We start from the raw sequence: 72,089 nt of genomic DNA, 5'->3' as shown, positions 1-72,089 counted from the left end.
AGCGGAAGCGTGTGCTAAAGGACGTATACGCGATGGAGCCAGTCGCCCCAAAGTTCAACATGGTCTTCCTTCCCGATCACTTTTGATCAAAGGGACCACCCCACTAGCATCCGTCATGGCGGATTCGCCGCATTGGTTCTAGACCCAATTATTGATGGATTTCACCTCACCAGAGTCCTTATGGACGGCGGCAGCAGCCTGAACCTGCTTTACCAGGATACAGTGCGGAAAATGGGCATCAATCCCTCGAGGATTAAACCCACTAAAACGACCTTTAAATGCGTCATACCAAGTGTAGAGGCTAACTGTACAGGCTCAGTTACACTTGAAGTGGTCTTCGGATCTCCGGATAATTTCCGAAGCGAGGAGTTAATCTTCGACATAGTCCCGTTCCGCAGTGGCTATCATGCACTGCTCGGGCGAACCGCATTTGCCAAGTTCAATGCGGTGCCGCACTATGCATACCTCAAGCTCAAGATGCCAGGCCCTCAAGGAGTCATCACGGTCAATGGAAACACCGAACGCTCTCTCCGAACGGAGGAGCATACGGCGGCTATCGCAGCGGAAGTACAAAGCAGCCTCTCAAGGCAATTCTCCAGTCCGGCCATTAAATGTCTGGACACCATCAAGCGTGCCCGGAGTAACCTACAACAAGACCACCTGGCACGTTCCGAGCAAGCGTAGCAATGTGGCCCCAACCCCAGCCCTCGCGAACTTGAGAAACCAGTGTTGCGCGTACATAACTACGCTCTGGAAATACCATGGGCACAGGGGGAGGGGCACCATCACGGCATGCCCAAAACGCGGGTTAAACCGCACTAGGGGCTGCCGATTTCTTAATTTTCTCTTATTTTCAGGACTCCATTCTTCGGAAGGCTTGTCCGGCAGTACAATTGCCGCACAAACGATGCAACCAGGGAAGCAGAAAGCTACGCCGCACTATGGAACTCTAAGGTGGTCTCTATAACGAGCAGTATACCTGTTTCACATAACATTCCGCAGCTCGCCCCTGGAAAGGACATGTTAAATAGTCCCATCTTTTGCTTATTGCACTATTTGTATCGTTCTTCTTTGATAGCAGCTTTTTTAAATAAACAATGCATAGCTTCCGTCTATTATTGCATTACTCTTTTTTACGAATATATGTTCATTAATGACATGTTGCACCCGTACACTTTGGTACGACCAATACGCCAGGGGCTTAAGTACCCCACAATACGGTGTGAGAAGTCCGAACACTTTCACAAGTGCGGCACCCCGAACTTATAGCATTATATGCATCGGCTCCGAATCATGTCTTGTGTCAATAGTTGGGTTTGGCTGGCTCCTATGTTTTGGTACCTTACGTTCCGTTATATCGGCTAAGGTAGCACTAGGAGAACTACTGCGATTGTGCCCCAGTTGAGCTAGGCTAAGCACCTTAGTAGAGAAAGCTAAAACTAACCGTCATGATGAGGCGAGAGTTGGTCGCTGTTCGAGAGGTTTTCGAGTCCCTAAAGACTTATGCCGCTTAGAGCGAGGAGTCGGCTTTGTACGGCCTAGGCGTGGATAGCGCCCCGAACTCGGTCTTCCGAACACTAGGGGCTTTGCCGAAATTTAAAATTATAGAATTCTATGGCTAAGTGAGAGTGTTCAAGAATTATAGTCCGATTGCCTTGTTCGTTGTGTTGAGCGCCTCCCTCGAAGGACCCAAGAATGGGAAAAGAGCGCTCATGTTTATCCCGAACACCCCAGCACTCGTGGCACGGGGGCAGAAGCTGACGACTCGCCATCTCGCAAATTTGATAAACGGCCACACAGAAGGTAATATTTTAAATTCAAAAGCATTGCTTAGCGCATATGAACAAGTTTTCAACGTACATGATCACAAATGCGAGTTTACTCAAAAATTACATCTTTGGAGCATTCATCCGCTATAACGCGGGCACCCCTCAGGACGCCCTCATAGTATGCTTCCGGGACGCGATGCTCCTTGCCCGGTGGCGGCCTGTGCTTCACCAGCTTCTCCGCATCCATCTTGCCCCAGTGCACTTTAGCACGGGCAAGCGCCCTACGGGCACCTTCGATGCAGACGGAGCGCTTGATTACTTCAAGCCGTGGACAGGCATCCACCAGCCGCCTCACCAGCCCAAAGTAGCTCCCAGGCAGAGCCTCTCCAGGCCAAAGCCGAACTACGAGGCCCTTTATGGCATGTTCGGCCACCTTGTGGAGCTCGACCATTTGCTTCAGCTCGTCGCTCAAAGGCACCAGGTGTCCGGCCTCAGCATACTGAGACCAGAACACCTTCTCCGTCGAGCTCCCCTCCTCGGATCGGTAGTAGGCGGTGGCATCAGATGCACTACGGGGCAAATCTGCGAATGCTCCTGGACAGCTCCGGACTCGGGTAAGTAACAAGTAATTCACTTTCACGTGCTTGCTTTGCATAATGAATGCCTTACCCGCCGTATCTTCTTCATCGCGTCAATTTCTTGGAGGGCTTTCTGGGCTTCGACCTTGGCAGACTTCGCGCTTTCGAGGGCTGCCACAAGCTCAGACGCTTGCTTCTTTGAGTCAAGCTCCAAACTCTCGTGTTTTTCCACGAGTGCCTGGAGCTCTTTCTGCACCTCCTCCAGCAGCGCCTCCTGCTTCCCTCTCTCTGTGCGCTCTGCGGCCGCCCTGTTTTCGGCCTCGGACAGCGCTTTCTTAAGGGTTGCCACCTCGGTCGTGGCCCCTATAATAGAATGTTGATCCTGTCATTTTTTTGCAACCACATCTTCTCTATATACTTGCGCAAGGTATTACTTACCTTCCTTCTCCTCGAGTTGCCTCTTGGCATGGCCGAGCTCGTTCTCGGACCGCGCGAGGTTTTGCTTCAGTGTATCCACCTCCGCAGTCAGTGCGACGGAGGCCAGCAGCGAAGCCTGCATACGCATATTGACTTGATTATGTTAGACTCCTGCGAATGTTATTAGATCCTCTATTCGGCTTTTCTTTCCGAATGCCGAACAGAGCATCAGGGGTTACTGTCTATGCGGTAATATTTTTACATATTCATTACTTACCTCAAAGCCTGTTAGAAGGCTGGCACAGGCTTCAGTCAGTCCGCTCTTGGCGGACTGAACCTTCTGGATCACCGCACTCATAATAGTGCGGTGCTCCTCGTCGATGGAGGCGCCGTTAAGCACCTCCAGCAAATTGTACGGTGCCTCCGGTTGGATGGAGGTCGCTGGCTCGGTAGGCTTGCTTCTCTTGGAAGGAGGCTGCCTACCGGAGTCCGGAATTGTGGAAGGTTCCGGCGCGGTGTCCGGCTCAAGGCCGGACTTGGAGCCCTTGGGGGTTCTATCCCCTTTACGCCTGGAGTCCGGGAGGTCGCTTTGCGGTGCCTCCAGGACCACCTCCTCCTAGCTTGGAACCTGTTGGGACGCCACCGCGGTGTCGTCAGTTGGATGGGGGGAGGTAGCCGTCGGAAGCGAATTCACATCCGACGAATCCAGGGAACCGCTCGACGACACGTCGAGCCGGTCTTTGGGTGGACTATATAAACATGTTTGACGTAAGGAAAAGCTGTGCAATGGGGGAATACTATGAATCACTCTGGTATCCGGATTCTTACGATCTTGCCAGGGGCTTGGCCCTGTGCGGCCACTCCTCTTCGCCGTCGTCGCCGTTGGTGGAGTAGTCCGGAGGAGGGGTCTTCCCCTTCTTGGACCCTTCGGCCTCCCCAGTTGGGGCGGCCATCCTTTTCTTCCCTCCCCCCGCTGGAGGGGGAGATGTCTCTTCTTCCTCCCCCTCGTCTTCATGGGAGGAGTGCACCTTGGAGTCGTCAGATGATGAATCCGACACCTCCTGGCGCCGGGCACTCTTTCGAGTCCCTGTGGCCTTCTTCTTGGCCTTCTTCTCCGGCACCACATAGGGTGCCGGAACCAGCAGCTTCGCCAAGCGAGCGTCCGCTGGGCCTTCGGGCAAAGGAGCCGGACAGTTGATCTGTCCGGACGTCTCCTACCAATCCTGTCAAATTTAAGGGAGCTTAGATCCCGCATGGAGTCAAACTATGAAAAACTAATACCCTGTAAAAGGTAAAAACAGCTTACCGCACAAGCGTGACGCTGCGTGCTGAATCCGTGATCCTCGGTAGCGGATGCAGGGGCCTCGGCGCCCTTGAAAAGCACCTTCCAGGCATCTTCATACGTCGTGTCGAAGAGCCTTCTCAGAGTTCGGTGCCACGCCAGGTCGAACTCCCACAGGTTGAAAGCCCGTTGTTGACATGGGAGGATCCGACGGATGAGCATAACCTGGACTACGTTGACAAGTTTGAGCTTCTTGTCCACCAGGGTTTGGACACATGTTTGGAGTCCGGTCAGCACTCCTTTTTTACCCCACGATAGGCCCATCTCTTTCCAGGAGGCGAGCCGCGTAGGGGGTCCGGATCGGAACTCGGGGGCTGCGACCCATTCAGGGTCGCGCGACTCGGTGATGTAAAACCACCCCGATTACCACCCCTTTAGGGACTCCATGAAGGAGCCCTCGAGCCATAGGGTGTTGGACATCTTGCCCACCATGGCGCCTCCGCACTGCGCCTGGGTGCCGCGCACCACCTTCGGCTTGACATTGGAAGTCTTGAGCCATAGGCCGAAATGGGGGCGGATGCAGAAGAAGGCCTCGCACACGACGATAAACGCCGAGATGTTGAGGACAAAGTTCGGGGCCAGATTGTGGAAATCCAGGCCATAGTAGAACATGAGCCCCCGGACAAATGGGTGGAGAGGGAAGCCCAGTCCGCGGAGGAAATGGGGGAGGAACACCACCCTCTCATGGGGCCTAGGGGTGGGGATGAGCTGCCCCTCTTCGGGAAGCCGGTGCGCAATGTCGTTAGACAAGTATCCGGTCTTCCTCAGTTTTTTGATGTGTCCCTCCGTGACGGAGGAGACCATCCACTTGCCTCTCGCTCTGGACATGGCTGGAGAAGGTTGAGGTGGGGTGTGCGGACTTGGGCGCTGGAGCTCGAGTGCGCGGAAATGGATAGGCAAAGGAGGAAGAAGGCGTGGATGAAAAGGTGGATCCTTATCCCCTTATATGGGCGGACGTGACTATGCATCCCCACCAGCCTGGTAAAACTCGCTTATCTCCCAAGCGCCGTAATCAATGGCGCGGTTGGGTTACCCACGCCCGTATTGACGAGAATCCCGGAATAAGGGGACACGATCTCTGCTTTGACAAGACGTGCCAAGGAAACCTCCTCGCTAAACACGGTGAGGTGGAATAGTAAAACGATTCGAATAAAGACTTGGCCGTGGCTTGATGTCACGCTATGGAATATGTCAGCAGATTAGATTTTTGTAAATATTATTCTCTCTATGGAAATATGTGGAAACTTATTTTGCAGAGCCGGACACTACCTTTGTGTTCAAAATCTTCTATGAAGTACTTGGAGGAGGAACCCGCCTTGCAATGCCGAAGACAATCTGCACGCCGGACTCATCGTCATTGAAGCCTGGTTCAGGGGCTACTGAGGGAGTCCTGGATTAGGGGGTGTCCGGATAGCCGGACTATACCTTCGGCCGGACTCCTGGACTATGAAGATACAAGATTGAAGACTTCGTCCCGTGTTCGGAAGGGACTTTCCTTGGCGTGGAAGGCAAGCTTGGCGACACGGATATGTAGATCTCCTACCATTGTAACTGACTCTGTGTAACCCTAGCCCTCTTCGGTGTCTATATAAACCGGAGGGTTTTAGTCCGTAGGGCGAACAACAATCATACCATAGGCTAGCTTCTAGGGTTTAGCCTCTCTGATCTCGTGGTAGATCTACTCTTGTACTACCCATATCATCAATATTAATCGAGTAGGACATAGGGTTTTACCTCCATCAAGAGGGCCCGAACCTGGGTAAAACACCGTGTCCCCTACCTCCAGTTACCATCCGCCTAGACGCATAGTTCGGAACCCCCTACCCGAGATCCGCCAGTTTTGACACCGACACTTGGCTTGTATATTCCAATGATGGGCTTCCTCAAAATGCCCTAGGTCTTCGTGAGCAAGCGAGTTGGATGCACACCCACTTATTTTCTTTTGTTGAGCTTTCATACATTTATAGCTCTAGTGCATTCATTGCATGGCAATCCCTACTCCTCACATTGACATCAATTGATGGGCATCTCCATAGCCCGTTGATTAGCCGCGTTGATGTGAGACTTTATCCTTTTTTGTCCTCTCCACACAACCCCCATCATCATATTCCATTCCACCCATAGTGCTATGTCCATGGCTCGCGCTCATATATTGCGTGAAAGTTGAAAAAGTTTGAGAATACTGAAGTATGAAACAATTGCTTGGCTTGTCATCGGGGTTGTGCATGATGGGAGTATTTTGTGTGACGAAAATGAAGCATGGACAAACTATATGATTTTGTAGGGATGAGATTTCTTTGGCTATGTTATTTTGAGAAGACATAATTGCTTGGTTACTATGCTTGAAGTATTATTATTTTTATGTCAATATCAAACTTTTGTCTTGAATGTTTCGGATCTGAACATTCATGCCACAATAAAGAAAATTACATTGAAAATTATGTTAGGTAGCACTCCACATAAAAAATTCTGTTTTTATCATTTACCTACTCAAGGACGAGCAGGAATTAAGCTTGGGGATGCTTGATACGTCTCCAACGTATCTATAATTTTTGATTGTTCCATGCTATTATATTATCTGTTTTGGATGTTTAATGGGCTTTAATATGCACTTTTACATTATTTTTGGGACTAACCTATTAAACGAAGGTCCGGTGCAAATTGTTGTTTTTTGCCTATTTCATTGTTTCGCAGAAAAGGAATATCCAACGGAATCCAAACGGAACGAAACCTTCGCGAGGATCTTTCTTGGAACAAACGTCACCCAGGAGACTTGGAGTACAAGTCTGGAAGTCCGCAAAGCTTCCACGAGGCAGGGGGCGCACCCAGTGGGGTAGGCGCGCTCCCACCCTCGTGGGCCTCACGGATCTCCATCGACCTACTTCTTTTTCCTATATATACTCCTATACCCTGAAAACATCCAGGAGAGCCACGAAACCACTTTTCCACCGCCGCAACCTTCTATACCCGTGAGATCCCATCTGGGGGCCTTTTCCGGCGATCTGCCGAAGGGGGATTCAATCACGGAGGGCTTCTACATCAACGCCATAGCCTCTCCGATGATGTGTGATTAGTTTACCAGAGACCTTCGGGTCCATAGATATTAGCTAGATGGCTTCTTCTCTCTCTGTTTGGTTCTCAATACAAAGTTCTCCTCGATGTTCTTGGAGATCTATTCGATGTAATACTTTTTGCGGTGTGTTTGCCGAGATCCGATGAATCGTGGGTTTATGATCAAGATTATCTATGAACAATATTTGATTCTTCTCTGAATTCTTATATGCATGATTTGATATCTTTGCAAGTCTCTTCGAATTATCGGTTTAGTTTGGCCTACTAGATTGATCTTTCTTGCAATGGGAGAAGTGCTTGGCTTTGGGTTCAATCTTGCGGTGTCCTTTCCCAGTGACAGCAGGGGCAGCAAGGCATGTATTGTATTGTTTCCATCGAGGATTAAAAGATGGGGTTTATGTCATATTACCTGAGTTTATCCCTCTACATCATGTCATCTTGCCTAATGCGTTACTATGTTCTTATGAACTTAATACTCTAGATGCATGCTGGATAGCGGTCGATGTGTGGAGTAATAGTAGTAGATGCAGAATCGTTTCGGTCTACTTGACACGGACGTGATGCCTATGTTCATGATCATGCCTAGATATTCTCATAACTATGCGCTTTTCTATCAATTTCTTGGCAGTAATTTGTTCACCCACCATAATATATGCTATCATGAGAGAAGCCACTAGTGAAACCTATGTCCCCCGGGTCTACTTTACATCATATATGTTTCCGATCTACAATTGGAGTTTAATATTTATTTTGCAATCTATACAACAAAAATACCAAAAATATTTATCTTATTATCTTTATCAGATCTCACTTTTGCAAGTGGCCGTGAAGGGATTGATAACCCCTTTATCGCTTTGGTTGCAAGGTTCTTGATTGTTTTTGCAGGTACTAGGCGACTTGCGTGTAGTCTCCTACTGGATTGATACCTTTGTTCTCAAAAAATGAGGGAAATACTTACGCTACTTTGCTGCATCACCCTTTCCTCTTCAAGGGAAAACCAACGCATGCTCAAGAGGTAGCATTATGCTGTTGGTGCTGTTCTAGGACAAAGAGTTGATAAGAAACTGAATGTTATTCATTATGCGAGTAAAACTCTAGACAATGCTGTAGGATCGAAAGTATGTCTAGAGGGGGGGTGATTAGACTACTTGACCAAATAAAACTTATCCTTTTCCCAATTTTAGTTCTTGGAAGATTTAGCAACTTTGGACAAGTCAAGCAATATTAACACAATTCAAGCAAACATGCAAAGAGTATATGAGCAGCGGAAAGTAAAGCATGCAACTTGCAAGAATGTAAAGGGAAGGTTTTGGAGGATTCAAACTGAATAGGAGACACAGATGTTTTTGTCGTGGTTCCGATAGGTGGTGCTATCATACATCCACGTTGATGGAGACTTCAACCCACGAAGGGTAACGACTGTGTGAGTCCACGGAGGGCTCCACCCACGAAGGGTCCATGAAGAAGCAACCTTGTCTATCCCACCATGGCCGTCGCCCACGAAGGACCTGCCTCACTAGCGGTAGATCTTCACGAAGTAGGCGATCTCCTTGCCCTTACAAACTCCTTGGTTCAACTCCACAATCTTGTCGGAGGCTCCCAAGTGACACCTAGCCAATCTTGGAGACACCACTCTCCAATAAGTAACAAATGGTGTGTTGATGATGAACTCCTTGCTTTTGTGCTTCAAATGATAGTCTCCCCAACACTCAACTCTCTCTCACAGGATATGGATTTGGTGGAAAGAAGATTTGAGTGGAAAGCAACTTGGGGAAGGCTAGAGATAAAGATTCATATGGTAGGAATGGAATATCTTGGCCTCAACACAAGTGTAGGTGGTTCTCTCTCAGAAAAAGTAAGTTGGAAGTGTAGTTCATTCTGATGGCTCTCTCCATGAATGAAGAGGAGGTGGAGGGGTATATATAGCCTCCACACAAAATCTAACCGTCACACACAACTTGCCAATCTCGGTGGGACCGAATTGATAAACTCGGTCGAACCGATTCATCAAATCTAGTGACCGTTAGGATTTTCGGTGGGACCGACATGCAACTCGGTAGGACCGATATGGTTAGGGTTAGGGCATAACGTAATCTCGATGAGACCAATTACACAAACTCGGTGAGACTGATTTTGGTAATAAGCTAACTAGAGAGTTGGTCGGGTAAACTCGGTGGGACCGATTACGAAAGTGAAACAGAGAGTTTACATTGCAATCTCGGTGGGACCGATCGCTCATCTCGGTGAGACCAAAACGTTAGAAAGGGAAATAGAGAGATTACAATCCCGTCTCGGTGAGACCGAGATCCCTATCGGTGAGACCGATTTACCTAGGGTTTGTGGCAGTGGCTATGACATCTGAACTCAGTGGCGCCGGATAGAAAGAATCAGTGGGGCCGAGTTTGACTTTTGGTTTAGGTCATATGTGGATGTGAGAAAGTAGTTGAGGGCTTTGGAGCATATCACTAAGCATTTTGAGCAAGAGCCTCATTAAGCAACACCTCATCCCTCCTTGATAGTATTGGCTTTTCCTATAGACTAAATGTGATCTTGGATCACTAAAATAGAAAATGTAGAGTCTTGAGCTTTGAGCTTGAGCCAATCCTTTTGTCCTTAGCATTTTGAGGGGTCCACTTTTCTCATCCATGCCATGCCAATCATTGAGCTTCCCTGAAATCTTAATCTTGAAATAGCATTAGCTCAATGAGCTATATGTTGTTAGGAATTACCAAAACCACGTAGGGATAGTTGCACTTTCATTCTCCCCCTTTTTGGTAATTGATGACAACATATAGATCAAAGCTTTGACAAATGATAATAAGAATGAAAAACATTGTCGCTTTGAGAAGTATGTGAAAAGCAAGAGCTCCCCCTAAATTTGTGCATAGTTTAAGATTTGCTTTGGACTGCAAATGCACAATGAGTTAGGATCATGGGTTACTCTTCCATGTCACATACATCTTGGTGGAGCGCTCAAAATGATAATAATTAAATACATGCACTCATCAGCAAGCAAAGTGAATGATCATATGGGGATATAAAAGGATAATGTCATCCAATAAGCATTAAGGTAGCATATGATCAAACACATGATCATCCAAGTATCACACAAAAGCATAAAGTATCTCAAACAAGCAAATAACAAAGTTCAACCACCAAAAAAACAAGAGAGAACAAAGAGCAACACTCTCTCTCGAAGCCTATGATCTATACATTTTCTCCCCCTTTGGCAACAAGTTACCAAAAAGTTCATAAAAAATGCATAGTGCTAGATCAACTCTCAGGCTTGGTCTTCAGGTGGTGGCGTAGATAAAACTCCAAGGACGAAGGCATCAATTGATGTAGATGGAGCTGGTGGAGTGGGTGCTGGAGCTGGTGGCACTGAAGCTGTAGCTGGTGTAGATGAAGTTGCTCTGGTGTCTGTAACTGGCACTGCAGCAGATCTCTGTCCTCTAGGCACTCTAGCAAAAGCATCAGTGGTAGACTTGCCCTTCTTCTCCTGCACTTCATCCTGAAGTTGCTCAACAACTGACTATATCTCAGTGACCTTCACATCTAAATCATAGAACTTCTGCTCCATGATCCTCTCTAAGCTCTCCTGGTTTTGAGTCAGGGTGGCCAATCCCTTCTCAATCCTCAGAGTGGAGGCAATCAAGTAGCCAAGATAATCTTGCTTGCTCTTCAGAAGATACTGAGATGCCTCATCAATGGTTGGCATCTTTGCAGCCTTTTCAGTCCTTGCCTTCTCCCTCTTTGCTTGTGCTTGCACATAAGATGGTTCATTCTCATCCATCACCGCAGTGTTGTCCTCAAAGTCTGGGTAGATGGGCATATGTTCCTTGTCCAAGAGATATGTGCCAGTGCCCATCTTGGAGTTGATTAGCTCCTGGATCTATGGAGCATACCCACAACTTCTCTTCTAATCTACAACTATTCTCTTTATAGTTTCCACAATTAGGCTCATGACTTTGAACTTTTGAGGCACATCAAATATGTGAAGCAGGTTAATTGCATGGCCTCTGATCATCTTGTGATCACCTAACTTTGGCAGTAGAGTGTGCCTGAGGATCCAGTTGATTGTTGGCAAACCTGACAGAAGGTAATGTACTGATCCAAATTTGTGTGTCTCAAGAGCAGCATCTGGGATCTCTCTGTACATATGTGCCATGGTGTTGTGATCTTTCTTCTTCTTGGCGTAGACATCCAAGTCATCTTCATTATCCTTAGGAGCATTGATCAATTTTGCCCATTCTTCAACTGTTGACTGGTACCTAGTACCTTCAGACATCCAGACAATCCTTCCATCTGGGTAGAAATGAGCTGTGGAGTAGAACTGCATAATAAGCTCATCATTCCACTTTGTGAGCTTCTGCCCAACAAAGTCCTCTACTCCACAAGACTTGAAACTATCATAGACTCCAGGATAGTGTTCATTTTCCCTGATGTACTCCCAGTCCACCCATCTCATATCACAGACTATAGGCTTCTTGTCAAGCAACACTGTCTCATAGAAGTCCTACTGTTCCTTTGTATGGAACCTGTAGTCCACAACAATTCTTCTCCTGACTGCATAGGGATCAGTCAATCTCCACTGTCTGAGTCCTGCATCCTTCCCGAGCTTCATGTCCTCAGCTACTTGATGAGCATCATTGTGATATGGAATTTTGGGCTTCAACTTCCTCAAGACATGTGACTCATCATCTTCTTCTTCTATAGCAGCTTCAGGCACTGGGGCCTTGTTCTTCTCTACAGCTAGAATATTCCTTGTACTCCTCTTTGGTGCAGCTTTGGGTTTTGGAGCAGCTGCCTTGGGAGTTTCTTTGGGCTTAGATGGAGCAGCCCCTGATCTAATAGCATCTCCCATAAGCTTTTGAGCTTTAGGTGCTGGTGCAGCAACCTCTTCCTCTTCATCTTCCATCATTGAGGGATTCCCAATTACTCTGGCCATGGTCTTCTTGACCCTTTCTTTCCTTTTCTTCTCTACCACAACCTGTTCTTTGGGTGCAGATCCCAAAGTTTCTTGAGTGGATGTTCTGGCCTTTGACATAGGAACTCTCTTGGCAGGAACCTTTGACCTCATTCCTGGCTTAGTGGCAGCAGCTATGCCATATTCCTTTTTCAGAACTTTCCTCTTTGAGGTGCCTCTTCCTCAACAGCCACATAGTCCTCATCCTCAGAATCTGAGGTTCTCTTCTTTCTGGCCCTGGTGGCTGCCTTAGGCAAGTTGCTGGGTGTACTCCTGCTTCCCTCATCATAGCTGCTAGAGGGACTAGTGCCCTCACTTATGTGAACTTGCTCCCCAGACTTGTTCTGACTGTCACTCTGATCTGACATGATGCAAACACAGACAGCAGACCCTGTGAATAGATATAGATGAGATAGATTGGATGAGCATCACAAAGTACAGAGGTTTTTGCAAAAGAATGAGTGAAAAACTTAGTTTTAGTTTTCCACAGAAAGCATTTCGGATCTACCGATTTGAAAACTCGGTGATACCGAAGCAGCTTTTGGAACCTAAACTAGTGAACTCGGTCAGATCGAGTCATAGTTCGGTGGCACCGAGACTGCTAGGGTTTCACAAAGAATTGAACTCGATCACACCGATTTGCAATTCTCGGTCAAACTGAGAATCACATGTGCAATGGCCTTAGCCAAATCGGTGGAACCGATTTCAACAACTCGGTTGGTCTGAGATGATTTCGGCAGAAACCTAACTCTAAATTTTCAATCCACAAGTAAACTACGGAGTGATTTCGCTGGATAGAGTGATCTCAATCGTGGCAAGATACATGGCAAAACAATGTGCTAGGAATCAGAGTGAGATTAGCACAAGGATCAAGTCCATACCCTAAGTGCGGTGATGGACCTGCTACGGCGGCAACGGCAGAGATGATTTCCATTGACGGTGGCGGAGACCAGCGGTGGGAGGCAGCTGGCGATGAGGAGGACGATCCGAAGACCCAGGGAGGCAGAGCAGGATGAGCGCGGGCGAAGGGGTTCGGAAAATTTTCCAAATTTTGGCCCGGGGATATATATAGCCTGACCCTGTCGGTGTGACCGAGTGGAACAACTCGGTGGCACCGAGATGCATAACTGCAAGCAGTTACTGCAACTCGGTGTGACCGAAAAGTTCAAATTGGTTGCACCAAGATTGAAAACCTAGATCGACCTAGTGATCTTGGTATGACCGAAATGGATGAATCGGTCAGACCAAAATGCACAAAGAAGTTTTGGAAGTTTAAGTCTATGACGAATCGGGGACTCCGAGTGCTCCTCACACAGAGTGGTTCAAATCTGACTTGATCAAACTTTGTGATGTAGCATGAATAGAGTTTGAGACAAGAAAATCATAGATAGCTAGAGAAGGTTCTTAGGCATTCTTGTCCATCCACTTAGCAAAAGAAAAAGGAACCAAACAATCAAAACAACAAGTGGATGTCCTCGAATGAGTAAATTATGCAACCAACATGCTCACACAATAAAATGGCAAATGAAATATGTGGCAAAGCATGCACAGCCAATTCTAGCATCTATCAGGCAATTGACGATGACTAGGTCATCTATATATGAGTATATTGACTTAGGAGTCAAATGAGAACATTTGATCATAGGTCATACTCATCGTTTAAGCACAAGTGGGGTTACCACTTTTACATAAAGCGTTGTTGGGTTCACACCATTAGAGTTGCTTTCGCTCAATTCTTAGAATAAAGCTCCCCCTAGATGTGAGATCCCCCCTAAGAGGGATGAACTAACCTTGGGTTTTGTCGATGATGACTTCATGTAGGTGTTGAAGATGTGGATGCTCAATGTTGATGTAGATCATTTGGAGCAATCCTTTGGAGTGAGTTTCACTTTCAATACCTACACGGGTTAGTCCCACAAAGAACAAACAAGGATATCCATAGACATAGAGTGATGCACACACAAGATGATGTCTATGAAAGAATTAGGTTACCTTGTTCCTTGTCTTACCAACAAGAGGGTTTGTGACTCCTTGAACTAGTGCAAGATGTGGAAGTTGATTGCACTTGTTCTTGCCAAAATGATAAGAGTGAAGTATGTTGGCGGAGTCACCCTCAAGAACTCTTTAGTTCTTCTTCTTCTAGATCCACATCATCTTGATGGGAATCCTTGGAGTTGTAGTCGTACTTGATGAAGTAGAACTTGATGTAGTCTTGGGAACCCACTTGACCAAGGCCTTGGGTGCTTCTTCAAATGCATCAATTTCCTCTTGAAGCTTATCCTTGCCTTTTTGCTCGTGGTCTTGTGGTGGAAGATCATCTTGATCTTGTGTCCCTTTGAAGGAAGTAGGATCATACTTCTTTTGTTGAGGAACAAACTTCGTCTTGGGGTATTGATCTTCTTCCCACTCAACTCCATTGGCATTGAACTTTCGTTCAAAACCAACACCTTGGTTCTTCCAGTGCCTTCCTTGCTTGCGTACAATTTCCTCAAATTGCTTACTCCCGGCAAGGCTCTTGTAAACACCTTTCTCTATAATTACCTTCAATAAGCTATTTTCTTGCTCAAGTGTAACTTGGATAAGACAATCATTAGTGGAATCAAGAGAACTACTAGAAGCAACAACATTAGATTTAGCATGATTATTGTTACTACTAGAGGAAGAATCTTTCTTGTTCTTGTTACTAGACTTGACTTGAGGCATGTAAGTGGATAAGAGTAAACGCTTGGCAATGTAAGAAGAACTTTTCTTGCGAAGATCATCATTGATTGCCTTTAAGAACTCATGCTCTTGCTCAAGGTTGAGCTTTTCAAAACGTAATTTCTCATGAGTCCTTAAAAGTTCTCGATGATCTCCTAAGATAGTTTCATGAGCTAACTTAAGAGTGTTTAGTTCTTTAGTTAGAAACTCAATCTTCTCCTTATGATTGTCATTCGTTTTATCTTGATTAGCCTGATTAATTGACGTTTCATCATAGTATTCATCACTAGAGTTTTCAACAAGTAAATCATCATCACCTAACAAGTCATCTTCATCACTATTGAAATCAACATACTCGGGGTGTGATACCTTTGGGCCTTTAGCCATGAAGCATCTTCCAAGTCCTTCATTTGGTGAATCAAATATGTCGTATGAGTTGGTTGACACAAGTGCTAGACCGGCAACACCTTCATCTTGAGTATATTCGGAGTCGGAGTGATAGCTTCTCTCAGAGTGATTGTCGGAGTCGGAGCCGGATACCCATTCACCAACATGAGCTTGATGTCTTCGTTTTGTGTAGCTTCTTGATGACTTGTCCTTCCTTTCCGAATCCTTGCTTCTCCGGGATGTTCTTCGTTCATAACGATCATCTCTACTCCTTCTCTCTCTTGATGGTGATTCTTCTCTTCTACTTCTTCCTTTTGGAGAATCTTCTCTTCTCTTGTAGGGTGTCGTACACTCATTGGAATAGTGTCTGAGTCTTCCACAATTGTAGCAATTTCGCTCTCGACTAGAAGATCTTTTGTCATTGTAGGACCTTGACTTGGAACTTCTCTCTTTGCTTCTACTCTTGTAGAACTTGTTGAAGTTCTTCACCATTAGGCTCAATACTTCATTGAAGATTTGTTTCTCACTTGATGATGTGGGAGCTTCACATGAGGCTTTGTAAGCACCACTTGACTTGTTATGGAGCTCCTCCTTATCCTTGAGTGACATCTCATGAGCAACAATTCTTCCAATGACTTCTGTTGGCTTGAGATCTTTGTAATTGGGCATCATTTGGATCAATGTGCATACGGTATCATATTTTCCATCCAAAGCTCTTAGGATCTTCTTGATGATGAATTTGTCGGTCATCTCTTCACTTCCTAAGCCGGCGATCTCATTTGTGATACGAGCAAGCCTAGAGTACATTTCAGCGACACCTTCACCATCCTTCATTTTGAACTTGTCAAGCTGACTTTGAAGCACATCCAACTTGGATTGCTTGACGGAGTCGGTACCTTCGTGCATATCAATCAAAGTATCCCAAATTTCCTTTGCATTCTCAAGACGGCTGATTTTGTTGAATTCTTCGGGGCACAATCCCTTGAAGAGGAAATCACAAGCTTGAGTGTTGTATTGCAGCATCTTCAACTCTTCCGCGGTAGCTTCACGGTTCGGTTCTCTCCCATCAAAGAATTCACCTTGCAAGCCAATACACACAATAGCCCATACGGCGGGGTTATGTCCAAGAATATGCATTTTCATCTTATGCTTCCAACTAGCAAAATTAGTACCATCAAAGTAAGGACCTCTACGGTGGTAATTTCCCTCGCGAGACTCCATACTCTCCTAGGTGGTGAAGCCAAGGCTATGACTACCAAAAGCTATGGAAATCAAAGCAAATGGAGACCAAAGCTCTGATACCACTTGTAGGATCGAAAGTATGTCTAGAGGGGGGGGGGATTAGACTACTTGACTAAATAAAACTTATCCTTTTCCTAATTTTAGTTCTTGGCAGATTTTAGCAACTTTGGACAAGTAAAGCAATCTTAACACAATTCAAGCAAGCATGCAAAGAGTATATGAGCAGCGGAAAGTAAAGCATTTAACTTGCAAGAATGTAAAGGGAAGGGTTTGGAGGATTCGAACACAATAGGAGACACAAATGTTTTTGTCGTGGTTCCGATAGGTGGCGCTATCATACATCCACGTTGATGGAGACTTCAACCCACGAAGGGTAATGGCTGCGAGTCCACGGAGGGCTCCACCCATGAAGGATCCAGAAGAAGCAACCTTGTCTATCCCACCATGGCCGTCGCCCACGAAGGACCTGCCTCACTAGTGGTAGATCTTCATGAAGTAGGCGATCTCCTTGCCCTTACAAACTCCTTGGTTCAACTCCACAATCTTGTCGGAGGCTCCCAAGTGACACCTAGCCAATCGAGGAGACACCACTCTCCAAGAAGTAACAAATGGTGTGTTGATGATGAACTCCTTGCTCTTGTGCTTCAAATGATAGTCTCCCCAACAATAAACTCTCTCTCACAGGATATGGATTTGGTGGAAAGAAGATTTGAGTGGAAAGCAACTTGGGGAAGGCTAGAGATCAAGATTCATATGGTAGGAATGGAATATCTTGGCCTCAACACAAGTGTAGGTGGTTCTCTCTCAGAAAAAGTAAGTTGGAAGTGTAGGTTTGTTTTGATGGCTCTCTCCATGAATGAAGAGGAGGTGGAGGGGTATATATAGCCTCCACACAAAATCTAACCGTTACACACACCTTGCCAATCTCGGTGGGACCGAATTGATAAACTCGGTTGGACTGATCAGCAAATCTAGTGACCGTTAGGATTTTCAGTGGGACCGACATGCAACTCAGTAGGACCGATATGGTTCGGGTTAGGGCATAACCTAATCTTGGTGAGACCGATTACACAAACTCGGTGAGACTGATTTTGGTAATAAGCTAACCAGAGAGTTGGTCAGGTAAACTCGGTGGGACCGATTCGCTCATTTCGGTGAGACCAAAATGTTACGAAAGGGAAACAGAGAGTTTACATTGCAATCTCGGTGGGACCGATCGCTCATCTTGGTGAGAACGAAACATTACGATGGGAAACAGAGAGATTACAATCCCATCTCGGTGAGATCGAGATCCCTATCGGTGAGACCGATTTGCCTAGGGTTTGTGGTAGTGGCTATGACATCTGAACTCGGTAGCGCCAGATAAAAAGAATCGGTGGGGCCGAGTTTGACTTTTGGTTTAGGTCATATGTGGATGTGAGAAAGTAGTTGAGGGCTTTGGAGCATATCACTAAGCATTTTGAGCAAGAGCCTCATTAAGCAACACCTCATCCCTCCTTGATAGTATTGGTTTTCCTATAGACTCAATGTGATCTTCGATCACTAAAATAGAAAATGTAGAGTCTTGAGCTTTGAGCTTGAGCCAATCCTTTTGTCCTTAGCATTTTGAGGGGTCCACTTTTCTCATCCATGCCATTCCAATCATTGAGCTTTCCTGAAATATTAATCTTGAAATAGAATTAGCTCAATGAGCTATATGTTGTTAGGAATTACCAAAACCACCTAGGGATAGTTGCACTTTCAAGTGCTCAACGAAATCATGCTACTACTGAAAAAGAATTCTTAGTAGTGGTGTTTTCTTGTGATAAATTTAGACCTTACATTGTTGATTCAAAAGTAATTGTTCACACCGATCAAGCTGCTATTAAATATCTTATGGAAAAGAAAGATGCTAAACCTAGACTTATTTGATGGGTTCTCTTGCTACAAGAATTTGATTTACATATCACTGATAGAAAAGGAGCAAAGAACCCCGTAGCTGATAACTTGTCTAGGCTTGAAAATGTGCTTGATGACCCATTACCTATTGATGATAGTTTTTCCTGATGAGCAGTTAGCTGCAATAAATGTTTCTCACAACACTCCTTGGTATGCTGACTATGCTAAATACATTGTTGCTAAATATTTACCACCTAGTTTTACATATCAACAAAAGAAAAATAATTCTTCTATGATTTAAGACACCACTTTTGGGACAACCCACATCTTTATAAAGAAGGAGTAGATGGTGTTATTAGACATTGTGTACCTGAGCATGAACAAGGACAAATCCTACGGAAATGTCACTCTGAAGCTTATGGAGGGCATCATGCTGGAGATAGAACTTCTCACAAGGTATTGCAATCTGGATTTTATTGGCCTACTCTCTTCAAGGATGCCCGTAAGTTCGTCTTATCTTGTGATGAATGCCAAAGAATAGGTAATATCGGTAAGCATCAAGAAATGCCTATGAATTATTCACTTGCTGTTGAACCATTTGATGTTTGGGGATTTGATAACATGGGACCTTTTCCTTCCTCTAATGGGTATACACATATTTTGGTTGCTGTTGATTATGTTACTAAATGGGTAGAAGCTATTCCAACCAGTAGTTCTGATCACAACACCTCTATTAAATTCTTAAGGAAGTTATTTTCCCAAGGTTTGGAGCCCCTAGATATTTAATGACTGATGGTGGTTCACACTTTATTCATGGTGCTTTCCGTAAAATGCTTGCCAAGTATGATGTTAACCATAGAATTGCATTACCTTGTCATCCTTAGTCCAGTGGTCAAGTTGAACTTCGCAATAGAGAAATAAAGTTAATTTTGCAAAAGACTGTCAACAGGTCCCGGAAGAATTGGTCTAAGAAATTATATGATGCACTTTGGGCTTATAGAACAACATACAAAAATCCTATTGGCATGTCTCCTTATAAAATGGTTTATGGAAAAGCTTGTCATTTGCCTCTTGAATTAGAACATAAAGCATATTGGGCAATCAAAGAACTCAACTATGATTTAAAACTCGCCGGTGAAAAGAGGTTATTTGATATTAGCTCATTAGATGAATGTAGAACCCAAGCTTATGAAAATGCCAAGTTGTTTAAAGAAAAAGTCAAAATATGGCATGATAAGAGAATCCAAAAGCGTGAGTTTAAAGTAGGAGAATATGTTCTTTTGTAATACTCTTGTTTCAGATTCTTTGCATGAAAACGCCTCTCAAAATGGGAAGGGCCCTATGTTATCGAGGTGGTTTATCGGTCTGGAGCCATCAAAATAAATAATGCCGAAGGTACTAACCCGAAGGTTGTTAACGGGCAACGAATAAAACATTATATATTAGGTACGCCCATTAATGTTGAAAGTAATATTATACAAACATTGACACCGGAAGAACATATAAAAGAGTCCTTCCGAAACACTCCAGAATCATGAAAATAGTGAGGTACGTGATATGGTAAGTAAACGGACTCCAGAAAATCCACAAAAATATTTTTTGTCAGTTTTGGAATATTAAGAAAAATAGGAAAATAAGAAACTTCCAGGAAGCGTACCCTGGTGGGCACAAGACACCAGGGCGCGCCTGGCTTGCCAGGCGCGCCCCAGGTGGGCTGGTACCTTCCAAACTCTGTTTTTCTACAACTTTCTTGTTTCCCAAGATAAAAAATCTTTATATACCCCCCGAACCTGTTGACCACCGTATCACGGAGAAATCTTCTGTTTTCTTTTTATTGTCGTTTTCTATCAGATCCCATCTACCATGGCCTCTTCAAGCTCCTCCAAGGACAAGTTCTTCAAGAACGTCATCAACCCATATTTGTGAGAGGTGGTGCATCACCCTCAGGTCATCCAGATGCATGAGGGGGTGCTTCACCTCCGCGATGTGCCAGGTCCCAAGGGGACAGGAACCGTGGAGGCCAAGCTTGAAGCTATGGAGTAGGAGGTCTTCCGGTGCAAGGGGATGGTGGAGCGTGGACGCAATGCCAATCACCTCATGATCACGGACCTCTCCCGTGATCTCAAGGTGGATGGCAAGCCCATGAAGGTCATTGTCTTCACCCTCAACGAGCAAATCAACTTTTTCCAAAGCCAGATCTACGATCTCCAAAACCAAGTCTTTGAATATGAGGCGAGGTTTAAAGGTATGCGTTTGGCTGACGGATGCAGGACCCGTGAGACTCACTCCTCTTATGATGGTGGACCTCTGCCATGGAAACCCGAGGACAAGATTTCTTCTTCATCACCACCACCATCTTCTTAATCGCGAAAGAGAATTGAGTATCGGGTATGGGCACTCCCCTTGGCTTCCTCCAAGCTTGGGGGAGGTGCCCCGACACTGTATCATCCCCACTATCTTTTGCCTTTACTTATTTTAGTTCAATATTTTGCTTTAGATGAAGAAAAGTTTAGTTCGATCCTTTCTTTTCGAAAGTTTGCTTAGTGATCTATCCTTGTAATCGTGTGTGATATATATAATAAATTTTAGTTTGAGTTTTTGCTTTCTTTATTTTCATGTTGAAATAAAAAGAAGGGAAATAAATGAAAAAGATCATGTGCTAATTTTATGGTAGGTGATGAAACCACATAAGGAAAAGTATAAGTAGAAAATTTTATTAGATATTGACAAACATAGCATTAGTCAATGATGTAACTCATGAAAGAATTAATAAGGGAAGAGAAGATTCACATATAAATATACTATCTTAGAAATCTTTTGTTATTGTGATCCCTCATCAAAATATTATATGCCAAAATTGTTGACATTGGACAAGGAAGACAACCTAATGGTTCATGTTTGTTTATATTCACATCTTTAACATGTGGTGCTTGCCCCTACCTTTGCTAGCCAAAAATTCCACACTAAGTAGAGATACTACTTGTGCATCCAAAAACCCTTAAACCCAAATCTTATTTTCAAGAGTCCACCATACCTACCTAGGGATTGAGCAAGATCCCTTAAGTAAATTGTCATCGGTGCAAAAAGGCAATAAAAATTGCTTCTAAAAGTGTGAGACCATTTAGTGTATGAGAAAATTGAGCGTTGCACGAACTTGTGATGGTGAAGAAAAAAGTGACAGACTGCATAATAATGGTCGCTATCACAAGGAGCAATGCAACATGACGTTCTTTTGCATTAAGGGGTTGAGCATACAAACAAAGAAGCACATGGAAACCTATGCTTCCCTCTACAAAGGGCCTATCTTTTACTTTTATGTATTTACTTTTATGTAAAGAGTCAAAGTTCTCTCTCTATTCCTTTTTATTTTCTCCTTTGGCAAGCATCATGTGGTGAGGAAAGATCTAGGCACATATGTCCAGTTGAATATGGGTAGCATGAGTTATTATTTTTGATATCACCCTTGAGGTGAATACATTGGGAGGCAAAACTACAAGCCCCTATCTATCTATGTGTCTGGTTGAAACATTTTGCTCATGTGTACGCGGTGAGTGTTAGCAATCATGGAAGACTATATGGTGGTTGAGTATGTGGACTTTGATAAAGGCTCCGATACATGACTCTTCCTGAAAAGATGACGAATTGTAGTTGCAAAGTTGACTGAGAACATAGTTTGTTGGTTTTTAATAGAGTTTTTGCTTTATACTTCAATAGTGTGATGAATTATCACTTATTCATGAGAAGTCTACGATAAAAGTTCTCTGATAAAAGTCTTATGTTTAAGTTTGTTACTGTTACAATAATGAACATGATGCTTGTATATCCGTATTTTATTTTTATCGACACCTCTCTCTCGCTAAGCATGTGGACATGTTTTTCGATTTGGTTTTTGCTTGAGGACAAGCGAGGTCTAAGCTTGGGGGAGTTGATATGTACATTTTGCATCATTTTTTCCTACTATTATTTATGATGTATTTATCCATAATAATGCTTTTCGGAGTAATTATAATGCCCTTTCTCACATAATATGCAAGGTATACACAAAGAGGGAGAATTCCGGCAGCTGGAAATCTGGACCAGGAAAAGCTACGTCAAGCTACCTATTCTGCACAACTCCAAACAAGCTGAAACTTCACGGAGAATTTTTTATGGAATATATGAATAATATTGGAGCAAATAAGTACTAGAGGAGGCCCACCAGGTGGGCACAACCCACTTGGGCGCGCCAGGGAGCCCAAGCGCGCCCTGGTGGGTTGTGCTCACCCAGGCCCACCTCCGTTGCCCATCTTCTGGTATATAAGTCATTTTGACCTAGAAAAAAAATAAGGGGAGGACTTTCGGGACGAGCGCCGCTGTCTCGAGGCGAAACTTGGGTAGGAGCACTTTTGCCCTCCGGTGGAGCGATTCCGTCAGGGGAACTTCCCTCCCGGAGGGGGAAATCATCGTCATCATCATCACCAACAACGCTCCCATCTTGGGGAGGGAAATCTCCATCGACATCTTCAACAACACATCTCATCTCAAACCCTAGTTCATCTCTTGTGTTCAATCTTGTTACCGGAACTATAGATTGGTGCTTGTGGGTGACTACTAGTGTTGATTACATCTTGTAGTTGATTACTATATTGTTTATTTGGTGGAAGATTATATGTTCAGATCCAATATGCTATTTAATACCCCTTCGATCATGAGCATGTTTATCATTTGTGAATAGTTACTTTTGTTCTTGAGCTCACGGGAGAAATCATGTTGCAAGTAATCATGTGAACTTGATATGTGTTCGATATTTTGATAGTATGTATGTTGTTATTCCCTTAGTGGTGTCACGTGAACGTCAACTACATGGCACTTCACCATATTTGGGCCTAAGGGAAATGCATTGTGGAGTAGCAATTAGATGATGGGTTGCGAGAGTGACAGAAGCTTAAACCCAGTTTATGCGCTATTCCGTAAGGGACTGATTTGATCCAAAAGTTTAATGCTATGGTTAGAATTTATTCTTAATACTTTTCTCGTAATTGCGGATGCTTGCGGGAGGGTTAATCATAAGTAGGAGGTTTGTTCAAGTAAGACCAACACCTAAGCACCGGTCCACCCACATATCAAATTATCAAAGTAGCGAACACAAACCAAAGCAACATGGTGAAAGTGACTAGATGGAAATCCCATGTACCCTCAAGAACGCTTTGCTTATCATAAGAGACCGTTTTGGCCTGTCCTTTGCCTCAAAAGGATTGGGCTCTACCTTGCTGCACTTTTGCTACTATTATCGTTACTTGCTCGTTACAAATTATCTTGCTATCAAACTACTCTGTTACTTACAATTTTAGCACTTGGAGACATTACCTTGCTGAAAACCAATTGTCATTTCCTTCTGCTCGTCGTTCGGTTCGACACTCTTACTTATCGAAAAGAGCTACAATTGATCCCCTATACTTGTGGGTCATCAGATCTTTATCGGTCGAACCTTTATGACAACATCCATACTCCCTCCTTCCATCTATATAGGGCCTAATACATTTTACTAGGCTAACTTTGACCACAATTTAGAGCAATAATATATAACATGCAACTTACACAAAGCACACCATCAAATTCGTAAGTGTATGAAGCTTGTAATGATATAATTTTCACATATACATCTCATATATTATTAATCTTATCAAATAGTCAAAGGCAGCCTCAAAAAATGTATTAGGCCCTATATATATATATATATATATATATATATATATATATATATATGGAAGGAGGGAGTAGTTCCCTTTGTCTGGCAGTATGTTACTTACCCGATATTCGATCCTCGGTATCTCCATACCTAGTTTAATCTCGTTACCGGCAAGTCTCTTTACTCATTCCATAATACTTCATCTTGTAACTAACTCCTTAGTCACTTTGCTTGCAAACTACTTGTGATACTGTGGTACTGAGAGGGCCCAGAGATACCTCTGCGTCATACAGAGTGACAAATCCCAATCTCAATTAATGCCAACTCAAGAGACACATTCATCGATACTTGTAGAGCACCTTTATGATGACCTAGTTACGAACTGATGTTTGATAGCACACAATATATTCATCCGATACCTGGGAGTTGCATGATGTCATGATCAAAGTAATGTGTATTTGACATTAATAAAGCAGTAGCAATAAACTGAACGATCATATGCTAAGCTAACATATGGGTCTTATCCATCACATCATTCTCCTAATGATGTGTTCCTGTTATCAAATGACAACTCATGTCTATCGGTGAGGAAACCTTAACCATCTTTTGATCAACGAGCTAGTCTAGTAGAAACTTACTAGGGACTTGGTATTTGCATATGTATTCACGCATGTATTTAAGTTTCCGATCAATACAATTATAGCATGAATAATAAACCTTTATCATGATTAAGGAAATATAATAATAACCTCTTCATTATTGCCTCTAGGGCATATTTCCAACAGTCTCCCACTTGCACTAGAGTCAACAATCTAGATTACATAGTAATGAATCTGACACCCATGGAGTCTTGGTGCTGATCATGTTTTGCCCGCGGAGGAGGTTTAGTCAACGAGTCTGCCACATTCAGATCCGCATGTATTTTATAAATTTCTATGTCTCCATCCTTGACCTTTTCACGAATGGAGTTGAAGCGTCGTTTGATGTGTTTGGTTCTCTTGTGAAACATGGACTCCTTGGCTAAGGTAATTGCTTCAGTGTTGTCACAAAAGATTGTCATTAGACCCGATGCACTGGGTATTACACACAGATCGGATATGAACTCCTTCATCTAGACTCCTTCCTACGCCGCTTCCGAAGCAGCTATGTACTCCACTTCACATGTAGATCCCGCCACGATGCTCTTCTTAGAACTGCACCAACTGACAGCTCCACCATTCAATATAAATATGTATCCGGTTTGTGACTTAGAGTCAATCGGATCTGCGTCAAAGCTAGCATCGACGTAACCATTTACGACGAACTCTTCATCAACTCCATAAATGAGAAAAATATCCTTGGTCCTTTTCAGGCACTTCAGGATATTCTTGACCGTTGTCTAGTGATCCACTCCTGGATTACTTTGCTACCTCCCTGCCAAACTTATGGTAAGGCACACATCAGGTCTGGTACACAACATCGCATACATATAGAACCTATGGTTGAGGCATCATTCTATCTCTATCTTGCAACACAGGCAACACATGCAAGAACCCTTTCTTTGACTATTCCATTTTGAACTTCTTCAGAACTTTGTCAAGGTATGTGCTTTGTGAAAGTCCTATTAAGCGCCATCCATCTTATCTGCCAAGTATTAGGGGCAGTTCCGCTTCCAGTGACCATTTCCCTTTCAGTAGAAGCACTCAGTTTCAGGCCGTCCAGCTTTGGGCTACTTCATGGGAGCGGCAACTTGCTTTCTATTCTTCTTGAAGTTCCCTTTATTTCCCTTGCCCTTTTTCTTAAAACTGGTGATCTTGTTAACAATCAACACTTGATGCTCTTTCTTGATTTCTACCTCCGCTGATTTCAGCATCGCGAAGAGCTCAGGAATCGTTTTTGTCATCCCTTGAATATTATAGTTCATCACAAAGCCTTTGTAGCTTGGTGGCAGTGACTGAAGAACTCTGTCAATAACACTCTCAACTAGAAGATCAATTCCTAGCTGAGTCAAGTGGTTGTGGTACCCAGACATTTTGAGTATGTGCTCACTGCCAGAACTGTTCTCCTCCATCTTATAAATGAATAACTTGTTGGAGACTTCATATCAATCAACCCGGGCAGTAGCTTGAAATATCAAATTCAGATCTTGGAACATCTCATGTGTTCAAAACGCTTTTGAAGTCCCGGTTCCAAGTCGTAAAGCAAGGCACACTGAACTATCGAGTAATCAGATCTAGCCTGCCAGGCATTCATAACGTCTACATCAGCTCTTGTAGCAGGTCTGTCACCTAGCGGTGCATCAAGCACATAATTCTTCTATGCAGCAATGAGGATAATCCTCAAGTTACGGATCCAGACCGTGTTGTTGCTACCATCATCTTTCAACTTAGCTTTCTGTAGGAACACATTAAAATTCAAGGGAACAGTAGCACGGGCCATTGATCTACAACATAGATTTGCAAAAACTATTAGTACTAAGTTCATGATAAATTTTAGTTCAAATAATCAAATTACTAATGAACTCCCACTTAAATCAACATCCCTCAAGTTGTCTAAGTGAAACATGATCCAGATCAACTAACCCATGTATTGTCATCATGTGAGATGGGGTAGTCGTCAATGGTGAACATCTCTATGTTGATCATATCTACTATATGAATCACGTTTGACCTTTCGGTCTCCAGTGTTCTGAGACCATGTCTGTACATGCTAGGCTCATCAAGTCTAACCCAAGTATTCTTCATGTGCAAAACTGCCTTACACCGGTTGTATGTGAACGTAGAATCTATAACACCTAATCATCACGAGGTGCTTTGAAATGACGAACTTTGGCAACGGTGCATACTCAGGGAGAACACTTTTATCTTGAAATTAAGTGAAGGGATCATCTTATAATGCTACCATCATTCTAAGCAAAATAAGATGTATAGAGGATAAACATCACATGCAATCAAAATATGTGACATGATATGGCCATCATCATCTTCTGCTTTTGATCTCCATCTCCAAAGCATCGACATGATCTACATCGTCACTGGCACGACACCTTGATCTCCATTGTTGCGTCGGTGTCGTCTCACCAACTATTGCTTCTACAACTATTGCTAATGCATAGCAATAAAGTAAAGCAATTACATCGCGCTAAGTGATTGACACATAGGTCATACAAGAATTAAAAACAACCCTAAGGCTCCTACCGGTTGTTGTACTCATCGACATGCAAGTTGTGAACTTATTACAAAACATGATCATCTCATACATCAACATATATCATATCACCTCTTGACCATATCACATCACAACATGACCTGCAAAAACAAGTTAGATGTCCTCTACTTTGTTGTTGCAAGTTTTAGTGGCTGCTACGGGCAACTAGCAAAAACCGTTCTTACCTCCGCAACACCACAATGGTGATTATCAAGTTGCTATTTAACCTTATACAAGGACCATTGTAGTAAAATTAGATTCAACTAAAGTGAGAGAAATAGACACCCACCAGCCACCTTTATGCAAAACAAGTTGCATGTCAGTCGGTGGAACCAGCACTGGTGCGCGTCGGTCCTAAACAAACGGTTTAAAACCCCTTTCCGTGACGACATTTGGAACCGTCGCCAAGTGAGTGTGGGCGATAGGGGGTCCTTCCCACACGACCCAGAAATCATCGGGGATAGGCCCTCATGGGACCCAGGCTGGGGCTGTGTGCGATCGGGCGAGGCATGGAAACCCAATCATTTCTGTAGGTATGTACATCCCACACGGTGAATCCCAGAAATCATTTCCGTAGGTATGTAGATCCCACACAGTGAATCCCAAAAATCATTTCCGTAGGTATGTACATCCCACACGGTGAATCCCAGAAATCATTTCCGTGGGTGTTGAATGAATACCTCTTCAACAAGACTTCAATATTGTGCCGTGGGTGTTGAATGAATACCTTCCTCGCCTCTTGACCATGCAGGTGGTTTGAGAGGTAATCATTGGTGAACTGCTTTGAAAAGTACTGAAAACAAAGCTATGCATAAATTGCTGTTGTAAATTTTGAAATGGCGCAATGGGTAAAAACAAGGTAAAAGAGTTGGTACCATCCTTTAGTTGACTGATGTCTTCTTCATTGTGCAAACAAAGATCTTGCTGTTATTCGTTGCAAGTTTCTTCATCCTAACAATCTTTTTGAGTTTCTTGACTTGAGTGTTATTAATGGACATCTCATTTCCCCATATGCAAAATGGGTCGAACAGTGGGTCTAAGCCTCTGACAGTAGGACCTACATGTGCAAGACCAAATTGGAAGAAACCTAAATATTAGAATGATTCCTGCAACTGCACAATAATGTGCTATTAGCCAAAGGACCCTGCTTGAACAAACCTCGATGGTAAACCGCAGTGTCTCCCATTGTTTCCCTACAACACACATAAGGAAGATCTTGATGAGGTTAACAGTTGCCATACTATCAGTAGAATATGTATTGAGTACAACCAAATTCGATTGGTGTCACATGCATAACAATACAAAATTGTACCCACATCAAATGAAAATCAAATTGCAGAACTGAACCAAACAGTTAAATGGACAACAGACCAAATGAACCAAAATAGTTAACTGAGCACGACATTGCAGAATAGAAACATGTACTAGAAGATAAGACAATTAACAAAACATAGAATGCTTGAGAATAGTACTACAAAATGTAGCAATTGTTGGACCAAAGTGTTAACTGAACATTACATTTGAGAGGACCAAACTGTTAACTGAACATCAGATTGCATATTAACATTACAGAGGACAAATCACTAGAAGGCACTGGCGGTGGCCTCGAGAAAACATCACAAACTGTATTTTAAAGTAGACAACCGCGCGACGGTGTCGACGGTGGCCTCGAAGACGAGGTGCTCCTCGAAGATCTGGCGGTTGACACGCATGTCAGCCATAGAGACCTCGTTCACGCGTGCGGCCGCATGCTACTCAGCTCCATGTAATACTGCATGTAAAATGGCTATGGGCAACACTTAATTGGAGGAGGGGGCAGTGGTTTCGGTGGAAGGTGTCGCTCCGTCAGTCGGGGCATGTGGGACGGGAAAGGAGGAGGATGGTGTGGGTGGGGTGTGGATTACCTGACCATATCGACGAGGCCGCGCAGCAAGAAGAAGGGTCGGCGGTGAGGAGGCCGCGCAGAAAGAAGAAGGGTCGCCGACAAGGAGGCGGCGCTGCAAGAAGAAGGGTAGCCGGCGAGGAGGCGGCACTGCAAGAAGAAGGGTCGTCGGCGAGGAGGCTGAGCTGCAAGTAAGCAGCAGTGAAGGTTTGAACTTGGAAAGCAAGGAGGAACAGTGGAAATGTGGCTTTTGGTAGGAGGGAGGGGGCGGGGAGATAGATATTTCCGCGGTGGCAAAAAAATTTCGCTCGGTGCTGCGAGAAATTAGCGCGCAAGTGTGGTTCAAGCGGGGGCGGTGGACTGTAGACGATGAAGCTTCCTGTGTAAGCCATACAAGACGGTGCGCCAAGATATTTTATATTGCATCCCACACGATTCTTTCTAGTAAACTGTTTGTGGTATACCTGATTTTTTTATTATGTATTGAAAGACAAAATGGTGTTATGGAGGGAAAGGATGGTGTTTGAATTGCTAGAACATTTACGTACAGTGAACATGCAACTAGTACATGAGTGTCGTGTTTAAATTTGGAATTATTTCAGGTTCGTTTGACATTTTTATGCATTAATTGAGTTTCTGGGCATTTAATGTGCATAATTCAAATTTGAACTACAAGCACATGCTCCAATGCACCAAAGTTTGTTGAAAAATCACATGTGTGTCTTTGGGTGAATTTATAGGTCCCATGCAAGAAATGGGAATAAAATTCAAACATCTGGGCGTCGTGGCTCGGCCGGAAAGACTGAGAAACTTGGTTTTTTAATTCATGTAAATCCAAAACACGGATTGAAAATCATGAAACTTGGCATGGTCTCATGACATGGTACCAACATGCCGTGGTAATTTTTTTGGCCGAATTGGGACAAGCTTTGGTGTAAGCTTCTTGCAAACTAGAGCTTCCCTCAAGAAGGCTCCTGGTTCTGAGAGGGAACGTGTCACCTCCGTGTGCGAAACGACATACGTACACTGCCTTCTCCCGCCTTAATTTTTTTGCACAGGCAGATTAGACCAAATAGAAGTATCATGCTAAATTTTGGAATTATTCCGTGTTTGTTTTGCATTTTTCATACATTAATTGAGTTTCTGGGCATTTAATGTGCATAATTCAAATTTGAACTACAAGCACGTGCTCCAGTGCACCATAGTTGTTTGAAAAATCACATGTATGTCTGTGGTTGAATTTCTAGGTCCCATGCAAGAGATGGGAGTGAAATTCCAACATCTAGGCATCGTGGCTTGGCCGGAAAGATTGAGAAACTTGGTTTTTTAATTCCTATAATTCCAAAACACGCCTGAAAATCATGAAACTTGGCTTGGTCTCATGACATGGCATGAACATGCTGCAATAATTTTTTTGGCCGAATTGGGACAAGCTTTGGTGTAAGCTTCTTGCAAACCGGACCTTCCCTCAAGAAGGCTCGTGGTTCCGAGAGGGAATGTGTCACCTCTGTGTGCGAAACGATGATTTTGATGGATATAATATGCATGTGCTTGCTGCTCCTACTTGCAATTATTATGAGATAGGAACTACATGTCCGCCTCTCCATGTTTCCAATATGATAAAATTGCAAGAAAATGTTTATACTATGCATTGGCCTTTACTATGTGTGCATGAATTGTTCTTTTATGACACGCCTATGCATAGGAAGAGAGTTAGACTATATGTTTCTTTGTGCTCACTACTAAATCACTAATCATTGTTAATTAAAATTGGCTTTGATATACCTTGGGATCCGGGTGGATTCATTACTTGAGCACCTTATGCCTAGCTTAATGGCTTTAAAGAAATCGCTGCCAGGGAGACAACCCGAAGTTTTAGAGAGTCATTTATTTCCGTTGAGTGCTTTTATATAGTTAAAAAACAAAAAAATAAATAAAGAGGGGAACCCAAAACTTTTCAAAAAGGAAAGTGAAAGTGAGAGAGACAAGCATTGTTGAAGTGGGGGAGCTCCTTGAACTTTGTTCATGCTCACGGAAACTTTGTGAATCTTGATTACAGAAACTTTTAAACAAACATAATTATCCCCTTGTACAATTCCATTGTATTATAAAAATAATGTGCCAAGATTTGCCTTTAGGATGTTTACATTGCTTGTTGGTTCATGTGGTGCAGAACAAAAACTTTGGCTGTAGTGCGTAATTTTACATTTTTTACTGGAACGTCAAACGGTTCTAAAACTTTTTTCACTCTGTTTCTATACAATTTTTTATTTTTCCTAATTTTTTCATAAATGTTGGAGAACCAGAAGTATGGTGAATGTTCAGATTACTACAGACTGTCCTGTTTAAGACAAATTCTGTTTTTGATGCATAGTTTGCTTGTTTTGATGAAACTATCAATTTCCATCAGTTGATTAAGCCATGAAAAAGTTATATTACAGTAGATAAAATGCAAAAAAAAATATGAATTTGTTTTAAACAGTACTTAGAGTAGTGATTTGCTTTATTATACTAACGGATCTTACCGAACTTTCTGTTAAGTTTCGTGTGATTGAAGTTTTCAAGTTTTGGGAGAAATCACGATGGATGAAGGAATAAGGAGTGGAAAGAGCCTAAGCTTGGGGATGCCCGAGGCACCCCAAGGAAATATTTAAGGATTCCCAAGCAACCAAGCTTGGGGATGCCCCAGAAGGCATCTCGTCTTTCTTCTAACGATCATCGGTAATTTTACTTGGAGCTATATTTTTATTCGTCACATGATATGCATAAATCTTGGAGAATCTTTTGCATTTTGTTTTCACTTTTCTTTGATGCACCATGCTGGTATGAGATAGTTCTTGGTTGATTTATAGAATGCTCATTGCACTTCACTTATATTTTTTGAGTATGGCTTTTTAGAATGCTTCATGTGCTTCAGTTTTATCTTTTGAAGTTTGGATTGCCTGTTTCTCTTCACATAGAAAACCGCCATTTGTAGAATGCTCTTTTGCTTCACTTATATTTGTTAGAGCATGGGTATATCTTTTGTAGAAATAATTAAACTATCTTTCTTCACTTATATCTATTTAGAGAGATGTCAGAAATTGGTCATTCACATGGTTAGTCATAAAATCCTACATAAAACATGTAGATCACTAAATATGATATGTTTGATTCCTTGCAATAGTTTTGTGATATAAAGATGGTGATATTAGAGTCATGCTAGTGGGTAGTTGTGGATTGTAGAAATACTTGTGTTGAAGTTTGTGATTCCCATAGCATGCACGTATGGTGAACCGTTATGTGACGAGTACTAGAATAAGAGATAAATCCTACGCATAAGTCGGCGCAATATAGTACGATCGAGAAGTGATCCTGAACACCTACGTACGAGTAAATCATAAACCCATTATGCTCTATTCTTGATCCCAACCTCACAAGAAGATACGAGCATGGTTACGCATGTGGTTGGAAAGTTTTAGTTTAAAGTTCTCTACAACCGAAGGTTATAGATTTCCAAGTCGCCACATAACCGCAGGACGGCTTTTCGGAAGATTTAACCCTGCGGGGTGTTGGTGTACTAAGGTTTGGGTCCTTAGTACCCCAGAATTATGCACATGCAGTAGCAGCCCTCCGGACGGCAAGGCTTGCCGGAGGGCAACTGAAGGCAAATTCAAGACTAGTTGATGAGATACAAAGAAGACATACAAGACATGGTCATAAATTTAGAAGGTAAAGCCTGGGGTTCATAGCAAGATCCTTGCTGGGGAGCTAGCGAAGACCCGGCAATCTTCGAGCCTGGCATAACTCCCATTACCTTGAAACCACTCCACCTCATCGATTAGGTTGTCACTTGTCGTATAGGTGTTGAGCGGGCAGGTAGTTAGGTGAGTCTTTTCTGGGTGCGTGTCAGCTCGCCGGCGAAGACACAACTTTAATGACATCCGTCCTAGGATCATGTCAAGATTATATGAGATAGGGGTTCATTATCATCCCGTTTCCCACGTCCACCTTCTGGCCTTTGATCAAGTAGAGTATGGTGCACGGGGTTTCTTCGGCCTGCAAACACATGTCTGTGGCGTAAAACATCCGAAAGGCAACGAAAACGGAATATTCTCTCTCTGTCTCTCTCTCTGTCTCTCTCTCTATATATATATGTTGGTGTGACATGTAATTAGTGTGAGGGCGTCGAGCTCAACCAAAGATGAAGGCCCACCTAGCGTGCCAGAGACTGAGGACGGGCTGCTATGAGCGGGAGCAACTGCGAGAGGAGGCCCGGTTGCATGAGCAAGTGATGGTGCAGTGGTGTTGTTGTTCACGGAGTTGCTCCCGACGAAACTGGGCAGCGGGGAATCATGTACTGTCTTGTCTGGATTTTCCTTCGTCCAGTTAATGATAGCTGGAACCAAGTTAGTAGCGAAATCATTTCTGCAGGCAGTTACAGCTGCATTGACTGCCTGCTATAGCAACTCATTTTTCTCCTCAGCTATTTTTTTCTCGACTGCAAGCTTCACCTTCTCGTCAATGTCCAACTGACTAAACTTCTTTTTCTGCTTCTTGGCCTCCGGGCCCTCGTTGTAAAACACCTTCCATGTGGCGCCGTCTCCAGCGCCGTGCACACGACCATATTGCGGCCGCTGGCCCAAAGGGAGTCCCTTAAGTTCGTTCAAGGCCCGATTGAGAGGGGTGTCCCACTTGGGCCTCATCGAAGAAGTAGGGCTTTCAGCTACAAGCTAGTGTTGCTTCTCCTACAGAAGGAGCGTGAACTGTTTAGGAATGTGTAGTCGACTAGATCTGGAGCTAAATGTAAGGTGGTAAAAGAATAATTACCAGTAGTCTAATCAATTTCCTCGTGATCTGGTCCGTGTAGAAAACCTTCTTTTCCTTGTCCCACTTGTAGCGGGCCCTGATGAAGTCACGCTCCAACGGGTTGGTGAACTTCTCAAAGGAGTCTGGGATACCCGTGGCTTCACGTTCCGCGTCCTCCTTATCCCATGTGGGCCTTTTACCTCAGTAGCCACGGCTTCCGAGGCGATGCTTCCCCGTGTTCCTTTGCTGAAGGCTCTTGAATTTCATAGCCTTAGACTGGCTGCCTCGGTAGCGCAAGTTTCCTTGAATTTTTCGAGCTCTTCTTCCATAAGTGTCGGATTTTCCTCCAGAATCTTGGATAGGGGTTCCTCAGCCTCAATAGCTCGTTTTACCCTCCCTTTCCAGGAGGCCAAATCATAGCAACCACGTCAAATGTTCTTTACTCCTTAAGTCATCGTCGTTGATGCTCACGCATTCCCGTAGGATGCATCCTACTTGGTTCCCATAGCACTTGCGAGGTTCTTCCGGCTCAAATGGCTCAAACTTGCCAGGTGCCATCTTTGTGATCACCAGTCGTCCAATCCCTAGTTTGTTAGGTTTTCATATCCTCTGCTTCTTGTGCTTCTTCTTTTCGGTAGCGGCATCGGCGCCGGTACCTTCCCCGCCGGTATCTTCCTCGCTGGTACCTTCCCCGTCAGTCTCGGCGTCCCCATCGGTGCCGGCGCCGTCAGTGTCGATGTTGGCGTCAGTACCATCATCGAGGCTGACCTGCAAACCTTGATTTTGCAATTTTTAGCAGTCAAATAGTCGAGGTTTCACCCTCATAATCCATCTCGTCTGCATCTTGGTCAGAAGGCCCAGTTTCTTCATTGTTCGACATGTTTCCTATGATTAAGTCTCCTCGTTTAATTCTAAAACTATGAAAAAAAATGAGAAATGACATAAAAAAGAAATCTATGTATGCCGTAATGTCATTTCCCAGCACTCGATATGCCTACTATCTAGCACAAATCATGCCAAATTCACGGAAAAATTTGGCATGACCTTTGCTAAAAAATGGACATATCGAGCCCCTGAAATTCAGCGGAACAGAAATGAATCAACATGCCGACGTAACATAGGCTACTCGGATCATTTACCCTGCACATAATCATCATGGCCAAATGACATGTCCAAATTTCCAAATATGACATGTCCAAAACATCACATGTCCACACATCACATGTCCACTTCAAATTGGCATATAAAAGGAAGAAAAATATAGAATTTGAAGAAAAAACCTAGCTAAATTCATAACTAAATATATAACCTAATTAACCATCTGCCCTAACTGAAACCTAACTAAATTAACCAAAAAACCTAGCTACCAGAGACAGGAGGAGAGGTGGGGGGGTGTAACGCCCTCGATGCGGCTATAGCTCCGACGTGTTGAGGCACGACTTAGAGACATAACCGCATTCAAAGCAATGTCGCAAGTCAGGCAATCATTACAACATCCCATGTAATATATAATAAAAGGGGGAGAAACATAGTTGGCTTACACTCGCCACGTCACATCAAAGTACATAAATAACATCCATCATACAAACACTCATGGCCCGACTACGGCGCCAAAATAGAAGAAAACCCAACATGCGACAAGGCCCTGAATCGAACCCCAACTAGGCACCACTACTGATCATCGGGAAAGGAAACGTAGTAACGCTGAGAGTCCTCGTCGAACTCCCACTTGAGCTCGTACTCGTCACCTGGAGCGTAATCACCTGGACCTGCATCTGGAGTTATAGTAATCTGTGAGCCACAGGGACTCAGCAATCTCGCACCCTCGCGATCAAGACTATTTAACCTTATAGGAAGGATAGGCAAATATATGTGGAGCTGCAGCAAGCGACTAGCATATATGGTGGCTAACTTATACACAAAAGAGAGCGAGAAGAGGAGGCAAAGCGCGAGCGAGAATATAGAGGAACAACCTGCGCAAGCATAACTCCAACACCGTGTCCACTTCCCGGACCCCGCCGAGAAGAGGCCATCACGGCAACACACTCAGTTGATTCATTTTAATTAAGTTTATGTTCAAGTTATCTACAACCGGACATTAACAAATTCCCATCTGCCCATAACCGCGGGCATGGCTTTCGAAAGTTCAATCCCTGCAGGGGAGTCCCAACTTAGCCCATGACAAGCTCTCATGGTCAACGAAGGAATAGACCTCCTCCCAAGACGTTCCGACCAGACTCGGTATCTCGGTAACTCAAGACACTTCGACAGGTTAAAACAAGACCAGCAACACCGCCCGAATGTGCCGACAAATCCCGATAGGAGCTTCACATATCTCTTTCTCAGGGCACACTCAGATGAGCAAGACGTCGGGTAGGCCAGCCCAGATTTGCCCCTAGTAGCCCCGGACATCGCTCGGTTGGACCAACACTCAGAGGAGCACTGGCCCGGGGGGGGGGGGTAAAATAAAAGGCTAGGTGGCGAATGGTAAAACCAAGGTTGGGCATTGCTGGAAAAGTTTTAATCAAGGCGAACTATCAAGGGGTTCCCATTATAACCCAACCGCGTAAGGAACGCAAAATCCGGGAACATAACACTGATATGACAGAAACTAGGGCGGCAAGAGTGGAACAAAACACTAGGCGAGAGGCCGAGCCTTCCACCCTTTACCAAGTATATAGATGCATTAAGATAACATGGCAATATAATGATATCTCAACAAGAAAATAAATGATGTTCCAACAAGGAACGGCCTCCAATCTTCACCTGCAACTAGCAACGCTATAAGAGGGGCTGAGCAAAGCGGTAACATAGCCAATCAACGGTTTGCTAGGACATGGTGGGTTAGAGGTTTGACATGGAAATTGGGAGGCTAACAAGCAAAAGGTAGGAATCGTAGCATTGGCATAGCAAGAGCGAGCAAACTAGCATAGTAAAGATAGTAGTGATTTCGAGGGTATGATCATCTTGCCTGCACAGTTGTCAGAGTTGACTGGATCCTCACAAGCAGACTCAACGGGCTCCTCGGTAGCGAACTCGTCTCCCGGCTCTACCCAAACATGACAAACAAGCAACAAGGATACAATCAACCACGTGCAAGAACAAGCAATATGATGAAATGATGATATGCTATGCGGGATGCGATGCGGGGTGCGAAATGCAAGATATGGCCGGAAATGCATGAACCTGGCCTCAACTTGGAATTCCAAGGGTGCCACTGGAAAGATGAGATGAAATCGCTTGAAAACGATATAAAGAACGCCGGAATCGGAGTTACGGTTTGGAAATGGCAAGCGATTTAAGATATGACACCGGTCTGCGATTTACAGCAAGTAGGCATCTAAACGCAATGAAACGAACATGCTACAGCCCCCAAACATGACAACAAAATACATGGCAGGGATGCACAAAAGATGCTTAAAAAAATACTAGCACTGAGCCACGGCCAATTCATCCATTATGAGGTTCAAACAAGCATGTCAAAAACGCAAATGCAAAACAGATTCCAGACTTAGCGAAATTAACACTTGTCTGAAATTTCAGATCACGAAGCCCTCTTCGGAGCAGCAAAAAAACATGATACATGACCTTATTAAGATAAATAAGAAAATGGCATGGAGCTACTCAACAATCTTAACAAAAGTCCCAAAGTGACCTGGGGCCAAAAGAGTTCACAAAATATACTAACGGGCACACGAACATAGCTAAAACACAATCAGTTTTCAGACTTAGTGAAAACTGAGACATGCTGAAATATAACTCACGAAGGCATGTAAATGAGCTCGATGCACTCACTACGGTGCAAGTCATGGCAAGGCAGGCATACATCCATTAAGAAGGCACAAAATACAAGCTAGACATGGCAAGAACAATGACATAGCATGCACTGATCAACTACAACAACGCTGGCAAAATCGCAAACGAGTTGACGATCTGCCCAGATTCACCATGAAGCAAAAGTAGAGCTCGATTGACTCAAGCTAGGGTGCCCCCTAGTTTCAAACAAAGACATGGATGGATAGAGCATCATATTATTAACAAAATTCCTTTACTGATCATCCTAAAAAGAGGCACGGATCAATAGGAAACAAGCTGAACATATGGCATCATGAACTAAATAATCCCAGACTTAGTGAAAACTACTAAGTCTCTGAAAACAGATTTACCAGGTGCCTCACTTTGAAAGCTTGCACAAGTCACCACACACATCCAAAAAATGCATGGGTTGCACCTCTGGAAAGAAGACAAAATGTTTAACAAAACATATGAAGGACTCACAGGCGGCGAGTGGGCGGGGCGGTGTGTCCGGCCGGGGACGGACGTGTCCGGCCGGCGCGCGCAGGAAATTAGGGTTTCAAGAGGGGGAGATGATCCGAAAACGGGGGGGGGGGGGGCTATTTATAGGCATAAGTGGAGCTAGGAGAGTCCAAATGAGGTGCGGTTTTCGGCCACGCGATCGTGATCGAACGCTCTAGGAAATGGAGCAGAGTTTGGTGGGTTTTGGGCCAAAATGGAGGGGTGTTGGGCTGCAACACACACGAGGCCTTTTCGGTCCCTCGGTTAACCGTTGGAGTATCAAACGAAGTCCAAATGGCACGAAACTTGACATGCGGTCTACCGGTAGTAAACCAAGGCCGCTTGGCAAGTCTCGGTCCAATCCGGAAGTGTTTAATCCCCACACACGAAAGAAAGCTAGAAATGGCCACCGGAGGAGAACGAAGCACCGCAAAACGGACAACGGGGAAAATGCTCGAATGCATGAGGCGAACACGTATGCAAATGCAATGCACATGATGACATGATATGAGATGGATGACAAAGACAACAACACACGGAGACAAACCCGAACCCGAGAAATAAATATAACTTAACGCCGGAAATGACAAGAGTTGGAGTACAAATAGGGAAAGTTACATCCGGGGTGTTACAGGGGGGCTTACAGAGGGTGCATGCCCGACGACGGCCGAAGTTGGGAGGGGTCGGTGTCGGGGTTGGGGCCGTGGCTGTGGGCGAGCGCCGGGGCCGGAGCCGGGGTCGGTGCCGGGGTCGGGGTCGGGGGCCGGCGCCTGAGTCGGCCAGTGTCCAGGTCGAGGGCGAGCGCAGAGGCGCGGCGAGGGCTCCGGCGGCGCGACGGGGGAAGAGAGAGTGTGGGGATTTGGGGGAAAAGTGGCGGGATGAAGAGAGGAGTGGGGATTTTCGGGGTTAAGTGGGCATAGTAGTAGCGCGTTTAGGCAAAACGCGCTTATGGCTACTCCAGGTAGCTATAGCGGTTTCGTGAAGAAACCGCTACTGCTACCTTGACTAGTTGTAGCTCTTTTCTCAAAAAAGCGTTGCTGCTATAACCAGTATCTATATAACAGTTTCCTGTTTGTTTCCTTCTATTTTCTCTTCCTTTATTTTCTCTTACTTTTTTCCGAGAGTAGTTAACGAAGGGAATTGAAGGCGATATATATTGCATCATTTGACGGTTAAATATGTATACAAAATAGGAACATATATATTACATCAAGAGGGCACACAATATTCTTGGCCTCATCAACACTAGTAGGACATAGATTCCCCGCGGGAAGAACATCCTTTAGGTACTTGAGATGCTCATCGAGGCTAGTGTCAGTCCATTTGTTTTTAGCCTTCGTCTTCAGTAGTTGGAGCGTGAAACTCAAGCGGGTCACCTCAGGATTGCAACCATCATACAATGGAGTGTTCGAGTCTACCACTAGTTGCTCCAGCTTAGCCTCCTCTCTAGAAGCAGCTTTCTCAGTACTCGTCTCCTTGCGAAGCAGTGCTTGAACATGAGGGTCCCGCACGATTGAACTTAGTACCGATGAACTCTGCTGCGTGGAGTCCACGTTCTCTCCGCCGCCATGTCCGGCCCCTTCTACTCCGCCATGTCCGGCCTCTTCCACCGCCATTATCGATCATCTCTTCGTCTTGCCCCGTGTCGTCATTGCCTGCCCCATCGGCTTCCTCAACATCGTCATCCTCATCTTCAATTATCCACCGAGTATAGCCATCCATGAAACCAGTCATGAGCAGGTGCGCTTCTACACGACCATCGTCATAGGGGTCGAGCCAAACTATTCCTTTGCATTTTCAACACGGACATAAAACCTCCGTCCGGTTATTTTCTTTCATGTCCTGCACCGCCAACCGCAACCACCTGTCCACCATCGTTCCACTGACCATCATGAACGTCTGCACGGTAATAATAAACAAATTGATTATAAAAATGCATGCATGCATCAAAGTCATACAAAAATTCAGCATGACCTTCCCTAAAAATAGGACATATATAGATCTAGAGTTTGCCTGGAATTTTTCGAAATGGAAATAAATCGACATTTCGGCAAAACATAGGCAACTCAAAAGCACAATTTGGCGTCAACACATGCCATACACACAATTTCCATCATATTGCCCAATTATCATATCACACACACATACACATATTTCCATTTTGCAAAAGCATGAAATTTTAATCACCTCTTTCTCAAGATCGATCACACGATGGAGATGATGATGTAGGGAGATCAAAAGTGCACAAAGCTCTTCTTGACAAAGATAGATCTAGTTAGGGGGCAAATATTGGTCACTTGACTAAATGCTACATCTACCTAGCTAGCTAATTTGGGAGGAGACAACTTCTACTAGTGGAGGGGGAAGCAAAAAGAGAAAGGAGATGCATTAATGGAGGTGGTGTTAGCTAGGAGTAATGAAGAGAGAGAGAGGTAGGTAGAAGAGGGAGAGTAATGGGGGAGCACTAGTGCAGAATCGGGCAATAGCACCAGTTCGTAAGGCCCTTTAGTGCCGGTTTGGTAACCGGCACTAAAGTGTGGGCACTAAAGGCCCCCCCCTTTAGTACCGGTTCGTCACGAACCGGTGCTAAAGGGCAACCACGTGGCACGAGCCAGCTCCGGGGGCAGGGAGCCCTTTAGTACCGGTTGGTGACACCAACCGGTATTAAAAGGTTGGGGGTTTTGGGTTTATGATTTCTTTTTCATTTAATTTTGTGTTTTCCATTTAATTATTTTTCGTTTGCTGGTATTTTACGATACTACATATTGTACACGTTATGCTTATATATATATAGATCATCGAATGTCTCACAACCACCATTAATTCACACATATATACACACATGTATATATATATACAATTAGCTAGATATATACAATTTCTCCTGATTCGTGCCTTCAGAGCCAGTGGCATTAGCCTAATTGGTGCCTTCGGAGCATGATGACAATTGGAAGTGTCTCATGGGGGCGGTAGCGGGTAATAGTATTCTCCTTTGGGATCTATGACCTGGTCGAGCAAAAATCCCGCTATTTCCTCTTGAATTGCTTCTATGCGCTCCTCTGTTAGGAGCTTCTCCCGCACCTCTCTGAACTATTAAGAAGGAGATCAATATACATGTGTATTAGTTGTGCGACTAGATACCGATAATGGTGTAAAAATTGTGAATAGTGTTCTGACAAACGTACCCAGTCCTGTCTTTGAGATCTGCTCCTTTCGGACGCCATCATGCGAATGTTCTCGCAAACGTAGTATGCACACAGATTATTCCCCGGCGCCTGCTTCAGGGCCTTTACGAGAATGGAATTTGATCAGATAATAATTAATCAAGCATGATAATCAAAGAGATGGCAGCTAGCTAGATAGTGCTACTTAATTACTTACCTTGGGCCGATACCATTTCAGCTTTCGTTTCCATTGGCCTGGAGTGACGCTGATGAACTTTGCCCAAGCCCTGCCCGCCGACAAAGAAAATGAATAATGGGGTTATTAAATAGTTCATATCAGGAAATGACGAACTAAATAGGCCGAGATATAGTTAATAATGATTGAAATTACCTGTTGACTATCCCAAACAAGATGGTGTAGTCACTTGCTTTTTTAAGTAGTGAGTCCAGTATTTCAACTATTCCTTCATCAACTTTAATGATTAACAAGATCCAGTGAAATCTGCATGCACACACGTTTGCATGTCTTAATTAAGCGGGCATATGTAAGCAAAAACATGTAGCTAGCTAGTAGGCAAAAACAGAATTTGTAGTACAAGACAGTGTGACTGACTCGAAGTTGTAAGGAAGTAGTATATCTTCATTGGTATTAAGGCTCTTGAAGAACTCTATCATGCTTTCCTCTACACTTTTTTCATAATATGCATCTAATTTCCATGTGTATTCATTAATGGTATTTGGGTCAATGAACCCAATGCCATAGCGTCCACCTTTTTTCATTTCATACATCTTCATCCTGCATAATACCAGAGAAAAGAATATAGTGAGGATAATTACAGGTAATGATTGATCAAAATGATCACTACAGCTAGCTTGAGACTTAAACTACAGAAAGAAATCACTTACAGACAATAGCAACTGACGATAGATTTGTCGAGTGCGTCTTGATTGTATAACTGAAATAGTTCTGAATACTCAACGGACAAAGCTTTCTCATGGAAGTAATGATCCTTCTTGACATCTACCATGAGGGACTCTCGATTGGAAATCTTGGTAATGTCCATGTACCATTGATGCAATTCATACATTCTCGTTGGGATCTTCTTGACCTCGTCTCGCTCGACCAAAGGTTGGCCCCAGACATATTTCCGTTTTATTTCCTCCTCTCTAAGCTGAGACATGGGCTCGATATCGAGGAGTTGTCCAACAATGATCATGAGCCTTTCAGCCTGCTCAATATGCTCCTCGGTTATCACCACATCGCCTAGCCCGGGAACGTTAACGGTTTTCCCACAATAATATTGGGCGCGCGTACTCTCATGTGTTGTTGGCACAACAAGCGGGGGGATTGATTGCACCGCCTTTTCTCCCAGCTGGGGAATGGTTTTACCGCTCCTTTTGCTAGCTGATTTGCTCGAGCTCGAGCTCGCCTCTTTCTGTAGACGTGCTCGATTTAACTTCCTGAGGTGGCGCTCCTAGTCTGTGTCAACAGGCTTGGGAGCTAGTGGTCTAGCCACACGAATGAAGTGGCCAATCTTTTCCTCAGGCACTTTCTCCCTTGGCGGCAGTGGCGGTTTCGGTGCAAAATGGGCTTCCACCTCGGCCTTCGATATGGCTGCGCTTTCCTCCTCGGACTTGTCGTAAGGCCTCTGCGGAAGAGGCGCGAGGCTGCTTGGACCATATTGAAATCGCTTGCCTCCGCCTGTACCTCTAGTACTACCTCGACTTGTACCGCTACGCTCCATAGCTGAGGCGTCTCTCTTCCGTGATTGCTGAGGCGGCGGAGATGGCTGACGTGGCTGAGTTGGAGGAGGAGGAGTGGCCTGAAGCTGTGCCAGACATGGAGGAGGAGTGGCCTTACGCTTTGCCGGACTTGGAGGAGGAGGAGTGGCCTGAAGCTATGCCGGACTTGGAGGAGGAGCGGCCTGACGCTTTGTCGGACTTGGAGGATGATACGTCTCCAACGTATCTATAATTTTTGATTGCTCCATGCTATATTAATTACTGTTTTGGACTATATTGGGCTTTATTTTCCACTTTTATATTATTTTTGGGACTAACCTATTAACCGGAGGCCCAGCCCAGAATTGCTATTTTTTTGCCTATTTCAGTGTTTCAAAGAAATGGAATATCAAACGGAGTCCAAACGGAATAAAACCTTCGGGAATGTGATTTTCTCACCGAACATGATCCAGGAGACTTGGACCCTATGCCAAGGCATCAGAGAGGCGGTCACGAGGGTGGGGGCGCGCCCCCTGCCTTGTGGGCCCCTCGGAGCTCCACCGACGTACTTCTTCCTCCTATATATACCTACGTACCCCCAAACGATCATAAGGGGAGCCAAAAACCTAATTCCACCACCGCAACTTTCTGTATCCACGACATCCCATCTTGGGGCCTGTTCTGGAGCTCCGCGGGAGAGGGCCGTCATCACGGAGGGCTTCTACATCATCATAGCCTCTCCGATGAAGTGTGAGTAGTTTACCTCAGACCTTCGGGTCCATAGTTAGTAGCTAGATGGCTTCTTCTCTCTTTTTGGATCTCAATACAAAGTTCTCCCCCTCTCTTGTGGAGATCTATTCGATGTAATCTTCTTTTTGCGGTGTGTTTGTTGGGACCGATGAATTGTGGGTTTATGATCAAGTCTATCTATGAATAATATTTGAATCTTCTCTGAATTATTTTATGTATGATTGGTTATCTTTGCAAGTCTCTTCGAATTATCCTTTTGGTTTGGCCAACTAGATTGGTAGTTCTTGCCATGGGAGAAGTGCTTAGCTTTGGGTTCGATCTTTCGATGTCCTTTCCCAGTGACAGAAGGGGCAGCAAGGCACGTATTGCATCATTGCCATCGAGGATAACAAGATGGGGTTTATTTCATATTGCATGAATTTATCTCTCTACATCATGTCATCTTGCTTAAGGCGTTACTCTGTTTTTAACTTAATACTCTAGATGCAAGCTGGATAGCGGTCGATGAGTGGAGTAATAGTAGTAGATGCAGAATCGTTTCGGTCTACTTGTCACGGACGTGATGCCTATATACATGATCATGCCTAGATATTCTCATAACTATGCTCAATTCTGTCAATTGCTCAACAATAATTTGTTCACCCACCGTAGAATACTTGTGCTCTTGAGAGAAGCCACTAGTGAAACCTATGGCCCCCGGGTCTATTCTCATCATATCAATCTCCATCACTTTAATCTTGCTTTGCTTTTTTACTTTGTCTTTACTTTTTACTTTGCATCTCTATACCAAAAATACAAAAAATATTATATCTATCAGATCTCACTCTCGTAAGTGACTGTGAAGGGATTGGCAACCCCTAATCGCGTTGGTTGTGAGTTGCTATCGTTTTGTGCAGGTACGAGGGACTTGAGCGTGGCCTCCTACTGGATTGATACCTTGGTTCTCAAAAACTGAGGGAAATACTTACACTACTCTGCTGCATCATCCCTTCCTCTTCGGGGAAATCCAACGCAAGCTCAAGAGGTAGCAAGAAGGATTTCTGGCGCCGTTGCCATGGAGTCTACGCAAAAAGTCAACATACCAAGTACCCATCACTATCCGTATCTCTTGCATTACATTATTTGCCATTTGCCTCTCGTTTTCCTCTCCCCCACTTCACCCTTGCCGTTTTATTCACCCTCTCTCTCTATCCTCCCTCTCTATTTGCCTCTTTTGCCCGTTTGCTCTTGTTTGCTCGTGTGTTAGATTGCTTGTTTGTCGCGATGGCTCAAGATACTACCAAATTGTGTGACTTCACAAATACCAATAATAATGATTTCCTTAGCACTCCGATTGCTCCTCTTGCCAATACTGAATCTTGTGAAATCAATACTGCTTTGTTGAATCTTGTTATGAAAGATCAATTCGCCGGCCTTCCTAGTGAAGATGCCGCTACTCATCTGAATAGCTTCGTTGATTTATGTGATATGAAAAATAAAAAGGATGTCGATAATGATGTCGTTAAATTGAAGCTATTTCCTTTTTCTCTTAGAGATCGTGCTAAAGCTTGGTTTTCGTCTTTGCCTAAAAATAGTATTGATTCTTGGAACAAGTGCAAAGATGCTTTTATCTCTAAGTATTTCCCTCCCGCTAAGATCATCTCTCTTAGAAACGATATTATGAACTTTAAGCAACTTGATCATGAACATGTTGCACAAGCTTGGAGAGAATGAAATTAATGATACGTAATTGCCCTACTCATGGTTTGAATTTGTGGATGATTATACAAAATTTTTACGCCGGATTGAATTTTGCTTCTAGAAATCTTTTAGATTCGTCCGTGGGAGGCACTTTTATGGAAATCACTTTAGGAGATGCTACTAAACTCCTAGATAATATTATGGTTAATTATTCTCATTGGCATACTGAAAGATCTTCTAATAAAAAAGTGCATGCGATAGAAGAAATCAATGTTTTGAGTGGAAAGATGGATGAACTTATGAAATTATTTGCTACTAAGAGTGTTTCTTCTAATCCTAATAATATGCCTTTTTCTACTTTGATTGAGAATAACAATGAATCTATGGATATGAATTTTGTTGGTAGGAATAATTTTGGTAACAACGCTTATAGAGGGAATTTTAATCCTAGGCCATATCCTAGTAACCCTTCTAATAATTATGGGAATTCCTACAACAACTCTTATGGAAATTATAATAATATGCCCTCTGAATTTGAGAATAGTGTTAAAGAGTTTATGAATTCATAAAAGAATTTTAATGCTTTGCTTGAAGAGAAATTGCTTAAAGTTGATGGTTTGGCTAGGAACGTTGATAGAATTTCTCTTGAGATTGATTCTTTAAAGCTTAGATCTATTCCTCCTAAGCATGATATCAATGATTCTCTCAAAGCCATGAGAATTTCTATTGATGAGTGCAAGGAAAGAACCGCTAGGATGCGTGCTTCCAAAGATGCCTTTATTAAAGCGTGTTCTTCTAAATCCTATGAAAATCAAGATGAAGATCTAAAATTTATTGACGTGTCTCCTATTAAATCTTTATTTTGCAATATGAATCTTGATGAAACTGAATATGATCTTCCTTTACCTAGAAGGCGTTCTAAAAATTCAGAGTATTTAGATCTTTATGATGAAATTGATGAAAGTGGGACTGAAAGAAATAAAAATCTAGATGTTGCTAAACCCACTATATTGGATTTCAAGGAATTTAATTATGAAAGTTCCTCTTTAATTGATTGTATTTCCTTGTTCCAATCCGTACTAAATTCTTCACATGCTTATAGTCAAAAGAAAGCCTTCACCGAACATATTGTTGATGCCTTGATGCAATCTTATGAAGAAAAACTTGAGCTGAAAGTTTCTATCCCTAGGAAACTCTATGATGACTGGGAACCAAATATTAAAATTAAAATTAAAGATCATGATTTTTATGCTTTGTGTGATTTGGGTGCTAGTGTCTCTACTATTCCCAAGACTTTGTGTGATTTGCTAGATTTCCGTAATTTTGATGATTGCTCTCTAAACTTGCATCTTGCGGATTCTAATATTAAGAAACCTATGGGAAGGATTAATGATGTTCTTATTGTTGCAAATACGAATTATGTGCCTGTAGATTTCATTGTTCTTGATATAGATTGCAATCCTTCTTGCCCTATTATTCTTGGTAGACCTTTCCTTAGAACGGTTGGTGCGATTATTGATATGAAGGAAGGGAAGATTAGATTTCAATTTACATTAAAAAAGGGCATGGAACACTTTCCAAGAAAGAAAATAAAATTTCCATATGAAACTATCATGAGAGCCACTTATGGATTGCCTACCAAAGATGGCAATACCTAGATCTATCCTCGCTTTTATGCCTAGCTAGGGGCGTTAAACGATAGCGCTTGTTGGGAGGCAACCCAATTTTATTTTTATAACTTGCTTTTTGATCCTGTTTAGTAATAAATAATTTATTTAGCCTCTGTTTTGGTTGTGTTTTTTGTGTTTAATTAATGTTTGTGCCAAGTAGAACCGTTGGGAAGACTTGGGGAAAGTCTTGTTGAACTTGCTGTAAAAAACAGAAACTTTATCGCTAACGAGAACTGCTGTCATTTTTATTTGAAGAGCTCTATTTAGTTAATTCTTTTTGCAGATGATTAATAGATACATTCCTCACGTCCAGAAAATTATTTTAGAATTTTTGGGGTTCCAGATCTTGCGCTAGCGACAGATTACTACAGACTGTTCTGTTTTTGACACATTCTATTTTTCGTGTGTTGTTTGCTTATTTTGATGAATCTATGGTTAGTAAAATAGTTTATAATCCATAGAGAATTTGGAATAAAGTAGGTTTAACACCAATATAAATAAAGAATGAGTTCATTACACTACCTTGAAGTGATCTTTTGTTTTCTTTCGCTAATGGAGCTCACGAGTTTTCTACTTTAAGTTTTGTGTTGTGAATTCTTGTGATGGATTATGGAACAAGGAGTGGCAAGAGCCTAAGCTTGGGGATGCCCATGGAACCCCAAAGATAATCCAAGGACACCAAAAAGTCAAAGCTTGGGGATGCCCCGGAAGGCATCCCCTCTTTCGTCCACTTCCATCGGTAATTTACTTGGAGCTATATTTTTATTCACCAATATGATATGTGTTTTGCTTGGAGTGTCTTGTATTATTTGTGTCTTTGTTTTTTAGTATGCAATCATCATTGCTGTACACACATTTTGAGAGATCCATACATGAATTAAAATTTGATAGAATATCTATGTGCTTCACTTATATCTTTTGAGCTATGTAGTTTTGCTCTATGTGCTTCACTTATATCTTTTGAGCGTTATAATTTTGCTCTATGTGCTTCACTTATATCTTTTGAGCGTTATAATTTTGCTCTATGTGCTTCACTTGGATCTTTTAGAGCACGGTGGTGGATTTGTTTTAAAGAAACTATTGATCTCTCATGCTTCACTTAAATTATTTTGAGAGTCCCTTAATAGCATGGTAATTTGCTTAATAATAATATGCTTGGTATTCAAGATTTGTGAAACTTTCTTTTGAGTGTGTTGAATACTAAGAAAAGATTGAAGCATGATAATTGTTTTGAGATATGGAGGTGATAATATTAAAGTCATGCTAGTTGAGTAGTTGTGAATTTAAAGAATACTTGTGTTAAAGTTTGTGATTCCCGTAGCATGCACGTATGGTGAACCGTTATGTGATGAAGTCGGAGCATGATTTATTTATTGATTGTCTTCCTTATGAGTGGCGGTCGGGGACGAGCGATGGTCTTTTCCTACCAATCTATCCCCCTAGGAGCATGTGCGTAATACTTTGCTTTGATAACTTCTAGATTTTTGCAATAAGTATATGAGTTCTTTATGACTAATGTTGAGTCCTTGGATTATACGCACTCTCACCCTTCCACCTTTGCTAGCCTCTCTAATACCGTGCACTTTTTGCCGGTATCATACACCTACCATATACCTTCCTCAAAACAGCCACCATACCTACCTATTATGGCATTTCCATAGCCATTTCGAGATATATTGCCATGCAACTTTCCACCGTTCCGTTTATTATGACACACTCCATCATTGTCATATTGCATATCCCGGTACACCGCCGGAGGCATTCATATAGAGTCATATTTTGTTCTAAGTATCAAGTTGTAATTGTTGAGTTGTAAGAAAAATAAATGTGTGATGATCATCATTATTAGAGCATTGCCCCAGTGAGGAAAGGATGATGGAGACTATGATTCCACCACAAGTCGGGATGAGACTCCGGACGAAAAATAAATAAAAGAGGCCAAAGAATCCCGAAAAAAAAGGAGAAAGAAAAGAGGCCATAAAAAGGCCCAAATAAAAAAATGAGAGAAAAAGAGAGAAGGACAATGTTACTATCCTTTTACCACACTTGTGCTTCAAAGTAGCACCATGATCTGCATAGAAGAGAGTCTCTCATGTTATCACTTTCATATACTAGTGGGAATTTTACATTATAGAACTTGGCTTGTATATTCCAATGATGGGCTTCCTCAAAATGCCCTAGGTCTTCGTGAGCAAGCAAGTTGGATGCACACCCACTTAGTTTCTTTTGATGAGCTTTCATATACTTATAGCTCTAGTGCATCCGTTGCATGGCAATCCCTACTCACTCACATTGATATCTATTGATGGGCATCTCCATAGCCCGTTGATACGCCTAGTTGATGTGAGACTATCTTCTCCTTTTTGTCTTCTCCACAACCACCATTCTATTCCACATATAGTGCTATATCCATGGCTCACGCTCATGTATTGCGTGAAGATTGAAAAAGTTTTGAAAAAGTTAGAGTATGAAACAATTGCTTGGCTTGTCATCGGGGTTGTGCATTTAAATACTTTGTGTGGTGAAGATAGAGCATAGCCAAACTATATGATTTTGCAGGGATAACTTTCTTTGGCCATGTTATTTTGAGAAGACATAATTGCCTTGTTAGTATGCTTGAAGTATTATTATTTTTATGTCAATATAAACTTTTGTCTTGAATCTTTGAATCTAAATATTCATATCACAATTAAGAAGATTTGCATTGAAACTATGCCAAGTAGCACTCTGCATCAAAAATTCTCTTTTTATCATTTACCTACTCGAGGACGAGCAGGAATTAAGCTTGGGGATGCCTGATACGTCTCCAATGTATCTATAATTTTTGATTGCTCCATGCTATATTATCTACTGTTTTGGACTATATTGGGCTTTATTTTCCACTTTTATATTATTTTTGGGACTAACCTATTAACCGGAGGGCCAACCCAGAATTGCTGTTTTTTTTGCCTATTTCAGTGTTTCGAGGAAACGATCAAACGGAGTCCAAACGGAATAAAACCTTCGGGAATGTGATTTTCTCACCGAACGTGATCCAGGATACTTGGACCCTACGCCAAGGCATCAGAGAGGCGGTCACGAGGGTGGGGGCGCCCCCCCTAGGGCGCGCCCCCTGCCTCGTGGGCCCCTCGGAGCTCCACTGACGTACTTCTTCCTCCTATATATACCTACGTACCCCCAAACGATCAGAAGGGGATCCAAAAACCTAATTCCACCACCGCAACTTTCTATATCCACGACATCCCATCTTGGGGCCTGTTCTGGAGCTCCACGGGAGAGGGCCGTCATCCCGGAGGGCTTCTACATCATCATAGCCTCTCCGATGAAGTGTGAGTAGTTTACCTCAGACCTTCGGGTCCATAGTTATTAGCTAGATGGCTTCTTCTCTCTTTTTGGATCTCAATACAAAGTTCTCCCCCTCTCTTGTGGAGATCTATTCGATGTAATCTTCTTTTTGCGGTGTGTTTGTTGAGACCGATGAATTGTGGGTTTATGATCAATTCTATCTATGAATAATATTTGAATCTTCTCCGAATTCTTTTATGTATGATTGGTTATCTTTGCAAGTCTCTTCGAATTATCCATTTGGTTTGGCCAACTAGATTGGTAGTTCTTGCCATGGGAGAAGTGCTTAGCTTTGGGTTCGATCTTGCGGTGTCCTTTCCCAGTGACAGAAGGGGCAGCAAGGCACGTATTGCATTGTTGCCACCGAGGATAACCAGATGGGGTTTATTTCATATTGCATGAATTTATCTCTCTACATCATGTCATCTTGCTTGAGGCGTTACTCTGTTTTTAACTTAATACTCTAGATGCATGCTGGATAGCGGTCGATGAGTGGAGTAATAGTAGTAGATGCAGAATCGTTTTGGTCTACTTGTCACGGACGTGATGCCTATATACATGATCACGCCTAGATATTCTCATAACTATGCTCAATTCTGTCAATTGCTCAACAGTAATTTGTTCACCCACCGTAGAATACTTATTCTCTTGAGAGAAGCCACTAGTGAAACCTATGGCCCCCGGGTCTATTCTCATCATATCAATCTCCATCACTTTAATCTTGCTTTGCTTTTTTACTTTGTCTTTACTTTTTACTTTGCATCTCTATACCAAAAATACCAAAAATATTATATCTATCAGATATCACTCTCGTAAGTGACCGTGAAGGGATTGACAACCCCTAATCGCGTTGGTTGCGAGTAGCTATCATTTTGTGCAGGTACGAGGGACTTGAGCATCGCCTCCTACTGGATTGATACCTTGGTTCTCAAAAACTGAGGGAAATACTTACGCTACTCTGCTGCATCATCCCTTCCTCTTCGGGGAAATCCAACGCAAGCTCAAGAGGTAGAAGAGGAGGAGGAGTGGCCTGACGTGTTGGTGGACTTGGAGGAGCGGGAGTCTGCTGACTCGGTGGCGGACTTCGACGAGGAGTCGGCTGACGCGGTGTCGGTGGCCTTCAAAAGATGATGCAATCCTTACTCCATAGGATGATGCGATGGTTGGTGAGGGAGCCCTGGATTGGGGGGGTCTCCGGACAGCCGGACTATATCCTTTGGTCGGACTGTTAGACTATGAAGATACAAGATTGAAGACTTCGTCTCGTGTCCAGATGGGACTCTACTTGGCGTGGAAGGCAAGCTAGGCAATACGGATATGTATATCTCCTCCTTTGTAACCGACCTTGTGTAACCCTAGCCCTCTCCGGTATCTATATAAACCGGAGGGTTTTAGTCCGTAGGACAACACACAGAACAACAATCATACCATAGGCTAGCTTCTAGGGTTTAGCCTCTCTGATCTCGTGGTAGATCTACTCTTGTACTACCCATATCATCAATATTAATCAAGCAGGACGTAGGGTATTACCTCCATCAAGAGGGCCCGAACCTGGGTAAAACTTCGTGTCCCCTGCCTCCTGTTACCATCCGCCTAGACGCACAGTTCGGGACCCCCTACCCGAGATCCGCCGGTTTTGACACCGACATTGGTGCTTTCATTGAGAGTTCCTCTGTGTCGTCGCCGTTAGGCTTGATGGCTCCTACTATCATCGATAGCGATGCAGTCCAGGGTAAGACTTTCCTCCCCGGATAGATCTTTGTGTTTGGCGGCTTTGCACTGCGGACCAATTCGCTTGGCCATCTGGAGCAGATTGAAAGCTACGCCCCTGGCCACCAGGTCAGGTTTGGAAGCTTAAACTACACGGCCGATGTCCACGGAGACTTGATCTTCGACGGATTCGAGCCTCTGCCTTGTGCGTAACGCGGTCACGATGAGTACGATTTAGCTCTACCATCAGACAGTGTTCAGGAGATCGCACCGGCAGCCGCTCCGACCCTCAATTCAGAGCCAGTTGCGCCGTCCATGGACGGGTGGATGGACCCCTCCACAGAGGCCTTAACCTCAGTGGCGATCGAGCCGAACATCGACGTTACCTTGCTCGAGAGCCGTATTGTTAAACTGCCGGATCTTTCTCCGGCCACGGACTCCGAACCGCCTGCGCCCGATCCTATTGAATCCGATTGGGCGCCGATCATGGGGTTTACCTCCGGGGATATTTTTCAGCACTTTCCCCTTGGCGACATACTGAACACATTAAGGTCCCTCTCCTTGTCAGGAGGATCCTGGCCGAACTATGTCCGGCAGGATTGGGATGCGGATGACGAAGAAATTCGCCGCCCACCGACCACCCACTTAGTAGCCACTGTCGATGACTTAACCGACATGCTCGACCTCGACTCCGAAGACATCAACAGTATGGGAGACGATGCAGGAGACGAACAGGAACCACTGCCCACAGGGCACTGGACGCCCACTTCATCACATGACGTATACATGGTGAACACACCGAAAGAAAACGATGATGAGGAACGGAAGGACGCAACGAAGGGTTGTCCCCTCGAGAAGCAATCAAAGCGGCGGCGTAAGCGCCGCTCCAAATCCCGCCTCGACAGAAACAATGATCATATAGACCCAGCGTTAGAACAGGGTGAACCATCACCGGACCACGGCAACATGGAGAATCAAACCGAACAACCTGACTCTGTCAAAGATAATAGTCCGGACGACCCCACACCGGACAGACACCCGGAGCAACAGAATGCCCGTCAAAGGCTTGCCGCCACCGCGAGGAGTCTAAAAAAGCAGAAGCAAAGACTCAAGGCTGCACAAGACACACTCGGAATCAGATGGAGCAAAGTACTCAACGCAGCAGCGAAGTACGGCGGTAATCACCCCACCAAGAGCTACCCGAAGCGGAAGTTGCTACCTGAATTCGATGAGGAGGCCTTAGATCCCCCGCAACCAAAAATCAAAACGTCCACCTGGCCGGATAGACGTCCTCACGGCCAACATAGAGCGGCAAACAATGCCACACATAAGCCAATACGCGATCCACGCGAGGGCTCACATCAAAAGGACGGCGCAACTAGATCCATCTATGGACCACACAAGCGCGCTCCAGCATACGATGCAACACAACAAACATCCGAACAACGCGGTACACCCAGATACAGGGATGCCGCACACCCCCTATGTTTCACCGATGAGGTGCTGGACCATGAATTTCTAGAGGGATTCAAACCCGTAAACATAGAGGCATACGACGGAACAACAGACCCTGGGGTCTGGATTGAGGACTATATCCTCCATATCCATATGGTTCGAGGAGATGATCTCCACGCCATCAAGTACTTACCCCTCAAGCTCAAAGGGCCAGCTCGGCACTGGCTTAAAAGCCTCCCCAAAAACTCCATTGGAAGCTGGGAAGAGCTTGAAGACGCTTTTTGGGAAAATTTTCAAGGGACTTATGTCCGACCTCCGGATGCGGACGATTTGAGTCATATAACTCAACAGCCTGGAGAGTCGGCCCGAAAGCTTTGGAACAGGTTTCTTACCAAAAAGAACCAAATAGTTGACTGTCCGGACGCTGAAGCCTTGGCAGCTTTTAAGCATAGTGTCCGCGACGAATGGCTTGCCAGACACCTCGGCCAAGAAAAGCCGAGAACAATGGAAGCATTACCAAGCCTCATGACCCGCTTTTGCGCGGGTGAGGATAGCTGGCTAACCAGATGCAGCACCAGTGACCCAAGTACATCTGAAGTTAGAGATGAAAATGGGAAATCACGACGCAGCAAAAATAATAAGCGCTGGAATAAAGAAGACAGGCCGAAGAGCACGGCGGTAAACGCCGGATTCAGAAGCTCTCGGCCAGGTCAGCAAAAGCCGCCCTCTAAAGGCGCCAGAGATGAACTGTCCAGTCTCAACAAAATTCTGTACCAAATATGTCAGATCCATAGCACCCCTAGTAAACCAGCTAATCATACCCATAGAGAATGTTGGGTCTTCAAGCAGTCCGGCAAGCTCAACGCCGTACACAAGGGGGAGGATACACCAAGCGAAGACGAGGATGAGCCTCTCAAGCAAGACACTAGGGAACAAAAGAAATTTCCACCAGAAGTCAAAACAGTAAACGTGTTACACGTGATCAAGGGGAGAAACAAAGCGGCACTCCCAGATAAATATGCCCAAGGGCCTATCACCACGGAGTCCTGCCACTGGTCGTCTCAACCGATCACTTTTGACCATCGGGATTACTCAGCAAGTATCCGGCATGCAGGATGGGCTGCCTTGGTATTAGACCCAATAATTGACGGATACCACTTCACACAAGTCCTGATGGGCGGTGGCAGCAGTCTAAACCTGATATATCAGGACACAATCCGCAAAATGGGGATAGACCCAACGAAAATTTGCCTCAGCAATACTACCGTTAAAGGAGTAACGCCAGGCCCAGGGACTCATTGCACAGGCTCCCTGCTACTAGAAGTTATATTCGGCTTCCCCGATAACTTCCATAGCGAAAATTTAACCTTCCACATTGCTCCGTTCCAAAGTGGCTATCAAGCACTACTTGGACACGAAGCTTTCGCTCGCTTTAATGCAATACCGCATTACGCTTCCCTCACGCTTAAGATGCCCGGTCCACGTGGCATCATTACAGTAAATGGAAATATTGAGCGATCCCTGTGCGCCGAGGAGGGTGCGGCTGCCTCGGCAGCCGCACACTAAAATGGCCTCACCAACTAAAGTATTCGATAGGTCGTCAAGACCACGAACACGGTTAGACAAGTTCGGCGCATCTAGGTGAGAGGTGGACCTGGCCCTGGTCGGCGTTCGCGGTTACTTCAAAATAACACGCTTAATGAGATCTGGGTATTTGATCTGAGTCTGGCTACTGGCCTATACACACTAACCAACTACGCGGGGACAGTTATGGGCACTCGACGTCGTGGTATCAGCCGAAGCCTTCGTGACGTCAGCGACTGAGCGGCGCACGCCAGATTGGATTGGAATGCCTGCTAGGCTAGGTCTGCTTCCGGCCGCCCTCGCAACGTGCAGGTGTGCAATGGGCGATGGGTCCAGACCCCTGCGCCATAGGATTTAGACCGGCGTGCTGACCTCTCTATTGTGCCTAGGTAGGGCTGCGATGTGTTGATCTTCCGAGGCCGGGCATGACCCAGAAAAGTGTGTCCGGAAAAAGGGGATCGAGCGTGTTGGGAAATGTGGTGCACCCCTGCAGGGAAGTTAATCTATTCGAATAGCCGTGATCTTCGGTAACAGGATGACTTGGAGTTGTACCTTGACCTTATGCCAACTAGAACCGGTTACTTAATAAAACACACCCTTCCAAGTGCCAGATACAACCCGGTGATCGCTCTTTAATAGGGCGACAAGGGGAGGATTGCTGGGTAGGATATTGCTATGCGATGATACTTGGTGAACTTACCATCTACTCTCTTCTTCTTCTGCAAGATGGAGGTTACCAGAAGCATAGTCCTCGATAGGACTAGCTATCCCCCTCTTATTCCGGCTTTCTGCAGTTCAGTCCACATATGTTACCCCTTTTCCATTTGATACCAATGCATACATATGTAGTGTAGATCCTTGCTCGCGAGTACTTTGGATGAGTACTCACGGTTGCTTTGCTCCCCCTTTTCCCCCTTTCTATACTCGATTGCTGCGACCAGACGATGGAGCCTAGGAGCCAGACATCACTGTCGATGACGACTGCCACTACTCGGGGGGTGCCTACTACTACGTGCAGCCCGCTGACGACGACCAGGAGTAGTTTAGGAGGATCCCAGGCAAGAGGTCTGTGCCTCTTTCGATCTGTATCCCAGTTTGTGCTAGCCTTCTTAAGGCAAACTTGTTTAACTTATGTCTGTACTCAGATATTGTTGCTTCCGCTGACTCGTCTATGATCGAGCTCTTGTATTCGAGCCCTCGAGGCCCCTGGCTTGTAATATAATGCTTGTATGACTTATTTTATTTGTAGAGTTGTGTTGTGATATCTTCCCGTGAGTCCCTGATCTTGATCATACACGTTTGCGTGTATGATTAGTTTACGGTCAAATCGGGGCTGTCACAAGTTGGTATCAGAGCCGACTGCCTGTAGGAATCCCCTTCCACACTCCTTGGCCGAAGTTGAGTCTAGTCGATGAAAATTGTTTTACTAACATGGCTGTGCGGCCCATGGGCCCACTTCGCCATTGGGTGGTATTAGGATCTTTTATTCCTCGACCTATACTCTGGGACTCTGACCTCTCTTCTATTCGGGTTAAAATGAATTTACTAACTCTAACTCTAGGTTCTCGTAACCACTTCGTCCTGGAGAGCACTTAGCACAGATGATCGCGTGTTGCACCGAAGGATTCCGAAGATACTCTTCGATGGTCTCTCAAGACTTTGTGCCCACCGCTTTTGCTGCTCCTGACCACCGATAAATCCTTATGGATAACTACTTACGCTTTTCGTGCATACCTTAGTTCCCAGTTGATCTTGTGATTACAAGATACCTCGAAATTCTCTCTATTGTTCCGAAAATACTTTGTGCCCACTGGCCTTGCAGTTCTTTGGAACCTGAATACCCCTACGAATAATTTCTCGCACTTATCAAGTATCTGCTCATCCCTAGTGGATACATGTATTTCACAAAAGTCTTCGAAATACCATTCGATCTTCCAAAAATCCTCAACAGCTTATTGCTCTTGAAGTTCTTGCTTGCTTGCAATATGATTATCCCCATAAGTCTGGTAATCTTATTGACCTCCTCTGTCATTATCATTTTGAGTCCATTGATTCGATATGATTGTGAGTGCTCGCAATCATCAGTCAAAACTAAAATTCATCCTTCTGGCTCAGACGTCATATTAAACATGAGTTGGATCTTGACCAATCAAATTGCCATCAATTGTACCCCTAAGCCTACTCAACTTATCCATCCTTGATCAGAGTGTTTGCTTCCGATCCCTTGATTTGAAGATCATAATTCCTTTGCATTTTGACTTTGAATTAGTCAATTGTTTCTATAGTCCGATCTCCTTGCATCCCTTTTTATTCTGGTTGGGTACCGATGCTCACATCAGCTCGGTTATGGACCGTCAGATCCTTTGCTGAATTTATCATCCGACAGTGTCCTTCATTTACGAAAACCTCGGGAAATTCCTTCCCTAATACATAAAGCCTTTGGTAAGTTGTATCCTCTGTTTTCTCAACCATGCTCTGTTTTCGAGCTGGTGGTATTTACTATTGAAGCTTGTGGTATATGTTTCCATGATACCTTGACGGGTTGAACCTATGCCTTCCTTAATATGTGTGAACTCGAAAGTTTTCACGAGTCATACTCTTCTGTTATTTTGCTAAATAAAATTTCAACATTACAACTTCTTCGAAAATGAGAAGTGACTGAAAGGTTATGCATTGGAGAAGTGGGAGTCGACCTTGAGCCTTTGTGTTCATGCCCATGGACCCGATGTGGAACTTATCATTGAAGCTTCTTGTAAATGATAATAATCCCCTTGTTATAAGTTCGTTCTGTATCCATGTTTGGTCCTTTACAACCGTGGTTCCGACCATGATTGTTCTCCTTTGATTCTATTACTCGGACAAGTTAAAATACTTGCCTTTTGAAGATCAATATGCCTGCCCAACCTCTACTCTGCTCTACCTTTGAGTTTTACCTTCTGGTATCTCGAGGATATCATGAAACTACATAACTCCTTATGAGTTCTTCATCTACAATTATTTCTCGTCAATTCAAATGTTTCCTCGGGTCATGAGTTATTAGTAACTCGAGAACACCCATAACTGAACCGAGTCCACACTACGGTTCAACAACTATTACAAATCATCTTTGCTTACGAGTTTGTACCCGATCACGTCCTTCCTACCCTATTTGGCTATATCATTATTGTGACGATTTTAACTGTGCTACCAGGTCCTTATTCCCGGAGCACAACTTTTGACGATGAGCTAAGCTTACATCGATCTTCCTCATCATACCATTTCTCCTTAAACAGCAAGCTTGGTTTCGAGTTTGTGCCTTACCCTTGGTTTCAATAACCTTTCGCTTTATTATTCCTTTGGCTTGATGTCATCACCGACCGATTACATCTTCATGAAATCTCTCAACAATTGTGTCGTGATCATCATCGGCATTCTAAGCTCTTCCAGTGTGTCAATTGAGTTCATTATGAGAAATACCATCCTTGCCCTCGATGATTTGTGTTATCATCGACCACTTTATTGACTTCCCTCCAACACAAACTTATTCGTGTTTTGTGTTATACCTTGAGCTCCTTGCTATCCAACTTGTGTTATGTTCTACCTTGGAGTATTACTATCTTTTGTGTCAAGAATGTCATGGGGATTTCACCACCTCTTAAGAGATCTTGATACTTCTTGCCATATCCGTTCATTTCTTGGTCCCTGTGTTGGTTCTAATCGGAAAACCAACAATTGAGCTATGATGTGCGACCTTAAAACTTCTAGCAACCCTATTGCTTTGAAGTTAATGGTCGATATTTCATTCTTAGACCATTGGATATCGAATCACCATTCCAACATTAATCATGCTACTTAAGCCCATATTTCGGGTGCACCTTTCAATCAATGATTGACTGTGTATGTTTTCCTCGAGCATACCTCATTATATCATTTGATTTGACAAATTTTTTTCTCCTTGTTCTCATAATTGTGCGAATCCGTATTTTTGGAAACCTCGATGAATTGTCGCTGAGTCCATCAGCCACCTTTTCATCCTCTCATTGGTTTTAATGATGAACTCAAGATTCGGGACTTGCTTCCATAGTTCATTTCCCGAAAATCTTACAATGTCATCTCGTCAATTGCGTTGCACCTTTTCTTTCTCAGGCATCTTGAGTCTGAAGTACCCTGACACCAATCAGATCTGAATCTCTGTCAGATGTCAGATATGATGGTTGGAACATTTTCCAAGAGTCATAACATTGGTCTTTATATGACCCAGTAAAATGATGTCATGCCCAGCACACCTGGCCGGAGGACCTATTGTTATAGTTTCCTTTTTAGCAAGCTTAGAAATTCTTCCATGAGGAAATCATAAGACTTATTTTATAAGTTATTCCTGATGGATCCTTTGTGTATCTAAAGCCCGACCTTGCTGGAAGACCATATCAATGCTATCTCGAAGCATGTGTATGGTACTCCAATTTTCAACAAGAACATTTGAAGCCCAATGTTAAATGTTTCCTTCTCTATTATCCAAACACCCCTGTATGGGTAATGTCATGAAATTTCTCTCCCCTACCTGAAGAGTTTTCTACATTATATCCTATCATGGATATCACGCTCTGCTTGTCCTTGGGAAGGATATACCCATGAAATATGTGTTTAAACACATTTTCCTTTCCATTGTTCTGTTTAATCTGATAATCATATTTTCCTTTCCATTGGTTGGTTTAACGTTTATTGTGATCTATATGATCTAAGCAGTAATATTCTCCTGCTTATGTAAACACCTCGGTGTACAATTCTTTTAGCAAGACCCTGTTACTATTGTTGATGACATTCCGGTAGCCGCCGATGGACAAGAACTTTGCCTATTGGTCCGCCTCGTTCAACGAGCAGGAAAATGATTATCTTATTCCCTCGCCCTTGGTACCGACATTGTTGCCGACATAACTAATAGGCTACACTCTGACACGCCTTGCTATCATGACCGTGCAAGATGTCAACGCCCTTCCTACTTTTAATCACATGGTGGGCCCATAACCCATAGTTCCACAGGATCAAAACCTGACTCTCCTGTACACCCCCCGTTTCCATAGTTATTCCTCGCGCTTGACTTCGTATGTAATCCACGGGCCACCTACCTAGTGATCTATTCTGGTATCAGATGCAATACTTATTGTAGTTGCTCTGAACCCCTTTCACCTTCTGATTAGGCCATCGAACGATTGCCTGCTCACTCTAAACTTCTTATGGTACCTTCTTATTTTGCTCTCAATGCCTTCTTAATATTAATTCAAGAGTTCCTTTCTGCCACATTCCTTAGATATCTATCAGTTAATCAACCTTGTAGAGGCCCGTTCTTCCATAGTTACCCCTTATCATTTTCGTAAGTACGATGGAGTTCTTGAAGAAAGGATGCCGACTTCACCATGATGACCTAAAGCAGAGAAATGAAGACGTCAATGTAGAGGATCAACTACTTCAGGAAGAGCAACCAACACCGAGAAGACCCGTTAGAATTTCATAACCAAATCCCTTCCCCCTTACTCCTACTCCTAAATCTCGGGACGGGATTTCTTGTAGTGGAGGAGAATTGTGACGCCCGGATAATTAAGCTACAGTAATCCTCTGCTAATGATGCCATGTCACCATGATTATTGTTGATAACCTCGCATTGGTTTGAAACTGGTTCAAATTTCAAATTCAAATTAAAGTCCAAAACACAAAGTTTTCAAACATGAAAGCTAAAATGTTCGAAGTGTGGCAAATAATCTCTGGTTATTTGTCATGTTAAAACCACACCTTTATAAAATGTTTAAATGCACTAAACTAAATTAAAAAATAGCAAAACAGTTATTTAAATGATTTAAAAATAATAAACAGTTACAAACTATTTTGTTTTAGGTGCGAAGCTAATTGTGGTAGGGGCATAATTATTAATACTCTTTAGGTACAACTTTGTATTTTACAAAAGCTAAAATTTAATAAAATAGAAAAAACATCAAATAAAAAGTAAAGAAAAAAAAATAGCAAAACAAAAGAAAATAAAAGGGCTCCCCTAGTCCAACTGGGCCAAATGGCCCAGCGAGCCGCCGAACCAGCCGGCCTAACCCACCCCAAGGTTTTCTTCAACCTACTGCTCACCTAGGCCCGCTGGACACCGGGCGTCCGTCCACGACGCCGATGGCCACGGGGCAGCCATCCGGTGGCCCCCCAGAATCCTACAAGGACGCCCCTGTCTCTCTCGATGAACCCTAGATCCCCATTCCCCCCTCTCCTTGCTCCATGCCCTCGATCTGGTTGAACCCGAACGCTCTCACCGCCATGGCCGACCTCACCTACGCGCTCCCCGTCACTGTCGTGCCCTGAGCTCGTGTCCAGCATCTCCACCGTGCTGCGCTGCTTCACCTACAAGACCGGATCGACGACAAGGACCGCCAACGCCGTCTTCTTGCTCGGATGCCGCCGGTCATCTCCGTTCGATTCGCCTCCACCGAGCCTCCGTCGAGCCCACTGACCTGCTCGTCGACCCCGCTGTGAGCTTCTGCTTCTTTCCCCGCTCTCTGTTGCCTCGCGCATGTTCTCGAGCGGTAGCTTTTCTCTGTAGCCGAAGCTCTGTTTTCCGTCGTCGTTGCCTTTGTCGGTCGGTAGCTAGCCCCAGAGCAAACTGAGGCCACCGTTGCATTCCAATCACGCCCTACCCGTCGCCCTCACGTCCATGTCCGCTCCAGGACGCGCCCTGCCGCGCACGCCCGCGCTTGGCTGCTCGCCGCGTCTGCGGTTCGGCTGCCGCGATCCTCGGCCACGCCCGCTTGCCATCGCTGCCCGCTGCTGCTCATTCGTCGGCGGCGACCCGCGCCCGCGTCCCTCGCTCAACGGCCGAGAACCACACCTGCGCGACGCAACCGCCGGTGGCCGCCCGTGCCCACACGCCGTCCGCGCCCACCCGCATCTCCCCGCGACTGCTCCGCCGCAGCAGGCGGCGTCCGCCGCTACTGCCGCTCACGGGCACCCGGCCGGTCCCTCGCTCCCATGCTCCCCGCGGCCTCGCCCCTGCTACCGCCGCTTCCCGCGCTACTGCCGCCATCGCTCACGCCTGCCGCGCTCCCTTCGCTCCCCGGCTGCACGTGTGCTGTCCAGCGCGCCCGATGGCCGCTGGCCCGTCGTGCCTCGCCCGGCCATGCCCCGCGTCGCCAGCGGCTGCTGCCCTCCCGCGCGCCGCTCGCCGTCGTTCTAGCCCCGCTGAAGCCCGGCACTCCGCCACTACTGCTTGCTGCTGCAGCTCGCCCGCCTCGGCTGCTCGCCGCCCCGCCGCCTAGTCACCTCCTCCCCTCGCGCTTGCTTCGGCTGGCCGAGGCCGCCGGCCACGCCGCCTGGCCGTGCCGTGCCACTCCGGCGCCCCCGCATCTAGAAACGACCGCGACCGTCGCCCGAGTCTGCCCCGACGGGCACCCCTCGCCTCGCGCCCTCCTGCTCCCCGCGCCCCGCCTCGCCTCCGATGCCGCCCCACCGTGGCCATGCCACCGCCGGCGACCACCCTCGCTAGCCACCTCGCCGCGCGGCTCCGGCTCATGGCCGTGGCCGTCGCCCTCCCGGTGGCCTCGGGCGCACACGCGGGCGCCCGTGCCCGTTCACTCAGTTAACCGCCCCGGTCGGCCTAGGCCACCGACCAGTGGGGCCCGCCCCTGTAAATAAAAAAGAAAAGAATAGGTGTTTAAAAAATATATTAATTTATTAACTTAATTAGTTTGTTTTAATTTAACCTAATGAACTTAATCACCTAATTAACTAGATGATTAATTAATGAGTGTATGACAGGAGGGCCCCACCCCCTGTTGACCAGTTAAACGTTGACTGGTCAACTGGGTCCCCCTGGCCCACATGTCATCCTCTGTGTACACTTCTGTGTATGCATAGCTGGGTACCCATAGCATTTTTCCTATTAATTCTGAATTAATAGCAATTTCAGAAAATGAATAAAACTTTGAAAAATCATATAAAATAAACCGTAACTCGGATGGAAAAAGCTTGTACACGAAAGTTGTTCGAAACGACGAGACGAATCCGGATACGCAACCCGTTCGTCCGCCACACATCCCTAGCATAGCGAACACGCAACTATCCCCCTCCGGTTCATCTATTCGAAAACACGAAACACCAGGGATATTTTCCCGGATGTTTCCCCCCTTCACCGGTACCACCTCTTACCGCGTTAGGGAACCCCTAGCACCGCTACTTGTCATGTCATGCATCGCTATGCATCTGTTTGCTTAATATTTATTGTTTCTTCCCCCCTCTTCTCTCGCTAGACACCGAGACCGATGCCGCTGCTACCCAGTACGACTACGGTGTTGACGACCCCTCTCTCTTGCCAGAGCAACCAGGCAAGCCCCCCCCCTTGATCACCAGATATCGCCTACTCTTCTCTCTACTGCTTGCATTAGAGTAGTGTAGCATGTTACTGCTTTCCATTAATCCTATTCGGATGCATAGCCTATCATTGTTGCTACAACTGTTGATACCTTGCCTGCAATCCTAAATGCTTAGTATAGGATGCTAGATTATCATCAGTGACCCTACATTCTTGTCAGTCTGCCATGCTATACTATCGGGCCGTGATCACTCGGGTGTTGATCACGGGTTTATACTATATATACATACTATACATGTTGTGACTAAAGTCGGGTCGGCTCGTTGAGTACCCGCAAGTAATTCTGATGTTGGGGGCTGAAGGGGCAGGTGGTTCTACCCAGGTAGTGGTGGGCCTAGGTTCCCAACGGCCCCCGACTGTTACTTTGAGGCGGAGCGACAGGGCAGGCGGAGACCACCTAGGTGAGAGGTGGGCCTAGCCCTGGTCGGTGTTCGCGGTTACTTCAAAATAACACGCTAACGAGATCTGGGTATTTGATCTGAGTCTGGCTAGTGGCCTATACGCACTAACCAACTACGCGGGGATAGTTATGGGCACTCGACGTCGTGGTATCAGCCGAAGCCTTCATGACGTCAGCGACTGAGCGGCTCATGCCGGATTGGACTGGAAGGCCTGCTAGGCTAGGTCTTCTTCCGACCGCCCTCGCAACGTGCAGGTGTGCAATGGGCGATGGGCCCAGACCCCTGCGCCATAGGATTTAGACCGGCGTGCTGACATCTCTGTTGTGCCTAGGTAGGGCTGCGACGTGTTGATCTTCCGAGGCCGGGCATGACCTAGAAAAGTGTGTCTGGACAAAGGGGATCGAGCATGTTGGGAAATGTGGTGCACCCCTGCAAGGAAGTTAATCTATTCGAATAGCGTGATCTTCGGTAACAGGACGACTTGGAGTTGTACCTTGACCTTATGACAACTAGAACCAGTTACTTAATAAAACACACCCTTCCAAGTGCCAGATACAACCTGGTGATCGCTCTCTAACAGGGCGATGAGGGGAGGATCACCGGGTAGGATATTGCTATGCGATGATACTTGGTGAACTTACCATCTAGTCTCTTCTTATGCTGCAAGATGGAGGTTACCAGAAGCGTAGTCCTCGATAGGACTAGCTATCCCCCTCTTATTCCGGCTTTCTGCAGTTCAGTCCACATATGTTACCCCTTTTCCATTTGATACCAATGCATACATATGTAGTGTAGCTCCTTGCTTGCGAGTACTTTGGATGAGTACTCACGGTTGCTTTGCTCCCCCTTTTCCCCTTTCTATATTCGATTGCTGAAACCAGACGATGGAGCCTGGGAGCCAGACGTCACTGTCGATGACGACTGCTACTACTCGGAAGGTGCCTACTACTACGTGCAGCCCGCTGACGACGACCAAGAGTAGTTTAGGAGGATCCCAAGCAGGAGGCCTGCGCCTCTTTCGATCTATATCCAGTTTGTGCTAGCCTTCTTAAGGCAAACTTGTTTAACTTATGTCTGTACATAGATATTGTTGCTTCCGCTGACTCGTCTATGATCGAGCTCTTGTATTCGAGCCCTCGAGGCGCCTGGCTTGTAATATGATACTTGTATGACTTATTTTATTTGTAGAGTTGTTTTGTGATATCTTCTTGTGAGTCCCTGATCTTGATCGTACACGTTTGCGTGTATGATTAGTGTACGGTCAAATCAGGGGCGTCACACAAAGGGAAGCTTGCCCTGAGATACGTGGGTCCTTTCAAGATCATTGGCAAAAGATGTGACCTCGCCTATCAACTCGAGCTTCCGTCCAACTTCGCAAACATGGAGGATGTGTTTCACGTGTCACAGCTTCGCAAGTGCTTCAAGACCCCCGAGCGCACTATCAACTTTGAAGAGATTGATCTCCAAGAAGATTTGTCTTATCATGAGAATGCCATTGCTATTCTTGAAGAAACCGAGTGCAAGACTCGCAACAAGTCAATCAAATTCCTGAAAGTGAAGTGGTCACACCATTCAGACCGACAAGCCACCCGGGGTCACGAGGATCACCTCCATTCTGAATATCTGGAGTTCTTTCAGTCCTAGATCTTGGGACGAGATCCTCCTGTAGTGGAGGAGTGTTGTAACACCCCAGAGGTAACCTTCCATATTTGTAACTCCGACTCTTGCCATTTTCGGCTATGCGATATGAGATTCCCTTCATGGTTGGGTTTTTTCTTTGTTTTGCATTTTGTTCATGTCATGCATTTCATATCATGTCATCATGTGGATCTCATTTGCATTCGTGTTCGTCTCATGCATCCAGTCTTCCCCCCCCCCCCCCCCCCCCCCCCCCCCCGTTGTCCGTTTCGCAATCCGACGCTCTCTCGTGCACCCACTGTACCTCTCTAATCTCGTTTCGTGAGCGGGAGAAAAACGTTCTTGGAATGGGTCGGGATTTTTCGAGTGGCCTTGGTACATCACCAGTAGGCCGTCTATCAAATTTTGTTCCATTTGGAAGTCGATTGATGCCCCAACGGTTAACCCGGTAACCGCAAAGCCCCTCTTTTGTTGCAGCCCAACACCCCTAGAAAACAGCCACTAGCCCATCTAAAGCTCCTCCATGCTCTCCATCGTTGGATCACGACTGTGTGGGCAAAAACCGCACCTCTTTTGGACTCTCCTAGCTCCCTCTACCTATAAATATGTGGCTTCCACCGAAATTCTTGTAGATGCAACCCTAGCCCCGCTCCCCTCGCGCCGCCGGACGAAATCGCCGCCGCCGGACGAAATCGCCGCCGCCGGACGTGTCACTTCACCATCCCCGCCGCCTTAGCCACTTAGCCGCCGCCATGTCCGCACGGGCGCCCACATCGGCGCGCGCCTCCACCGCAGGCCCACCGGGGCCCAACAGCGGCCCTCCCGGCCCGGCCCGGCACCGCCGCCCGCACGTCTCGCGCCCGCCGTCGCCCGGGTCAACGCGCGCCCGCCCCGGCTGCTCCATGCGCGCTCGCCGTCCACCGCCGCAGGGCCTCCCGCCGGTCGCCGCCGCACGCCCTCGCTGCCCCTCGCCGTCGACCACGCAGAGGCTCCGCCTGCCGCCGCCGCCATCTTCGCCGGTCGCTGCATCGCCCGGACCTCCTCGCCGGTGGCCCGACCTCTACGGCGAGCTCCTTCCTCCGGCTGCCGTCTCCATCCTCTCCCGCGCAAACTCCGGTGAGCTGCTCCGGCCCCACCTCGAGATCCGTGCCGCGGAACCCTAGATCCGATCCGGAAGTTGACTTTGTTTTCTCACTAAGTCCCAAATATGTCACATTTTTATACCTTGTTCATCATGCGATATTTTTTTGTTTGTAGCTCCAAATCATGCATATGATATATCAAAATGTTCGCCTCGTGATGATCTTCATGTTAGTGTCATTTTCATGCATGTTTCTACCCATATTGATGCCATTATCCTCGTTGCAAAAGTGCTATATGATGCTGTCTGGTGGGATTTAACAGAACTTGATGATTTGTCATTTTTGTTGTATTTTCTGTGTGCATCCCATGAGCATGATGTATACATGTTTTATGATCTCCATCATGCCATCTTTACAGGGGTTCAAGTCTTGTATTTTTGTGATCTATGTGGTGACTAGTACAAGCATGCAAAATAGCCTCCATAATGTTGCTGATTTCATACAGTAGTTTTGTTAAGTCATTTTCCCATTACATTTTGATGCCATGTTAAGTTGTTGCTACCATGAGATCCATGCCCTTTTTGAAATAGTTAAGTAAGCATGTTTTGTAAATGTGGTATTGATCTATCCACTCATGCCTCTGGGTGCAATTATGGAGCTGTCAAGCATGTCATTTCCTTGCTCGACGTTTGCTAAATATTGTTCCTGGCAGATTGTTAACATGATGATCAGTTTTGCCATGTGTTTTCATAGTGATGCATGTACCCTATGAACTTTCTATTGCCATGATTAGATACTTAAATATATCTACTTCATGTTGGTTACATTTTCATGCCATGAAATTCCTTGTGGTGAGTGGATTGAGCTTGCAAAGTTGCTATCATGAATCTGTTCCTGCCATGCTCTGTTTTTCTTCCAAGTCTGAAACTGTTCATATAAATTTCCATGTTTGCATGGCTATCACATCATTTTCCATGCATCTTTGGGTAAAGATCAGTAAGGGAGTTTTGTTAAGGGCATATAGTACTAGCATGCATGTCATGCCTTTGTTTTCCATGATATGTTCCTGCAGCATGTTGTTTTCTATCTCTAAACATTGCTTCCTGATGCTGTTTTTGACATGTTAGTAATTTCTCCAAGTTTGTGAACCTAATATTTGCATTTTTTCCATGCCATTTTGAGCTTGTTCTCGTGTCAACTAGCTGGAGCTTAGTGTTAATGATTTGTAGAGATTCATCTGTACTTTATGCTCATATGCTTTGTTGCTACGTTGGAGTGCAGTAGCTTAGTTTCTTGTTGCATTCTAAGTGCTATGGTGCTGTTAATCGCAGATTTGCATCATTCTTGTATTGCTTGTCATTTGCAAACCGTGCATCCGTTTCATGTGATCCTTATATCGATTTTGACCAAAATCACGTCATCTTTCCAGCGGCATACTTGTTTTGACAAGTTGATGCCTTGATAATCTTTTCCCTTCTGGAGTTCTCATATGCATTGCATATCATATCTTGCATTCCATTCCATGTCTTGCAACATATTCCTTGTGCGTTGCATCATGATTGATTGTTATTCCGTTGCTTGTGTTCTTGCTTTGGGTAGAGCCGAGAGATGAGTATGTGAACGAGGAACCTGTTGAGTACGCTAACGAGGAGCAAGCTTTCGACAACTCTGAGAACATTGCAGGCAAGATGATCATACCCTCGACATCACTTTTATATTTGCTTGCTAGTTATTTCATTCTATCGCTATGTCGTGCTACCTACCAGTTGTTATATCATGCCTCCCATATTTCCATGTCCAGTCTCTAACCCACCTTCCTAGCAAACCGTTGTTGGGCTATGTTACCACTTTGCTCAGCCCCTCTTATAGCGTTGTTAGTTGCAAGTGAAGTTGAAGATTGCTCCATGTTGGATCATGGTTATGTTGGGATATCACAATATCTCTTATTTAGTTAATGCATGTATACACTTGGTGAAGTGTGGAAGGCTCGGCCTTATGCCTGGTGTTTTGTTCCACTCTGCCGCCCTAGTTTTTGTCATACCAGTGTTATGTTCCTTGATTTTGTGTTCCTAACGCGGTTGGGGCTATGGGACCCCCTTGATAGTTCGCTCTGAATAAAACTCCTCCAGCAAGGCCTAACCTTGGTTTTACATTTGCCAACCTAAGCCTTTTCCCTTGGGTTCTGCAGAACCGAGGGTCATCTTTATTTTAAGCCCCCCCAGGCTAGTGCTCCTCTGAGTGTTGGTCTAAATCGATTAGACTGCGGGGCCACCTCGGGGAAACTTGGGGGCTCGTTTTACTCGTGGGATGTCTCATCCGGTGTGCCCTGAGAACGAGATATGTGCAGCTCCTATCGGGATTTGTCAACACAGTCGGGCAGTCTTGCTGGTCTTGCTTTACCATTGTCGAAATGTCTTGTAATCGGGATTCCGAGACTGATCGGGTCTTTCCGGGAGAAGGAATATCCTTCGTTGATCGTGAGAGCATGTAATGGGCTAAGTTCGGACACCCCTGCATGGTATAAACTTTCGAGAGCCGTGCCTGTGGTTATGTGGCAGATGGGAATTTGTTAATATCCGGTTGTGGAGAACTTGACACTTGACTTAACTAAAATGAATCAACCGTGTGTGTAGCTGTGATGGTCTCTTTTCGATGGAGTCCAGGAAGTGAACACGGTTTGTGTTGTGTTTGAACGTAAGAAGTTTCAGGATCACTTCTAGCTTCACGACCATTGCGTAGCTTCCCATCTTACTCTTATTTGTGTATGTTAGCCACCATATCCGCTTAGCGCTTGCTGCAGCTCCACCTCTTTACCTTATCCTACCCATAAGCTTAAATAGTCTTGATCTCGCGTATGTGAGATTGTTGAGTCCTCGTGACTCACGGATAGTTCCGAAATAGTTGCAGGTGCCGATGATACCAGTGCAGGTGATGCTACCAAACTCAAGTGGGAGTTTGACGAGGACCTTGGTCGTTACTATGTGTCATTTCCTGATGATCAGTAGTGGAGCCCAGTTGGGACGATCAGGGATCTAGCATTTGGGGTTTATCTTCCTTTTATTCGAATTTGACCGTAGTCGGTCTATGAGTGTATTTGGATGATGTATGAATTATTTATGTATTGTGTGATGTGGCGAGCGTAAGCCAACTCTATTTATCCCTGTCTTATTCATTACATGGGATGTTTGTGAAGATGACACTTCTTGCGACAAAACCACGATGCGGTTATGTCTCTAAGTCGTGCCTCGACACGTGGGAGCTATAGCCGCATCATGGGTGTTACAAGTTGGTATCAGAGCCATCCCCGACTTAGGAGCCCCCTGCTTGACCGAATCACTGACTTTGTTGAGTCTACAACAAAAATGTTTTGAGTCTTAGGATTATATATTGGAGAATAGGATTCTTTTTACTCCTTAGTCCCTTCGTCGCTCTGGTGAGGCCTCCTAACGTAGATGTTCTGACTTTCCTCTCATCAAATTTCACGAATTTTTTTGGATCACGCGGGTATCTTGGGATCGTTCCGATATTCTTGTGACGAGAACATTGTTCTTGGTGCCTCCTGACATTTAAGGGTTGTGGCAGTGTCCCGGGGAGTGATATGTATCCAACGTATCTATAATTTTTGATTGCTCCATGCTATATTATCTTCTGTTTTGGAAATTATTGGGCTTTATTATCCACTTCTATATTATTTTTGGGACTAACCTACTAACCGGAGGCCCAGCCCAGAATTGCTGTTTTTGCCTATTTTACGGTTTCGAAGAAAAGGAATATCAAATGGAGTCCAAACGGAATGAAACCTTCGGGAATGTGATTTTTGGAACAAACAAGATCCAGGAGACTTGGACCCTACGTCAAGCAACCAACAGGGAGGGCACGAGGTAGGGCGGCGCGCCTACCCCCCCAAGCACGCCCTCCACCCTCGTGGGCCCCCTGTTGCTCCACCGACGTACTTCTTCCTCCTATATATACCTACGTACCCCCAAACGATCAGATATGGAGCCAAAACTCTAATTCCACCGCCGGAACTTTCTATATCCATGAGATCCCATCTCGGGGCCTGTTCCGGAGCTCCGCCGGAGGGGGCATCGATCACGGAGGGCTTCTACATCAACACCATAGCCTCTCCGATGAAGTGTGAGTAGTTAACCTCAGACCTTCGGGTCCATAGTTATTAGCTAGATGGCTTCTTCTCTCTTTTTGGATCTCAATACAAAGTTCTCCCCATCTCTTGTGGAGATCTATTCGATCTAATCTTCTTTTGCGGTGTGTTTGTTGAGACCGATGAATAGTGGGTTTACGATCAAGTTTATCTATGAACAATATTTGAAACTTCTCTGAATTCTTTTATGTATGATTGGTTATCTTTGCAAGTCTCTTCGAATTATCAGTTTGGTTTGGCCTACTAGATTGATCTTTCTTGCAATGGGAGAAGTGCTTAGCTTTGGGTTCAATCTTGCGGTGTCCTTTCCCAGTGATAGTAGGGGCAGCAAGGCACGTATTGTATTGTTGCCATCGAGGATAACAAGATGGGGTTTTCATCATATTGCATGAGTTTATCCCTCTACATCATGCCATCTTGCTTAAGGCGTTACTCTGTTCTTATGAACTTAATACTCTAGATGCATGCTGGATAGCGGTCGATGTGTGGAGTAATAGTAGTAGATGCAGGCAGGAGTCGGTCTACTTGGCTTGGACGTGATGCCTATATACATGATCATACCTAGATATTCTCATAACTATGCTCAATTCTGTCAATTGCTCAACAGTAATTTGTTCACCCACCGTCAAATACTTATGCTCTTGAGAGAAGCCACTAGTGAAACCTATGGCCCCCGGGTCTATCTTCATCATATTCATCTTCCAAAACTTAGTTATTTTCATTGCCTTTATTTTACTTTGCATCTTTATCATAAAAATACCAAAATCATTATCTTATCATATCTATCAGATCTCACTCTCATAAGTGACCGTGTAGGGATTGACAACCCCTTATTGCGTTGGTTGCGAGGATTTATTTGTTTTGCGCAAGTGCGAGGGATTCACACGTAGCCTCCTACTAGATTGATACCTTGGTTCTCAAAAACTGAGGGAAATACTTACGCTACTTTGCTGCACCACCCTTTCGTCTTCAAGGGAAAATCAACGCAGTGCTCAAGAGGTAGCAAAAAGGATTTCTGGCGCCATTGCCGGGGAGGTCTACGCAAAAGTCAACATACCAAGTACCCATCACAAACCCTTATCTCCCGCATTACATTATTTGCCATTTGCCTCTCGTTTTCCTCTCCCCCACTTCACCCTTGCCGTTTTATTCGCCCTCTC

This window comes from Triticum urartu, chromosome 7 (genome assembly GCF_003073215.2).
Source record: "Triticum urartu cultivar G1812 chromosome 7, Tu2.1, whole genome shotgun sequence".
NCBI classification, from domain to species: Eukaryota; Viridiplantae; Streptophyta; class Magnoliopsida; order Poales; family Poaceae; genus Triticum; species Triticum urartu.
Note: the sequence above shows the minus strand (reverse complement) of the source record.